The 72,089-nt window shown below is 41.5% G+C and overlaps 4 protein-coding genes and 1 pseudogene across 4 annotated transcripts in view; 1 reads left to right on the forward strand and 4 right to left on the reverse strand.

Moving 5' to 3' along the window:
- The first annotated feature begins 2,036 nt into the window (after positions 1-2,036).
- On the forward strand, positions 2,037-3,502 carry LOC113029490 (E3 ubiquitin-protein ligase TM129 pseudogene; annotated as a pseudogene).
- A 5,344-nt stretch (positions 3,503-8,846) lies between these two features.
- On the reverse strand, positions 8,847-13,274 carry LOC113029479 (zinc finger protein 135-like). The gene is made up of 3 exons (XM_026180365.1): positions 13,257-13,274; positions 10,990-11,586; positions 8,847-10,129 (listed from the first exon to the last, which is right to left on the reverse strand). The coding sequence occupies exons 1-3, from the start codon at positions 13,272-13,274 to the stop codon at positions 9,551-9,553; spliced, it is 1,194 nt and encodes a 397-aa protein (XP_026036150.1). The 3' UTR covers positions 8,847-9,550.
- A 10,468-nt stretch (positions 13,275-23,742) lies between these two features.
- LOC113029480 (zinc finger protein 135-like) lies at positions 23,743-27,461 on the reverse strand. Its single transcript, XM_026180367.1, has 3 exons — positions 27,444-27,461; positions 25,180-25,776; positions 23,743-24,321 (listed from the first exon to the last, which is right to left on the reverse strand). Exons 1-3 carry the CDS (start codon positions 27,459-27,461, stop codon positions 23,743-23,745), a joined length of 1,194 nt encoding a protein of 397 aa, XP_026036152.1.
- A 9,937-nt stretch (positions 27,462-37,398) lies between these two features.
- On the reverse strand, positions 37,399-40,237 carry LOC113029497 (zinc finger protein 271-like; the record flags this gene model as incomplete). The annotated part of the gene is made up of 2 exons (XM_026180389.1): positions 37,399-38,164; positions 39,629-40,237. Coding segments are annotated over 2 exons (1,281 nt in total), but the record flags the coding sequence as incomplete, so codon positions are not given.
- Positions 40,238-57,631: 17,394 nt separating this feature from the next.
- Positions 57,632-72,089, reverse strand: part of LOC113029508 (zinc finger protein 595-like) — a gene marked incomplete at its 5' end in the record, with an annotated part of 15,735 nt that continues 1,277 nt past the window's right edge. The window contains one exon of the mRNA XM_026180398.1: positions 57,632-59,047. Within this exon, the coding sequence (XP_026036183.1) occupies positions 58,433-59,047 (615 nt within the window). The remainder of the gene's footprint in view (positions 59,048-72,089) is intronic.

Consider the following 72,089-nt stretch of genomic DNA (forward strand, 5'->3'; position numbering starts at 1 on the left):
CTGACTCCATATGGTTCCATATCCCAAAAAATATTTTCAAAAAGGTGGGAGGGTTGGATTTTCTCCTGAAATGTGATTTTGATATATTGAAGTTGCCTGTGAAACTGTCAGAATATCATAAGCAGGTCTTGTCTTATTGGAAGATGGTGTTTGCCCATAACTTTTCACCACATTGCTCCACCTTGTGGAATAACAGAACAATTACAATTAATAAGAAGTCATTGTTTGTTAAAGAGTGGTTTGAAAAAAACATAATCTTTATAACAGACTTACTTGATGAAAGGGACAGTTTCTCTCAGTGGGTGTTTTTAATGCTAAGTTTAACATTCAGTGTTCCCTTAGAGAATATGACAAGGTTTGTAAGGCGATCCCCTTACCTCTGTTGAGTTTGATTCAAGGTTATTTGTATTACTCTAAGGCACAAATTAGTCTACCTTCTTTACATCTAAACCAGATTCCTTTGACGGATAAAAACTGTAATAATAAAACCATGAACAAGATATTTAAAAACAAATTATTTCACGACTTTAACATTAACACAAAACTAAAAGGGAGTAATATTAAAATAACGAACAAATATACGCACTTTTTCAAATGGCCTATCCCCCCCAAAGTCAAAGAAATGCAATTTAAAATAATTAATGGATATTACCCAGCAGCTGAAATGCTTAAAAAAGGTTTGGGTTTGAGGTAGAGCCATGTGGATTTTGTTCACAAAATGTGGAAAGTATTGATCATTTGTTTTTTTCCTGCTCAGTAACAACTGACTTCTGGCAAGATTTAGTAGACTGGTTGAGTATAAGAATAGATGGGATGACCCCACTGACTCTAACACAAGTTTTATATAATAATGGTGATCCATCTAAGGAACTGTCCATGCTACACAAGGTGGTGATAATTATGGGCAAATACCACATACACAAATGCAAATGGCAAAGTAAAAGACCTTCCCTAACTGTATTGAAAATTGAATTAAAATCTTTTTTGTCATCTTTAGAATTACTGAGGGATTCATGTAAAGAGGCTGCTTTGATATTCGACAATGGGACTCAATCTCTATCCTTTTAATGATTGTGTTTTTGGTGTACTAATTAAGCCACATGTATGTTAAAGTGTTCGCAGAAAGGAAACTGTTATATGTCATAAAAATGGCCTTCATATATTTATGTATATGTATATATGTGTTTTTGTTTTTTGGGGGGGTTTTTTGTTTTGTTTTTTGTTTTTTTTTTCGTTTGGTTTCTTATTTAACCTTTTCAAGATGTTGTTGCACTAATGTTGTCTCCCAACGAGAGATTGTAATTGTCATGGTCCTGGGCCATGTGGGCCCAGTATTCTTAGTTTCTTGTATTTTTGTATTTCGTTCCTTATTTAGGTCATGTTTCCTGAGTTGTCCTGTTATGTTGTTCCTTATTTGACTTCCCCTTGTGACTCTTATCCCCTGTGTGCCCCTCTATGTATCTGTGAGCCCTCATCTCCCCTCCTTGTGTTTCATTCCATGTTTCCCCAGCCCACTATGCCCGTGCTCTCTCTCTCCTCCTGTTTGCACCTCTGTGTACTTCCTGTTTTACTTTGACAGTCTCCCGTCAGTGTTGTTTACTCCTGCCTTGTCTTGTTATGTTTATCTGTGTCAGCTGTGTTCCCATGTGTGGCCACTTCCCCTGATCATCCCTCTTGTGTATTTAGTCTCTGTGTTTCATGTAGTCTGTGTCGCGTCGTCTGTGTTACCACCCCCTGTGTTCCGTATCTCCAGCCATAGCTTTTCCTTAGTTTATGTCCAGTTTAGGTTTCTGTTTGAACTATTACTCTTATGCTGCCCTCACTCTGTTTTGTTCCTTTCATCAGCCAGAATAAAAGGCTCGCTTTTGTTTAACTCCACTCCTGCATCCTCGCTTGTGTTTGCTCCTGGGTCCACCACACACATTTCCGCACGGTCTGCCTCCGCAGACTGTCACGGTGACAGTAATATGTGCATAAATTTAATTAAAGTATGAAAAAAAAAAAAAAAAAAAAAAAAAAAGGACCTTGGCAGTAGTATGGAGAGCCCGGAGCTGTCGTTTACTCTGGCTTACGTCGTCCTCTCCTTCTGTTTTGTGTTCCAATGAGTTCCGCTCGGCCGGCCTCACCATCCAGAACCTGTTCTCGTCGTGGCTGGGCAGCGAGGACATGGGCTTCATCCAGTATCACATCAGAAGGACCAGCATCACCATCGTGGTCCACTCCGCGCTGCCTTTAGGTTACTACATGGGAATGTGTGTCGCTGCTCCAGAAAAAAACCTGGTTAACATTTACCAGGTTAGTGACAACTGGAGAGCGTTTCTCCTTCTGTCTCTCTGCCTCCAGTCGGTCAGCTGGATAATTGTCTTCTACTGGTCCCGGCGTCGTTGGCACAATCATCCAATCAGTAAGGTGCTGCAGGCCCATGTGCAGCCCCCTTTCTCCAGCTGGGGCTCTGTGGCAGTCAGCATCAACACTGAGTTCAGACACATAGATAAGTTTGCTACAGGAGCACCGGGAGCTAGAGTCATCGTCACTGACACCTGGGTGTTAAAGGTGACCACGTATCACATTTACATGGCCCTGCAGAGCGATTGCCACGTCACAGTGACAGAGTCCACACAGAACCACCTGAGTCCGGATTCGGCCTCGCCCACAGAGATCCTGTCCCTGAGAGTTGACAGCATTAACCCTGCTGTCACACCATTCAATATCAAGCTCAACTCTACGGAGTACGCAGAGCTCCGGGAGAAGCTCCGGGCTCCCATCAAAAACTCTCCTAATGTGGTGATCCATCGAACACTCAGTGAACTCTTTTTGGAAACGTTCAAGGCTCAGGTGGACCTCAATCAGCCGTATGCCCTCCCCCACGGACAGGAGTTAGAGCCCTGTATCGGCCGCATGCAGGTTCCAGCAAACGCCAAACTGGTCACGCTTTGCCACGAAGCAGAGACCGATGATGACGATTCAGACTGCCAGCAGTGTCACTGCAGACCCATGTGGTGTCTGTTGTGTCTGGGTCGATGGTTCGCCAGCCGTCTAGACGAGCAGACACCGGAGACGTGGTTGTCCAGCAGGGTTCCCTGCCCTACTTGTAGAGCCAAGTTCTGTATTCTGGATGTGTGCGTAGTCCGATGACGGGCACACGTCTCCCCCCACACTGACTTTTAATGTTTCCAATGTTGACCAAGGGTTTCTGCTCGACATCCTCCAACCAGAGCGGCACCTGGACTGGATGTGGTCGTGTTCTATTTCTGCTTTTATGGAAACAAAATAAAAACAATTCTATGAGGAATCATTTATTTCATATTTGTATGTTGTTACAGCACCAAATCTTCTCATGAAGGGCCCTTTCTGCATCTTTTCTTATGCAGCGTAGCAACAAATATGAAATAAGTAAACATGAAAAGTTTTAGATGGAACATTTATCATGTAAGGGCAAAATTCTGATTACTGTGATGTGGAGCGAATGTATGAATCTACAGTTTAATAAAGTTTAACTCAACTTGGAAAAAAACAAAACAAAAAAAAACACTAACTGGAAACACATGACTTCCACAGTAACAGGAAACACGTGACCTCCACATTAACCGGAAACACGTAAATTCAGTTTAATCGATTTTTACAGCGAAAACTAAATTGTGTTTTTGTTACTAGTGATGCTGCTGATAAATAAATTTGGCTCTAAGTGTTTTTAATACTCTGAGTTTATTTAAAAAACATCACCATACCTTCAGCTTGTTTGTGGCCAAAAGTGTCCATGTGTTATTTTTTATCTTTTCGTTTTTTTGTTACGTTTTCTACATAAAGGCTTTTTCATAAATTTAAAATAATCCTTCAAACGCCTTTTTCTAGTACAATGCACTTGTTTCAATACAACCTCAAAACTCAACATTTCATATATCAGCAGTGCTACTGGAAATTATTGTACAGTGGTCACTCGCTGTTTTTTAATTATTTATTTTTTACAGCACATTGTGTTGTGCATTCTGATTGCTGTGTAGACCATTGTCAATCAATCTAGTGCCGTGTCTCCTGTACAGCAGCGGTCCCAACACCCGGGCTCATTTGGTACCGGGCCACGAGAGTTGAGGCTCGGGTGGGAAGTGTATGGTTTTCAGGGTTTTTAATCGTTAAGTTGGTTTCCCCTGGGTCTCGTGTTGTAGTCATGTGTCTTATTTTGAAAGAACTATTTACGCGTTACCATAGCGACTAGAGAGCATCAAAAAGCAGAGAGGAGGATGTTACTCTCAGCGTTGTTGGTTTCAGGAGTACGCTGCTAATAAAGTTACACAATTACACAGTGAATGCGCGTTTATTATTATATTTACAAAATACCACAGTTTTTTTCTTTGTCTGTATCATTTTATTTTGTTGTATTTATCCGCGACATCTTAAAGGCCGGTCCATGAAAATATTTTCTGACATTAAACCAGTCCGTGGTGCAAAAAAGGTTGGAGACCGCTGCTGTACAGTACAAAAGGCGTTTAGGTTGTCGAATTTATATAAATCTTCGATCGCGAGCAGTGTAACCCTGAAGTGCTGTGGCCTACTGTATGTTTGTAAGTTTTCTCCTCAACACAACAATTCCGACGAAACGTTTTGCATGGTTTCATTTGGTAATACTGGACTTATGTTTCTATGAAGGTTTGAACTTTAAGAGTGTTTAAACAAAAGAGAAACGTGTGAAAAGGTTCGTGCCTGTCTGAGAAAAGTGTATAAAGTGTGTAGTGAGAGGTTTTACGGTCTTAAAACATCTATAATAATTTTTCCAGGATAACTCTTCATTTGTAGGTTTTAGTAAACATTTTTATGGGACAAAGGCTTGTATTCCAACATTTGAGAGATTGTAGAAATGAGCAGTGATGCCCTTCTTGCCATCTTTCCAGAAATATAAGTGATCTGGAAGCTGTTAGGCTTACTTACAGCAGTAGCACTTTCTGCTTTAAAATTACAATTCAGTGTTAATTTTACATAATATCACATGTAAATTTAGATTTTAAGTGTAATTTAACATAAATTTCCTGAATATTTACTGGACTTTCAGTTTGAATTAAGTGTGCTCCCTGTAGGATTTTGGGTTTTAATTTTTATATTTTATTTTATTCCTTACTAGTTAAATTTACCCTTCATTTTAATTTTCATATTTATTTCCTATCCTATTCATAGTCTTTTTTTCTTTAGGTCATGAGCAGTTGTCTAAGCATTTCACTGCATATTGTACTGCGTACGACTGTGTATGTGACAAATAAAATTTGAATTTGAATTTGAATTTGATCTTCTTCCTTATCATCGCAGCAGGTCTCTGAGGATATGTGACCAGGGCTTGCTGGTTGTCCAGCATACAAGTTTAAAACAAAAGGTGACAGAGCGTTCGTATCAGTGGCCCCCAGACTCTGGAACTCGCTCCCTTTGCGTTTGAGATCTCTGGACTCAGTCATTTCTTGTAAAAAGCAGTTAAAAATGTATCTGTTTAAACTTGCTTTTGGTTGATTTTGTTTGTTTGGAGTTGTATGCCCGTTTCTGATTCTGTGAAACAAATCCTACCATGTGGATTCATGGATTTTTTTTTTTTTCACATTCTGTCTCTCACAGTTGAAGTGTACCTCTGGTGCAAATTACTGACCTCTGTCATCATTTTAGGTGGGGGAACTTGCACAATCGGTGGCTGACTAAATACTTTTTTGCCCCACTGTATGCCACATTTGTTACAGATATCATTACTGCTAAAGGAGGCCGAGGAGTAACTAAACATCTGACACAATGAGCAAGAAAGTGCAGGAGGGACAGGTGAAGTAGCCATGGTGCTAATGAGTCGGCTACGAGCTAAGCTAAGCTAGCGAAACAGTACAGAGACAGTGAGTGAATACTTTAGCTATAAATTAGGTAGTAAGTACACAGAAAGTGTGCTTCGGATGAAGCACGTGAAGATTATACTATGAAAAAAGAATGTATGTAAAAGTTGTTCATTTAAATCGCTAAGCAAATAAGCTACTCAGAAACACCACTGTGTTTGAGCAGGAACAGGAAGTGATACTCTACCGCAGAGCGAGTGAACACCAAGTGACAGCGCCACCAAGAGAACGAGACCAAAGATGCGCTTTGTAAGAGTTTGTGGAATGTTCTTTGTCTGTGTCTCTGTATATAAGATGTAAGGACGGTGGCCACAATTCAGAGGTGGTCCTGATGTTTCACTGGGATGCTCTCTCCACATTGCAATGTGTTTATTAAACCCACTTCAAATCAAGCTCACTGGGTGTGTTGCGGGTTATTGTTAAATTTTCCACAACAAACAATTCAGGGAACTGACATGTACATCCTCTACCTAATCACCCAAAACCTCGGCTGATTGTGACCCACACCCAGTTTCACATCTTGGCTCAGGCAATTAGAGGATCATCAGGGGGTCCTTTTGTCCCTCTGTGGGGGGTTACTCCCACTAGGTTTATATCTGGGACTCTCCACCATTTGACCTTAGAACTGAAGAAGCTTCTCGGATGAGAGGTGAAACGTCTTCAAGTAACTTAAAGAAGTCCAGACGCTTTTCTTTGCAAGCTCCTTTGACTACGATGACCTGGATGGCTGAGAACCTTCACAGACACAACACTGCATTCTAAAATAAGTGCGCACATTTTAGTTTACACTGTTATGTATGATTAATTTTTTGTTTTCTGAGTTACCTTAGTTGCAGCTGTTCCAGTCCCTTGATTAAGGAGCCAAGAGGTGGAAAAGGGGCGGAGCGAGCTTTAAAGGAAGACTACAAATTGGTTCATGCCATAACTCGGGACCATGGGGGGGAATTGGAGTTCATTATGTTTGGTTTAGTTAGGTTTTGTGTGTTTTACCCCTTCTTGTGTTTTTTGTGGGCTGATCAGCCACTATTTAAGTTTCCCCTTTGTCTCGTTAAGTTAGGTCAGTTTGTTTGAGTTATTAGTTGTGTTGTCAACTTTGAGTAGAGTTTTGATATTTTGACCTCTTTTATGGGCCCAAGATTTTGATTCTTTTTGCATGAGTTAACCAATTATGTTTTTTGGGTTAAATAAAAAATCTTTTTTTTGGACTTTAACCTGTGCCTAAGTTTCCTTCACTGCTCGGTCCATCACAGACCTGGATGACTGAGAACCTTCACAGACTCATCATGGTAACCTTATTCACCTGACTCCTGAACTCTGCTTCCTGACATCTGACCCACGTTAAACTCATGGACTGAAAATACACACAACCACCTAAACACACACAATGGACAAAAACAAACCAATGGACAACTGTACTCTCATACACACAAGAATAACATGGACTGAACCACCACTCACAACCACTAGCACTTTATATAACCTCTGTAGAAATTATCCACATATTTCACTTATCTTAACTGCACTACTGTATAATTCTGTATAAATAATCATTCTGTATAATACGATAATTTTAATTTTACAACTGTTTATAACTTGCATAGTTCATATTTCTGTATAGTTCTCATATTTATATCCTGTTCACAGCTTGTACACCACTACAGCCTGTACATACCTATAGTTATAGCATATTCATAACATACCTTCATACCGTGAACATTATAACATACCCAAAATGGCCCCATATTTTGTACTCTCATACCTATAACAGACCGATTTCTGTAATATATTTATATATCTACATTATTGCTAATATATATTTGTAATATATCTATATCATCGCTAAAGCACTTCTGGATGGATGCAAACTGCATTTTGTTGACTTGTACTTGTGCAGTGACAATAAAGTTGAATTCTATTCTATTATTCCCTCAACAATGTGGAGATCCAGCTTTTTTGGATTCAGTTAAAATCAAGGCACTCAAAAAGATCCTCTGGAAAAAGGTAGAATTCTTTTTTTTTTTTCCCGCCTGTCCCATTTAGTTCTTTAGCCGTCAGAATTGTTGTCTGAAGACCAACAAGGATACCCAATGGATTCATTTTGCCAAATGGATCATCGTGGCATTGCCGTATTGGTCCATTTGATCGACCTTTGTTTTTATTATTTATTATATTTTATTTTCAGATGTTACAGACGGGACAGACATGAGTGAGGGATAGGAAAGGGAGAAAGAAAGAGGAAGGAAAAGAAAAACAGAAGGGGAGAGGGACAGTGAGAAAGGGGAAAAAAAATCTCCTGGATCACCTGTTGAGAGTAGAAGAATAGAAAACAAGCAAAAAAAAACAAAAAACCAAAGCAACATACTAAACACAACACCATCGCATTAATCTAGCTAAGTGTAAACAGCAGTAAATACTAAATATTCAATGTTGTTGTGCAGCCCGCAGGACAGACAGCGCACAATGTGCTTTGAAGTAGCAGCCAAGAAAGGTGTAATTTAAGTCTATGAACAGTGAACACCCGTGTGCACACCTGTGTGGATCAGCGCGCTTGTATTCAAATGGTTTCCACATGTAATGGTCTGAGAGGGTGTAGCGAGCCATAGCCCCGTCCCCCAGGGCATGAAGCAGGCATGGAGGAGATCCAGGCCCCAGACATCCAGAGGCCCCAGAGTGCTAGAGCCCAAGGAGGACCACCGGAGGGGCATCCGTGCCACCCTCATGGGAAGAGCTGAGGATCCCCAGACAAGGCGTCACCCAGTAGCCACCGAGCAGAAGCTAGAGGGGGCTGCACCGGCGTAGAATTCTTGGAACAGGGTTTAATATTTAGACTCATAAGAACAGGAAGAAAAAACATAGCTGCCAGAAGGCGAAAAAACTGAGGTGAGAAAAAACAATCCCAGGTGCATCCCCCGCAGCCCAGGTTTGTTTACCAGATAGACTTTGGAAACGCTGGACACAACATGAGTCAATAAAGATGAGCAGAGAGAAAGAGTCCCAGGTGCACACTCAGTAAGTTTAATTAACTCTCGTCTCTAAACACACAGGTTAAGAGAAGGTTTGCAAATTTAAGTAAAACAATGACAACATTTAACAATTTCAATGTAACAATAGTGTATACATGTCAGTGTAAGTCCAGTGTATACAGGTATATATGTCATAAAAAGTCCACAACACTGCCATTGGTGGCTTTTTTGCATTCAGCAGTTGCCTCATTCTTCTGACACACAAAACAAACCTTTGGACGACACTACACACCAACTACACACTGCAAACACGGTAACCGTAGCAAATGTCTCACATCTCAAAACTTGTTCTCTTTCTTTTGATCACTCTCTCTATCTCACTGGCGTCACTCCTGAAACTTCCCCATCTTCCTAAACAACCAAATGCCAAATTTTTATCATGAATCTGGTTTTACATGGCCTGTCAACACAATTTAAAAACTGGTACATAGTTTGAAGTCCACACTTTCGACTCCAGTTGAAATGGAGACCCTGGGTTACTGCATCTTGTTGCTCTTAAATTGGTCATGTGATTTTGACATGCCGTTGACCCCTGAGGGTTAAAATGTTACTTGAGGAACATTTTCATTCACAGCTGTCTCATCAGATTTTTACATCTAAACTCTGTGGAGCCTGATCTCAAGGGTTTAAAGTCTGACGCTCAAACTAGAAGAGGATCTTTCTGTCTCTTCAGATTCACTGTGATGGGAGTGATTTCAGCCCTGAGTGATCACGCTGATGTTTGCACAGAGCAGACAATGAGGTGAATGTTTTGGCACATTGGTAACAGTGAAACAGTTTATTAGTAACGTGGGATCGTTTGTGTTTGGAGTATGAACTGAGATTCCTGAAGCTCTTGTCACACTGGTCACAGCTGTAGTTTCCTTCCATGTGTGTATGTTCATGATTGTTACGAGTACCTGAATGTGAGAAGCTTTTGTCACAGTGTCTGCACTTGTATGGTTTCTCTCCTGTGTGGACTCGTTTGTGTGTTTTAAGGTTGACTGCAGTGGTGAAGGATGACCCACACTGATCACAGAGGTGCTTTTTAACCCCACTGTGAATCAGTTCATGACATTTTAAGTGATGTGATGTGGTGAAGCTTCTCCCACATTCTTTGCAGTATTTCAGTTTGTCTCCAGTGTGTTTACGTTGATGTCTTTTTAGGGTGTATTGATCACTGAAAGTTATTCCACAAAGGTCACAGACAAACTCTTTCCCACCACCACAGTAATGACAGGGTTGAGAACTGGATCCATCTGTGTCGCTCTGCTTCTAAACAAAGACACAAAGACAGTGTAAGTCAGTCCTTCAACATTTTTATCCTGAACGTCGCCTGAAGGAAAGAGCATCTCTGCAGACGTCCAATTACATTTTACTGTTTCAGTTAACACACTCAGTTTACTGGGCTGCAATAACTACAATACTACCATCATAATACTACAGTAATACTTATTTCATGTTACAGTAACATCTGAGTTACACTAAAGTACTACTATGCTAATATTTGCAGGGTACCAACACAGTGCTAAACTACTAACTGCAGTAATACTCATTTAATACTGCATTAATAACACTGTAACTGTGCAGTTATAACACTCAGCTCAATGGGACACAAGACAAACACTACTACCCCCATGACACTGCAATTATAACATTAAATTAGTATTTTAACACTAATGTCTAAAAGTACTAAAGTTAAAAACAAGCAATGATACTACTGCTACAATATTACAATACCATTACGTAACGATACAACTTTGTTAACCATAAGAGAAGATTACTGAATGTTTTGGTTTTGTGCTTATTTTCATTTGTGTTTTATTTTATTACATGTGCTCCTGACAGAGGAATCAGGCTCTGTAAACAAAAGGCCTTTTATGCTGAAATAATAACAATATCATTATATACCAGGAAACTGCCTGAACATTAAATAACACCATCATATTAATTTTCAGGACTTTTAGTTTTTCATGATCGTGTAAACAAAACTCACAACTGAAATGAAAATCTGAATAATCACTCAGAGCTGCTTTTCCATGCAGTAGAATTGCTAACATGCTAACACAGTTTAATGAGCAGAGTTGTTCCAAACAGTCAGGCTAAAATGACAAGATAACAATATAAATACATACCTCACAGTAACTACACTTGTAGAGTCTCTTTCTGGTGTGGATCAGTTGGTGTTGCCTCAGGTAACATGGAGCTTTAAAAGTCTTCTCACACAGGTCACATTTATAAGGTCGTCCCTCAGTGTGGGTCAACATGTGTTGTTGTAACTGCCTGTTGGTTATAAACTGTTTGCCACACTGTTCACAGCAGTACACAACATGTCTGGTGTGAATGCGTATGTGTGTATTTCGGGTCTCTATGTGGCTGAAAGTTTTTCCACAAAAGTCACAGCTGTATGCCTTAATTCCAGAGTGGGTAACTAGATGCCTCTGTAAGTGGCCACTTTGAGTAAAAGCTGTGCCACACTGATCACAGCTGTACGCTTTAACTCCACTGTGGCTGAGTTGGTGTCTTTTTAGGGAACCCTTCCAGGAAAAAGACTTTCCACACAAGTCACAGCTGAACAGTCTCTCTCCAGTGTGGATGACCTGATGCTGTTTCAGGTGACACTTGGAAATAAAACCCATCCCACACTCGTCACAGGTGTGTTTTTTCTCTCCCTTTCTTCTGTGAGGTTTGTCGGCCTCCTGAGAGCGCTGACTTCTCGCTCCATGTTGGTCCTGCAGTGACAGAGATACAAACAGAGGCAGTGAGTGAAATGCAGTCGTGGAACAAACTCAACCTTCAAACTCCCTCCATTAACACTAGTTTTAAACCTGAAGGTGGAGTGTGGCACCAAACACCTTAAAGGTCTCTTATCCCCACCTGCTGGTAGTTCTAACACATTACATCCAACCTCATGTTAAAAATAATTCATGACTGTTCAAACACTAAAATCATGCCCATCCCTCCTGCTGTACACAGTTATTAATGCTAGCATGCTAACACACTCAGAAAAGTATAAATGTTTACCAAGTCTATACTTTTATGTTTCCTATTATATATTTCTATCATTTTGTCATTTTTCAATATTAATAATTACAATGTAACATTTAAAAGTTGATTCAGTGAAGGAAAATATTTTACTTTTGCTCCCTACATTAGAAAAAGAAAATTGTATTTTGTACTCCTTACATTTACAAAACATGTGTTACTTTTAAGGCATGTGAGGGGTTTATTTCATCACTGCAGGCATCAAACATCAAACCAACTTGAGAAACGGGAAAAGAAACACATGAAAGACAATCCTGATCGTGTACTAATCACCAGGGTTTGAAACATAAAAAGAGATGAAAGAGGCAAAACTGTGCGTCATAGTCAGGAGTTAAAGTGAGACGTTGTTCTTCTTTCTTTTTTGCACAGCACCTGAACAAACAGGTAATTTCAAATGCAGCGTTTCTATCAACAAACATCAGCAAACACACAAACTGTTTGTGTGCAGTTTGTCTCACAGTGTGTTGCTGGCTAAAGGTCCAGCTGCTGTACATCACAGGGAGAGAAAAGAAAGAGAGCTAACTTCACTCAGAGATGGAGAAAGATAAGACACACAGGACAGGAGAGGAAGAAGAGAGGTTAGATTTAAAGGGAAGGACTGCTCAGTGGGATTTGATCAACTGGAGATTAAAGCTTACATGTAAGTCCTCATGTGTTGAAATCAGATATTGGGTCTGTACATGTGACATTGTGTTTTTTTGGATAGTGAAAGATGCTGCAAAACAATCTGAGGCAGATTAACTGTGTTATTTAAAGACTGCATGAAGATCCTCTGCAGGTTAGTGCAGGATAAACAGGTTCGTTTGCTGAACTGTGATGGATTTAAAGTAAAGAACAGTGTGTGACTGGTGCACAGTGACTGTGGTGCTCATGTCACAGTTAGATTACATCAAGTGTAGCAGAGATTCATTTAAACTGAAGCTCATGATGCTGACACAATGTATAATCACACTTGCACAGTCCAATCACTTTATAACCAGTTATAGTAGTTTCTCATAGGTAATACAGCAACAAGCTTTATGAATATTCATGTGTGTAACCAATAAAAACAACCTGCAGGGGTAAAGCAAGTTGAAATGGGTTGGAGACAATTGCTTCCCCCTCGCGAGTGAAAACTTGAGCTCTGTGTGACCTCGTTCCTGAGTGAGTTTCTGTTTATCCAGCAGTATCAGGGGTAAAACTCTGACAAATGTCCATTTGATTATTAATAATGTTGATGAATAAACCTTCCTGATTTTAACATGTGCTGTGGTCTCTAAAAAACAACATAATATACAACACAGTCATATAACAGGTTGGGAGGATGAGAGTTTTAGACGTGACTGATTATTTGGTGAAACTGTGATATTTTCCTCACCTTCTGTGTTGAGCTCATTGTTTCCTCTGTAGTGACTCAGCTGAGTCCAGATGGCTGAAAATGTTCCTCTGCTGCTCCGTCAGACTCTTCTCCTCTTGCTGATCAGCTGGGACACAAAACAGATCTTTGTTAGGCTCCACACTGCACTGAAGAGTCAAAGTGTCTCATATGTTCATCTGACAACACAAAGTACAAATTTCACTCTGATTGCTTGTAGAAATCTTGTGAGACGTGTTGTGCTGCAAAGTGAGGAAACTCTCTCACTCACTTATACTTCAGGAGGAACTTTGTGACATTGGCTCTAATATTCTAAGCAGCCCTTTACTATGACAGGGCCAGAAAGTCCTATTTGAAGGTTTGGGAGAAGGACCATGTTAAAGGTGGATTGGGGTTTATACACTTTGTTATGATACAGGTAAGGCTGTAAGAGCCTGAGAAGGTGTCCTGAATGAACCTCTAAAACCAGTTTTCAGCTAACGACTCTGCTTCAGTCTGGAAAACAGCAACTACAAGTTTAAAGACTCCAACAACAATTCACACCCAGCAACAGCCTGAACAGCTCCTCCTGTGGTTTCCACAAACAGGGACAGACCTGTCACTCCCCCACCCCACACTTTCAACTCCTTCAGCCCCCCAGTTCCACCCACCACCTCCACCATTCATAATAACAGAGGCCCACACCTGATCACCACTTCACAAGTCTCTCCAGCCCCCATGGTGCCACTCTCCAAACTCCACCATTCCCCAAACTTTGATTCTGTTCATCTGGACGTAGCTTTTTGTGGGAGAAACGTTTCGTCACTCATCCAAGTGACTTCTTCAGTCTCAGCCGACTGCAGGTTTCCTCAATCTTCAACAGTGCATTTGCATAATGACTGAAACTAGAACCACTGAAGGAACAATGGGCTGGGAGGTCAGTTATTGAGCATTAATATGCAAATCCTCATGATCATTGATCAACAACCTCTGATCAAATGCTGTGATTGCAGCGACTCCCCAACTCTCTCTGAATGGTACTCATGGCCATTGATCAGCGGTCTTTGATTAATGAGCTTTGATCAGTGGTTTCAGTGCTTTCCTTCCTGCTTTGACTGCAGCTGTGTTTGACACAGGAAGACATTTTTACATTCTTCACAATTATACTTTATTCTTTTTGGGGGAAGTGCAGCTTTAAACCTTCACATGATTCAAGTCAACCCAACAAATCAATCTGAACGATCACAGGTGGGAAAAACTTCTGTAGATAAAATAAAACCCAACATTCACATGATTAAAAACACGACTTCACCAAATCACCAGGAGCTGCACATTAACCACCACAATATATTTTTATTCTCTGTGCTTCAAATATGAACACTGTTTACTTTCATCTCTGTTTCATTAGTTTTTGTTAACATCTTCCTGTTCCAGAGGGTGATGGGAGTCAAAGAGGAGGTACTGGTCCGTAGTACATCGAAGTTTACCGGAAGCCCACACATACGGACCAGTACCTCCTCTTTGACTCCCATCACCCTCTGGAACACAAACTTGGAGTAATTAGGACCCTACACCACCGGGCAGAACAGGTTCCCTCTAAGCCTGAAGGTAGAGCTGGGCGATATAAGATTTTTTCATATCACGATATGTTTTTTTCATTTCAGGCGATAACGATATCTATCACGATATAAGCCAAATAACTATATTTGTAAGATTTAAATGTGCCGTTGCTCACAAGTAAAATGTGAAATAATCAGCAGCTTGTTTTTATTTAAATATTTATTTCCCATAATAAGTTCAACAGGGTAGATGTACTTAACACTGCCAGGCTTCTACCTTTCAACCTTTAAAAGCCGGAGAGCAGCCAAATGGCTGGTAGGCTTTTAGCTAAGCTTTAGCTTCAGCCAAGTGGAAGCTAAATTGGCTAGTCATTCATATGTATATTAGGTTGTTACCTGGGAATTCTGGAGGGAGGGGAGTGGGGGTGTGTGACTGAGGGGGTGGGGGAGCTGCTAAAAGCTGTGAACTTACTTCCTTTTGTGTTTCATCTTGAAGCATTCTCAATCATCCAGGGAAATAAATCTCCAAAAGTCACCAACTTGGAGTGTTTCAGTTTGCCATCTTAGGGAGAAATCAACACACATGGGTGTATGTCCTTTGTTGCTGAGATTTATTGATGAAAACAGTACAAAAAAACCAACCATTTGCACACATATTTACAAATAATAATAAAAAGTGAGTGAATACATTTCAACATTTTCAGCAATGTCTTCAAGTAACTTAAAGAAGTCCAGACGCTTTTCTTTGCAAGCTCCTTTGACTGTGACCCTGATACTGCAGCAGATCGCTCTCATCCATTTCCTGTTATCACTTCAAATAGAAACGAGGCTGTAGAGGTTTGGTGCAGGCAGAAAAACAGCTGCAGGGACAATGAAAAGACTTTTCTGCTCCAACTTCTCCCAGCATGCTGAGCTAATGATTAGTTGGTGTTTTTCTCCAAACACTCTCTCACTCTTCTCTCAACGTGTTCACAATAAACTGTGAACAGACACCGAGGAGAGCAGCAGAAGACCTCATTCAGGAGCTAAACTCAACATGAACTGAACTCACAGTAAAGTTAGCTCGGTGCTTACCTTTAGATGAGCCCACAAACCGAGAGAAACTCCGCGATGAAGCTGCAACTCTTTCCAAACACAGGAAACAGATCAGGGAGCAGAGACCCACGTGATTCACGCTGATCTCAGCTACGATTCAGGAGACAAGGGTGGGCAGATCGATGCAGATATCGATCCAAACGTTGGTTTAGTTTGTTTTATCATCCAAATTCAACCTTTTACTCGCTTTAGATTAAAAAATAGCTCCGTCATCCCGGAAGGCGCTTCGTCTTCTTTACATTGTTTATTGGCGGTTGTCAAACAACAAAATGGTGCTTTACCGCCACCAACTGGTGTGGAGTGTGAACTGGCACGTCGACCCTCAAACTGGAATAAGGCCCGATAACCTTACAATAAGATCCAGTTTCAGTTTTGTGTTTATGTTTTGGATCAGTCGCCCTCTCACAGTGTAATATAGTTTCCTTTTTCTTTTCTTTTTTTTTTCCTGTCCCGTTTGGCTCTTTTGCCATCAGAATTATTGTCTAAAGGCAAAGAAAGATGCCCAACGGATTTACTTTACCAAACTGACCATCCCAGCCTTGCCATAATGGTCCATTTGATTCACCTTTTATTGTTTATTTTATTTTCACTTGCTGAATACGGGACAGACTTGACTGGGGGAAAGAAGGGGAGAAAGAAAGAGAAACAGCTGAGAAGAGGGACAGGGGAGAAGGGCAAAAAACAAAAACCAACACAATGGGCAGGAAAAAAAACAAGAAAAAAAAGAAAAAGAAAATGCATATATCGATCATCTGGATCACCTGTTGAGAAAGAAAAAAGAAAACAAGCAGAAGAGAACAAGAGTAATAGAATAAACAACATCACAATGATATATGGGAATATGACAGTAAATACTAAATATTAAACATTATTGTGCAGCACATAAGATCAACAGAACACAGTGTGCTTTGAGGTAGAAGCCAAAAAGGGTGTAGTTTGTGGGTGTGATCACCCGTGTGTACACCTGTGAGCATGGACGCGCTTGTTTTTTTAAAAGGTTCCTTCATGTAATGATCTGCTAGAGGGTGTGGGGGGGCCACAGCCCCGTCCTCCAGGGCATGAAGCAGGTATGGAGGAGATCAAAACTCCAGACATCCAGAGGCCCCCAGAACACAAGAGACCAAGGAAGACCAACAGAGGGGCAGCTGCGCCACTGTCCCAGAAAGAGCTGAGGAGAGTCCCAGATGAGGGCTCACTCAGCAGCCGCGGAGCAGAAGCCAGGGGGAGTTGCAGTGACGCGCCCGTGAGCTCCGCCGGCAGCCAGCTGTGCCTGAGTGACCGAGCCCCACCTCCGAAGTGGCCCAAGCGAGCCCCAGGATCCAGGCCCCGATAAGCGGCCGCCAAGGAGTGAGCCGGTGTGTACCTGGACGCCCATCCCCAGACACAAAGAACCACCAACGCACCGATGTCTGAGGGAGTCCGCCACTGGCAGTGTAATGTAGTTTCCTCTTCTCTTTGATCGCCCAGAGATGTGGTGGAGAATATGCCATGAAAATCATTTGTTTGAAGCCAGCTCACCTCCTGCAACCAGAATACGTGCTTCTTTTGCAGTTCAGACTACTTCTGACATTTCTGTGGAGGAACACCAAAGTAACTGCTAAACCCTCCTGGGTCCAAGTATAATTTGCCATTTTTGACTACTTTTGATTTTACCTCTACAATATTATTATTAATAATATTATTATTATTATTATTATTATTATTATTATTATTATTATTATTATTATTATTATTATTATTATTATTATTATTATTATAAAAACAGTTTATCTTGCCTTGTTTGGTATAATCTTTTCAGCACAACCTCAAATATCTGAAATTTGAGTTATTTTTTACATTTCGGCATACTATATTAGCACAAGTTATCTAAGTTCAAGCAAAAATTCAAACTCAGAGTAGAAAAAAGTTACAATTTTTTACTGTGAAACGCATAAAAATGTTTGAAGAATCATTTTCATAACTTGAAATGCAAATACAAAATTGTACATTTCTAAAAATTCTGCACATGTTTTGGAAACAACAGTTATCTGGTACTATTCGCTGCATCAAATAAGAAGGCACACAAATTATTTGTGCCAGTCCAAAAAAATAGTTTGTGTTCAGTATAAGACAGAAGAGAACACCACAGGCCTAAACCCTGCAGGTCTGACAGCAGGAGGTGGATCAGTCCAGTTTTTCATGTGGGAACAGCGCTTACACTGGAATCTGCCTCTGATGGCTTTGATGGAGCAAAGATGCTTGAAGAGCGTCTCTCAGCATGGGCCCGAAAAAAGTTCTGTCAGCTGAGGAAGGCGACGATATTAAGAAGCTGCTGGAGTTTATGACAGAGGAGATTTCTGCTGTCAAACTGCAGCAGAAAGCCATCCTGGACCTGGTCGAGGTGGTTGTAACTGTCCCTGAGACAGTTAAAATAAAGTTGATTATTTTATGTTTCTGTGATAGATTCATGCTTAATTTAGTTCATTTATTTATAAGATAAGATGATAAAAGTTTAACATTAATTAAAAAACATGTCTAAAAAATGTGATTACAAAATATGGGGTTGTTAAATATGTAAAGTGCTGTAAAGTTTGTATGAGGTAAACTTTGTAATTGTCACATGACCAGAGTTTGGTTGAGAGCACAACCATGGCATTGTGGAGCTAGCATGGATACATGGCTACCGATGCATCTACAGCCTCAGCGTTAATGAAAACACAAAACAGCACTGTTAAAACAAGGAAAGAAACTGAAAGGAGCCGATGTCTTCATGAATGAACATCTGATAAAAAGAAATGCGGACATTGCCAGGAAAGCACGTTACTTGAAGAAACAGGGAAAAATTCAGAGTACATGGACCAGCAACTGTAAAGTATTCATTAAACTCAATGGAACACCGGAACAAGCCAAAGTGTTGGTCAACAGAAATATGGAGGAGCTGGACAAATACTGAGGTTCAACTTACACTGGAGGTATGAATACACATGTGACGTGACACACAACACAACACATGGCACAGTCTAAAAGAGCTTCATCTGCATCTGGCAACAATATCAATATAACTCATTGGAATTCTCTTTATGATAATCTGGAACTGAGAACATTTCGATACACAGACCATAATGTTCTAGACTTAGAAAAGGATATAGACCCGGAAAATAATTTCTTCTATAACATCAGCAATAACTGCTGCTACTTCACTGATGAACCGTTTAAACACACCATCAACATGGAAAATAAATGATCAATAATCCATTTTAATAGCAGAAGTCTGTGTGCCAACTTCAACAATATAAAGGAATATCTAATTGAGTTGACAAATCCATTTGGAATTATTGCCATTTCTGAAACATGGACCAATGCTGAGAAAGGACTGGACTTTGAACTGGTGGGATTTGATGAGAATTTTGTAAATAGAAGGAACAAAAGTGGAGGGGGAGTAGCTGTGCATGTGGATAAAAACCTAAATTACAAGGTGGTGGAAAGTATGACAACTGCGATTGATAATTCATTAGATGGTATAACAATTGAAATTTATAAGGAAAGAGAGAAAAATCTAGAAAAAACTAGCTGTATATATAGAACACCTTTCTCTATTTAATGACTTCATAGAAGAAATATTCTCTAAAACAAATCAAAAATTTATGTTTATCTGTGGTGATTTTAATATTGACCTGTTGAATAAAAAAACAAACAAACATAAAATGACCAACGAATTTCTAAACACTATGTACAGTTTGAGTTTACATCCTAAAACAACCAGGCCTAGCAGAATTAAACCACATTGTGCCCCCTTACTTGACAATATTTTTTACTAACAATATGGAAAACAACGTTTTGAGCGGATTATTAATTAATTACATCAGTGATCAAAAATCTCACGGTTCGGATTGGATCATGGTTTTAAGTCACGGATGGGATCAATTTTCGGATCAGCAAAAGTAGAAAAAAAAGAAAAATTCAAGTATTTTTGCCTATTAAAAAACATTCAACTGAAGACTCATTCCACGCACTTATATAAAAACAAATTAAGGTGCAATATGGACATTATGGACCATGCTGGGCATCCTCTGTACACGGCCATAAACAACCATAGGAGTCTGTTCAGTGAGAGGTTGGTTCTCCCAAAGTCAAGGACCAGCAGACTTAAAAAGTCCTTTGTCCCACACGCCATCAAACTGTTTAACTCCTCGCTGGAGGGGAAACGGGGACAGAGGAGGGGGGAACAAGTAAGCTGTAGTGCCTTTTCACTGTGCAATAATTTTTGTTAATAACCAACGGTGTAATAGACTCACAATATTTGAAATGTGCCGTTCCCTTGGACTGGTTCTTATATAGCGCTTTTCTACTCTTCTGAGCACTCAAAGCACTTTACACAACTTGTGCATTCACACCCATTTGCACAAGCACATTGTTCTAGGTGCTTTCTAAGTAACATTCACACACATTCATACTCCGATGAATGCATCGGAGAGCAATTTGGGGTTAGTATCTTGCCCAAGGATATTTGGCATGCAGCCAGGGAAGCCAGGAATCGAACCACCAACCTTCCGATCAGTAGATGACCTGCCTGAGCTACAGCCACCCCTTGTTTTCTTATTCCTATTTATTCTATTTATCCATTTTGTATTCTCTGTATTTATATATGTGGTATATTTCTGCTCACATTCTGCAACTTCTGCCGGTGCTGTGTTACAGGAAACTGAATTTCCCGGCGGAACCCACCCGAGGGATAAATAAAGTTTCATTTAATCTAATGTAATCTATAGGGCAGTACGGGCCGTTGCCCTGGAGGTCCACCCATTTGTAGTTGGGAATTAGCGTGGCTCAAGCATGTTCATCATAGTTTAAACCCCTTGTTTTGCACAACGGAATACGGCCTCTTGTCTTTTGTAATAGCTTTAGCCCGGTTGGATTGGGCAGCAAAGGGCTGCTTAAATGCCGCAACTTCCTCTGCTCCGGCACTTGGACTGCTAGCGCTGACCATAACTATCCGGTTATGGATAGTTATGGCAGGGAGTTAGGGAGTTAGGGAGTTAGCTCGCTAGCTTCTATCTAAATACAATATAGCATTCGTGGCGTGGGATTGGATTTCACATCAACCGTGATCCGTTGCACCTCTACTAACCTGTAAATTTAGTCTTTTCAAGAAAGCAATTTTTTCTTTTTTACACCATAAAAGCCTTATTTTTGTTGATTTCCTACTGCTAAGCAGAACACACATGAACTTTAAGGCCTGGATAAATTTGAAACGTTGTTGTCTACAATGGAAAATGGCTAAAAAATAAAAACAGGTATTCAGATCCTAATTTTATAAATTCTCTACTCAGCTTTGCTGCCTCCAATATCACTGAAATGCTGCTTGTTTCTTCACATTTTCCCAACATGCTTGCATTTAAATCGGTCCCGTCTTCTCTCTGTGTACCTGGCCTGTACCACCGCACTTGCTGTCTTTGGAGCGTCTGCCCCCCTTCCTTCTTTCTCATAATGACATGATCCCAGTTTGTCTTGTTAAAGTGAATTGTTAAATGTTGTCATTTTTATGCTTGCCATCTCTACATTGTTTCAACTCTGTGATAAAAGGAATTCCTTTGTCCCCCTCCCCAGCCTCTCGAGGTTCCGGAGGGGGGAGGGGGGGGGGCTGTAGTGTTTTATCACAGGCACATCCTTGTGAAGGTTTGTTTGATGTTTGGTAAGCTTCCTGCCTTTTGTATGGCTTCACTGTGTTGTGTATGGTGAACCAGTAAAGAAATTGAACCATATATTGGGTGTGGGGGAGATTATGACTAAGGATGTTGTTAGAAACAGTTGGAAGACACGCACACAGAGACACACACACACACACACACACACACACGCGCATACAGATGTTTACACATTGTTGCAAAATCTCCCAATTCTTTTAATCTTTGGGCTGAAGGAAAGACAGTACTCGGTGTATTTATGCTCAATCAACAATCATTTATTTCCATACAATTCAACACTCATGAGCATTAGAACCATCATGATGGGGAGACATGCATGAAGAGGGTCACAGCAAATCTCAAAATGGTGACGGGTTACACAGCCTCTTATAGCTCCTAGCGGCCCCGACATAGTCGTAAAAGCCTAAACATTCACATTCTTTCTCTCTTACGGCGCCTAAATTATGACCTCGGCTCCCTGTCTTTCTGCTCTCTGTAAGGTGGGGGTATGGAATGTGGTCTGTCTCTTCTGCCCTAGACACAAAGTCTCCTTCTTACAACCTTCTTTTTATGATTCAACAATAAAGCATGTCAAGAAAACAGTGCAAGACAGTCACAGCAGATCAAGGATACAGAGTGATGCACACTTATCTGATGAACTACAAAAATGATTATGTTCTTTTAACCCAAAAGTATAATGAGGACTAAACTACATACACAGCACACCATCTAAACTAAAGGATAATATATGTCCTACAGCTGTTATCATAATTCAACTACTTTGATTACATATATAAGGTAACATATGATAACAGAATAATATCACAACATACACACACATAGTGCCTTGTCTTAGAACCATGTGGGAGGTGCTTTGCTGTGATGTGTATTGTGTGAACTGTTTTCCAACAGTCACATATTTTCCCGGACCGGCATTTAAGGTGTTGAAGATAAATACAACAGAATAAAATGATATGACCAAGACAAAAACTGCGGTATTTTGTAAATGTAATAATAATAAACCTGTATTCACTAACTTTATTAGCAGGCTCCTCCTGAAATGCACCAACAACACTGAGAGTAACATCCTCCTCTCTGCCCCTTAATGCTCTCTGGTCACTATGGTAACATGTAAATATTTGAAATTTATTCATAACACACGGGAGAAGTCCCAGGGAAACAGAGTTAATGATAAAAACCCTGAAAACCATACATTTCATCTTCGAGCCTCAACTCTCGCGAATTGGTACGAAACAAATGACCTCCATGAAGACCACCTGGTATTATGAAACATACCCAGTTTTACAAAGGGGATCCCATTTTCTTCACTTTTCTTCACCATTTTAGCATTTTTTTTTTTGCTCCACTTTTTTTTGCAAATAAAACTGCATCAGCTTGACCACACAGCGATTAAACGTCTCACAGTTAGGAACTTTGCGATCAACTGATTTTAAGCAATTCTTCAGTGTGTGTGCTGTGCACAGAATGTGCACAGAATGTGCACAAGAGAGTCTTCAACTGTAGCAAGTTGCCGGTGTTTTGGCACAACGCCATTGAAGATACCCACGTTGATAGCAGCCTCGTTTGTGCACGCAGCGACCAACGTTGTTGTCCAGTCATCCAAGCCTGTGTCCTCAAGAAGTCTCACAAGTCCATCCCTACGCGGTGCGGTCAGCACCCAGTTCAATCAGTCCAAGAAAGTCAGGGTTAAACTCTCCTTTGCTGGACACAGACACAATGTAAATGATTTCCTGCTCGACTTTTGTGATGTCCACAGATCCATCGGAAAGCATCCCCAAAGTCACTTATTCGAAAAAAGTCTTTTCTTCGGCTCTGGCTCTGGTTGGTGTTTCTTAGGTGGTGGCGAAACACCAAAGAAGCTGCAGCAACACGTGTCAGGTTGAATGAGATGGTCAAGTACGCAAAGGCGCTTGGTAACATAAATGTCACTACGCATTCGTAATTTTTGACACACATACGCACCTGAGTAGCAGCTAGGTGCATCCTGTCTATAACACAGTTTAACATGTTTATCTTATTCATCAGCTGTTTAATTTTCCTCAGTATACAAGACGAACATGTTCATTCACAGCTGCCTCATCACATTTTTACATCTGAACTCTGTGGAGCCTGATCTCAAGGGTTTTAAGTCTGACCCTGAAACCAGTAGAGGATCTTTCTGTCTCTGCAGATTCACTGTGATGGGAGTGATTTCAGCCCTGAGTGATCACACTGATGTTTGCACAGAGCCCATAATGAAGTGAATGTTTTGGCACATTGGTAACAGTGAAACAGTTTATTAGTAACGTGGGATCGTTTGTGTTTGGAGTATGAACTGAGATTCCTGAAGCTCTTGTCACACTGGTCACAGCTGTAGTTTCCTTCCATGTGTGTATGTTCATGATTGTTACGACTACCTGAATGTGAGAAGCTTTTGTCACAGTGTCTGCACTTGTATGGTTTCTCTCCTGTGTGGACTCGTTTGTGTGTTTTAAGGTTGACTGCAGTGGTGAAGGATGACCCACACTGATCACAGAGGTGCTTTTTAACCCCACTGTGAATCAGTTCATGACATTTTAAGTGATGTGATGTGGTGAAGCTTCTCCCACATTCTTTGCAGTATTTCAGTTTGTCTCCAGTGTGTTTACGTTGATGTCTTTTTAGGGTGTATTGATCACTGAAAGTTATTCCACAAAGGTCACAGACAAACTCTTTCCCACCACCACAGTAATGACAGGGTTGAGAACTGGATCCATCTGTGTCGCTCTGCTTCTAAACAAAGACACAAACACAGTGTAAGTCAGTCCTTCAACATTTTTATCCTGAACGTCGCCTGAAATAAAGAGCATCTCTGCAGACGTCCAATTACATTTGACTGTTTCAGTTAACACACTCAGTTTACTGGGCTGCAATAACTACAATACTACCATCATAATACTACAGTAATACTTATTTCATGTTACAGTAACATCTGAGTTACACTAAAGTACTACTATGCTAATATTTGCAGGGTACCAACGCAGTGCTAAACTACTAACTGCAGTAATACTCATTTAATACTGCATTAATAACACTAACTGTGCAGTTATAACACTCAGCTCAATGGGACACAAGACAAACACTACTACCCCCATGACACTGCAATTATAACATTAAATTAGTATTTTAACACTAATGTCTAAAAGTACTAAAGTTAAAAACAAGCAATGATACTACTGCTACAATATTACAATACCATTACGTAACGATACAACTTTGTTAACCATAAGAGAAGATTACTGAATGTTTTGGTTTTGTGCTTATTTTCATTTGTGTTTTATTTTATTACATGTGCTCCTGACAGAGGAATCAGGCTCTGTAAACAAAAGGCCTTTTATGCTGAAATAATAACAATATCATTATATACCAGGAAACTGCCTGAACATTAAATAACACCATCATATTAATTTTCAGGACTTTTAGTTTTTCATGATCGTGTAAACAAAACTCACAACTGAAATGAAAATCTGAATAATCACTCAGAGCTGCTTTTCCATGCAGTAGAATTGCTAACATGCTAACACAGTTTAATGAGCAGAGTTGTTCCAAACAGTCAGGATAAAATGACAAGATAACAATATAAATACATACCTCACAGTAACTGCACTTGTAGAGTCTCTTTCTGGTGTGGATCTGTTGGTGCTGCCTCAGGTGATGTGGAGCTTTAAAAGTCTTCTCACACAGGTCACATTTATAAGGTCGTCCCTCAGTGTGGCTAAACATGTGTTGTTGTAACTGCCTGTTGGTTATAAACTGTCTGCCACACTGTTCACAGCAGTACACAACATGTCTGGTGTGAATGCGTATGTGTGTATTTCGGGTCTCTATGTGGCTGAAAGTTTTTCCACAAAAGTCACAGCTGTATGCCTTAATTCCAGAGTGGGTAACTAGATGCCTCTGTAAGCTGCTACTGCGAGTAAAAGCTCTGCCACACTGATCACAGCTGTACGCTTTAACTCCACTGTGGCTGAGTTGGTGTGATTTTAGGGCACTCTTCCAGGAAAAAGACTTTCCACACAAGTCACAGCTGAACGCTTTAACTCCAGTGTGGATGACCTGATGACGTTTTAGTGACTCCTTCACAGTAAAACCCATCCCACACTCGTCACAGGTGTGTTTTTTCTCTCCCTTTCTTCTGTGAGGTTTGTCGGCCTCCTGAGAGCGCTGACTTCTGGCTCCATGTTGGTCCTGCAGTGACAGAGATACAAACAGAGGCAGTGAATGAAATGCAGTCGTGGAACAAACTCAACCTTCAAACTCCCTCCATTAACACTAGTTTTAAACCTGAAGGTGGAGTGTGGCACCAAACACCTTAAAGGTCTCTTATCCCCACCTGCTGGTAGTTCTAACACATTACATCCAACCTGCTGTTAAAAATAATTCATGACTGTTCAAACACTAAAATCAAGCCCATCCCTCCTGCTGTACACAGTTATTAATGCTAGCATGCTAACACACTCAGAAAAGTATAAATGTTTACCAAGTCTATACTTTTATGTTTCCTGTTATATATTTCTATCATTTTGTCATTTTTCAATATTAATAATTACAATGTAACATTTAAAAGTTGATTCAGTGAAGGAAAATATTTTACTTTTGCTCCCTACATTAGAAAAAGAAAATTGTATTTTGTACTCCTTACATTTACAAAACATGTGTTACTTTTAAGGCATGTGAGGGGTTTATTTCATCACTGCAGGCATCAAACATCAAACCAACTTGAGAAACGGGAAAAGAAACACATGAAAGACAATCCTGATCGTGTACTAATCACCAGGGTTTGAAACATAAAAAGAGATGAAAGAGGCAAAACTGTGAGTCACAGTCAGGAGTTAAAGTGAGACGTTGTTCTTCTTTCTTTTTTGCACAGCACCTGAACAAACAGGTAATTTCAAATGCAGCGTTTCTATCAACAAACATCAGCAAACACACAAACTGTTTGTGTGCAGTTTGTCTCACAGTGTGTTGCTGGCTAAAGGTCCAGCTGCTGTACATCACAGGGAGAGAAAAGAAAGAGAGCTAACTTCACTCAGAGATGGAGAAAGATAAGACACACAGGACAGGAGAGGAAGAAGAGAGGTTAGATTTAAAGGGAAGGACTGCTCAGTGGGATTTGATCAACTGGAGATTAAAGCTTACATGTAAGTCCTCATGTGTTGAAATCAGACATTGGGTCTGTACATGTGACATTGTGTTTTTTCAGATAGTGAAAGATGCTGAAAAACAATCTGAGGCAGATTAACTGTGTTATTTAAAGACTGCATGAAGATCCTCTGCAGGTTAGTGCAGGATAAACAGGTTCGTTTGCTGAACTGTGATGGATTTAAAGTAAAGAACAGTGTGTGACTGGTGCACAGTGACTGTGGTGCTCATGTCACAGTTAGATTACATCAAGTGTAGCAGAGATTCATTTAAACTGAAGCTCATGATGCTGACACAATGTATAATCACGCTTGCACAGTACAATCACTTTATAACCAGTTATAGTAGTTTCTCATAGGTAATACAGCAACAAGCTTTATGAATATTCATGTGTGTAACCAATAAAAACAACCTGCAGGGGTAAAGCAAGTTGAAATGGGTTGGAGACAATTGCTTCCCCCTCGCGAGTGAAAACTTGAGCTCTGTGTGACCTCGTTCCTGAGTGAGTTTCTGTTTATCCAGCAGTATCAGGGGTAAAACTCTGACAAATGTCCATTTGATTATTAATAATGTTGATGAATAAACCTTCCTTATTTTAACATGTGCTGTGGTCTCTAAAAAACATAATATGCAACACAGTGATATAACAGGTTGGGAGGATGAGAGTTTTAGACGTGACTGATTATTTGGTGAAACTGTGATATTTTCCTCACCTCCTGTGTTGAGCTCATTGTTTCCTCTGTAGTGACTCAGCTGAGTCCAGATGGCTGAAAATGTTCCTCTGCTGCTCCGTCAGACTCTTCTCCTCCTGCTGATCAGCTGGGACACAAAACAGATCTTTGTTAGGCTCCACACTGCACTGAAGAGTCAAAGTGTCTCATATGTTCATCTGACAACACAAAGTTCAAATTTCACTCTGATTGCTTGTAGAAATCTTGTGAGACGTGTTGTGCTGCAAAGTGAGGAAACTCTCTCACTCACTTATACTTCAGGAGGAACTTTGTGACATTGGCTCTAATATTCTAAGCAGCCCTTTACTATGACAGGGCCAGAAAGTCCTATTTGAAGGTTTGGGAGAAGGACCATGTTAAAGGTGGATTGGGGTTTATACACTTTGTTATGATACAGGTAAGGCTGTAAGAGCCTGAGAAGGTGTCCTGAATGAACCTCTAAAACCAGTTTTCAGCTAACGACTCTGCTTCAGTCTGGAAAACAGCAACTACAAGTTTAAAGACTCCATCAACAATTCACACCCAGCAACAGCCTGAACAGCTCCTCCTGTGGTTTCCACAAACAGGGACAGACCTGTTACTCCCCCACCCCACACTTTCCACACCTTCAGCCCCCCAGTCCCACCACCTCCACCATTCCCCAAACTTTGATTCTGTTCATCTGGACGTAGCTTTTGCAGTAGGAAAAACGTTTCGGCCCTCATCTACGTGACTTCTTCAGTTTCAGCTGACTGCAGCTTTCCCCAATCTTCAACAGTGCATTTGCATAATGACTGAAACGAGCACCACTGAAGGAACAATGGGCTGGGAGGTCAGTTATTGAGCATTAATATGCAAATTCTCATGATCATTGATCAACAACCACTGATCAAATGCTGTGATTGCAGCGACTCCCCAACTCTCTGAATGGTAATCATGGCCATTGATCAGCGGTCTTTGATTAATGAGCTTTGATCAGTGGTTTCAGTGCTTTCCTTCCTGCTTTGACTGCAGCTGTGTTTGACACAGGAAGACATTATTACATTCTTCACACTCTCCTGCACATTAACCACCACAATATATTTTATTCTCTGTGCTTTCAAATATGAACACTGTTTACTTTCATCTCTGTTTCATTAGTTTTTGTTAACATCTTCCTGTGCATCACTTTACAGCAGCCACACTCATTAAAATGAGACTTTGTAGGAGTTCACTTCCTCTCATGTGTTCATCCACAGCAGCTGGACAATAAAGTTTATTGTGACCCTGATACTGCAGCAGATCGCTCTCATCCATTTCCTGTTATCACTTCAAATAGAAATGAGGCTGTAGAGGTTTGGTGCAGGCAGAAAAACAGCTGCAGGGACAATGAAAAGACTTTTCTGCTCCAACTTCTCCCAGCATGCTGAGCTAATGATTAGCTGGTGTTTTTCTCCAAACACTCTCTCACTCTTCTCTCAACGTGTTCACAATAAACTGAGAACAGACACCGAGGAGAGCAGCAGAAGACCTCATTCAGGAGCTAAACTCAACATGAACTGAACTCACAGTAAAGTTAGCTCGGTGCTTACCTTTAGATGAGCCCACAAACCGAGAGAAACTCCGCGATGAAGCTGCAACTCTTTCCAAACACAGGAAACAGATCAGGGAGCAGAGACCCACGTGGTTCACGCTGATCTCAGCTACGATCCAGGAGACAAGGGTGGGCAGATCGATGCAGATATCGATCCAAACGTTGGTTTAGTTTGTTTTAGCATCCAAATTCACTATTTTCTTCGCTTTAGATTAAAAAATAGCTCCGTCTGTCATCCCGGAAGGCGCTTCGTCTTCTTTACATCGTTTATTGGCGGTTGTCAAACAACAAAATGGTGCTTTACCGCCACCAACTGGTGTGGAGTGTGAACTGGCACGTCGACCCTCAAATGCACACAAACAATTTACTCCCTTTTAAAAACTGGAATAAGGCCTGATAACTTTCACCTCTTGTTGAATATTGAAATATCTTTTGAATTAGTTAAATGTCAGAATAAAAAGAGGGAGCTGTCTATGTTAATCACTTTCATCAAATTTAGGAGTACATGTACACTAAGTTTATTGTTAATTAATAAGAAAACTCTAGACGATTCCATTCTGAGCTGAAGAAGCTTCTGATTGGTTAGTAGAGTCCATGTGAGTAAATTGGTGGCACAGCTGTGGATGCATATAAGGCAAAACACAGAGCCTGTTTCTTTGCCATGGGAAAATCAAGAGACGTCAACCAAAACACCAGGAAAAGAACTGTGGAGTTCCATAAGTGTGGCTCAATTTTGAATACAATTTGGTGCCATTTACAATTAAGAAATACAGATTAAATAAAGTTAACAAATGTTTTTTTATATTTATCAATCTAAAAAAAATAAACATTTAGTCTGATTTGATGTTACAATTAAAAAAGTGTTTGTGTTTTGATCTGAAGAGTGTGTAAATATCTGATTTCAACTGTATATTTGATGATTGTCAGCACAAAGAGGGAGAGAGAGGAACAGAGAGGGAGAGAGAGGAACAGAGAGGGAGATGGAGAATGAGGACAGAACAGAGATGGAACAAGAGCAGGTGAGACACACATGTTAGTCAAATGGTTGTTTACCAAAAGTATCACCGTATCATAGGTACTCATGTATCTCGTACCTAGTGTTTCTTTTTAGGTTTGCTATTTTTAAAATTCTACATTTATTAAGTTATGCAGGCTTTTTTGCACAACAAGGCTAAATAATTATATACATTTTTCTCAATCTAAATATTGTACTTTGGTAGAATTTAAAAAATAAGTGTAGTGCAGGTCTATGATGATTTTTAGTGCTACTATCATCTAGTTCTGATTCTGGTTCTGTCTTGGTTACTGTTGTAGTCCTGTTTTAAATCCGGATCAGTTCTGGGTCTGGTTGAATTGGGGTTTAGTCCTTGTGTCTTGATGCAGCCCCGACTTTGTTTTAAAAAACTAGTTTAAGGTGTCCTGCATATGTGATATATTTTTCCCTATATGAAGTCATTCTTTTTGGAACAAAACTCAAAACAGAGCCTATTAATCTTTCAGTCATTTCTACCCCCCCCCCCCCCCCCCCCCCCCCCCCAAAAAAAAAAAAAAAAATCCCACATGCATACTACCCTTTAGGGCTAAGCCCTGGGTGTTTCAAATGTCTGGCTCCACCTCTGATGGGTAGATAAGGCCTTGTGAAGCGTTTCAGCACATTCCCCAAACTGTATCGATACTGTGTCGACACAGTGTTGCTGTTTTGCTCCATACTGACACCTGCTGGGTCTTAAATATCATTGCAGGCAACTGACTTGAGACTCACAAAAGACGCTGATTCAATGATGTAGTCATACGTGTATACACTGTAGGTATTGTACTTTCCATGCAATCATTTTATATCTTTTAGATTTCACATATTGTAGACATATTTAAAATATAGTGTGAAAGACATTAATTAAAATTTTTTTTAAAAAGTAGGGTTAGTATTAGTAGTATAAAAGTATTGTGAATGTAATATTACCCATTTTAATGTAATTGACTCAGAGTTTATTCTAAACTTTTATTCAGAAAAATAATTTTATCCAATGTTTTTGCATTCAGTCTATTGCGTTTAGTTGAGACCATTTCCCCAGCTTTGGAAAACACACGCTCACACTCCAATATCAACGAAATGTAACCAGATGCTGTTAATTGTTTCTTCACTTTTTCCCGACATGCTTGCATTTAAATCGGGCTCCTCTTCTCTCCGTGTACTTGGCCTGTAACACTGCACTTGCGTTCTTTGGAGCGTCTGCCCCCCCTTCTTTCTTTCTCATAATGATATGATCCCAGTTTGTCTTTGCCTTTGTATGGCCGTACGGTGTTTCTATCAAAATAAAGTCTATGGGCATGGATTCTCAGCATGGCTGAAGATGCGGCTCCCATTTACCGATGTGCCATTAATAACTGACGTATGAATTTATCTTGCAGGTCGGATGTAATTGCATCGTGGGCCAGATATGGTCTGCGGGCCATAAGTTTGACATCCCTGGTGTAACAACCTGCTCTGTACAATGAGTCTAGTTTTCCTCGATCATCTTGTAGACTTGCTGTTCTTTACTTTGATAACTGAATAAATTATTCCTTCCTGCTCATGTGAATTCCTCCCCATCCATATAAAACAGTAAACTGATTTAAGGATGTTATAGAAAGTCAACAAGCTGTAGAAGTTGTGCTTTATAATAAATACACAGTATGTGACTGTTTTCAAGAGTCTTTTAACACAAACACTGACTTTCAAGGAATCACTGAGGCCAGTTTTCCTTTGAGGAAAAAAAAATCCATCTGACGCCACACTTGTTGGTATTGCCTGCATCAGTATTTTCTCTCTTCATTATAAGCTATTTGAGTTTGCATCACTGCAGTATTAGATAAAAACCTCAACAAGCAGACGACCCCCTATGAGCAAACACTTTGTGATGGTGGGAAGGAAAAGCAGAGAAAAGAGTCTGTTTCCCAAATCCAAACTGTAAGCTAGTTCGACAGGAGAGAGGCCTGATATCTGAAGGCTCTGCTCTCCTCCAAAAGTACAACTGCAGTCTGAGAGCGACGTGCTCTGTTGGGATCATACGGTACTACAGTATAAGGTCTTTAAGAAATGATGGGGCCTGATTATTCAGGACTTTATATTCAATTCTAGATTTAACATGGAGCCAGTGTGTTATGTTTCGGCTGTGTGCTGGCAGGAGAAGGACCCAGACTGACCAAAGCCAGAGCAAATGTCCAAAACCAAAAAAAAAAAAAAAACCAAAAACCTGGAGCTCATGAAATAGTGCAACACAAAAGTCTACGAAAAGCACTGATGCTCAGGAAACAGTCCAAAAGCACCCCTCAGGAGGACGACCCGGAGGACGGCCGCACACGAGACTATCCAGTTCAGGGGGGCCGAAGGCTCAACAGTCCATGACTGAACAGCTCAGGGGGCTGACCACGGAGCCAGCGGTGGCAACGAATCAGGTCAGGAGGCCGGCCACGGAGCCACCGGCCAAGAAGTCCAGTCAGCGGCCTGGAAGGTGGCCACTGAAGCCAAACCAGGCAGGGACGAAGTTTAGCAGGACTAGGCCAGGCAGGACCAGGCGAGGAAGCTACTGGTGGTGGTAGCGCTGCAGGTGAAGGCGTGGAAGCCGCAGGTGGTGGAGCTGCTGACAAGGAAGGTTGCTGGTGGGGCTCTCAGCCGGTCTGGAAACCAAAGCAGGGACCAGCTGGACCTCAACCTCCCTCACCCGAGGGACTGGTACAGGTGCAGGAGAAAGCTGGGCCCGAGCTGCCCTGAGTGCAGGGGCAGGAGGCAGAGAGTGGAGCTCAGGAACATTTTCACTGACAGTTTCTGTGTAAATGGGCTGGTGAGTAGCACACTCCAGGGATAAAGCCATACTAACAGTCTCATGAGATGCTGCCTGAACAGTGTTAATGGGATGGACACAAAAGCATGGTGAGCTGGGTCGAGGTTAAATGGTTCTGAAACACAAAACTCAACTTGATTCAATAGTTTCGCGGCACTGAGTCCAAGCTTCCTAGCCAGTTTTAATATGGCAGATGGCACTCTGTTGCTAGTCACATTTTCCATCTGAGGCACAGAAAAAATACAGTGAGGTACTGGTGGAGCAACACTGGGAGTCTCAGACACAGGAGCAGGATTATCGAGGTTCAGAGGAGTCAGTTGAAAAACCAAAGTGTTCATAGAAGGAGCGTGACTAACCATAGATGAAATGGTAGTTGGTCTGGTACCAGAATGTGAAGAATGTGGCAAACGGTCATTTTCACTCACAAAAGTTGTCTGCTCAGCTGCCGTGGAGCGACAGCGGTGTGAATGCTGCTTTCTCCTGGAAGAGGGAGGAGACGAGCCGTCCCATGAATCCTCCAGCGGACTCGGCTGAAAATCCTCCGGCTCTTCACAGAAGCGGCTGCTCATACAAGATCTACAGCAACACAGAAATATCCATACCTCCAGTAGTGCAAACTGTGTTGATGAACCCAACAGTAACAAAATAAGTTCTGAACTGAAATCGGACTACCTCTTAAAAAAACAAAAAAACCTATCACATGAAATGCAAATGGCTTGGGATGTGGCACAAATACCTAAAACTTTACACCACTGTATCTGAGGATTTATATGGTCGTTATAAGACACTATGCCCCTAATGCTGAAGGACTGGTTTATCTTCAGAAGGCTGGAAGATAAACACTCGCAGGAACACAGTGAGATGGACCGTCTGATACCGCAACAGGGCAGATAGTAAACTAATGTCGATAGCAAACAAAAAGCTTTATTTTTTTATTTTTCAAGTCTCCAACTGTAGCAAGTTGCCGGAGTTTTGGCACAACGCATTGGACATACCCACGTTGACAGCAGCCTCGTTTGTGCACGCAGCGACCAACTTTGTTGTCCAGTCATCCAAGCCTGTGTCCTCAAGAAGTCTCACAAGTCCATCCCTGTGCGGTGCGGTCAGCACCCAGTTCAATCAGTCCAAGAGAGTCAGAGGTAAACTCTCCATTGCTGGACACAGACACAATGTAAATGATGTCCACAGATCCATCGGAAAGCATCCCCCAAAATTCGGCAGACTGCAATTTGGCTCCTAACTCCCCGCTGATGGTGTGATGCTCTGCACGATCTGTGCCCCCTTCACGTGAATGATATGCATGTCTGACATTTACTCCTAGCCACCACAATAATAATATCCTCAGAATATAAATGTGGACATTTCTTCTCAGCTAGCTTGTTTATTAGCAATGACTTGCACCACATTTCAGTGCACTCATTGTTAGCTTCAAGCCACGGCACTTTGAGCCACCTTTTCGAAAGAAGTTTTTTCTTGAGCTCTGGCTCCGAAGCTGTAGGAACACCTGTCAGGTTGAATGAGATGGTCAAGTACACAAAGGCGCTTGGTAACATAAGTGTCACTACGCATTCATAATTTTTGTCACACATGCACACCTGAGTAGCAGCTAGGTGCATCCCTGTCTATAACACAGTTTAACATGTTTATCTTACTCATCACCAGTGTTTGGTAAGTTACTTTAAATTAGTAACTTAGTTACATTACTAGTTACTTCTATCAAAAGTAACTCAGTTACTTCAAGTTACTCGTTACTTTCAGAGTAACTAGTTACTAGGGAAAGTAACTTTGGTTTTACTCAGAATTCTCTTGTTAATGTGTTGCTTCCGTAACTGGATACCCAGCAAGAGTGCCAGTCTTCTAGCTTGCTTACTTGCCACAAGTGCACTGTGCCACCTACCAATACAGGGAGTGCAGAATTATTAGGCAATTTTTGAGGAATAATTTTATTATTGAACAACAACCATGTTCTCAATTAACCCAAAAAACTCATTAATATCAAAGCTGAATGTTTTTGGAAGTAGTTTTTAGTTTGTTTTTAGTTTTAGCTATTTTAGGGGGATATCTGTGTGTGCAGGTGACTATTACTGTGCATAATTATTAGGCAACTTAACAAAAATCAAATATATACCTATCTTCTGCCCTCAGCTGAATGTCTCTATCCAGCTTATGCAGTGAGCTAAACATAAAATGGCTTCAGTAAACACTCAGGAGACCGCGTGCCATTCTTCGGAGCTTTACTGATCCTTATTTTCCTTTTTTGTAAAACTGTAATAACAGAAACAGAATACAGTGTATTCACTCTCCATACAAATACACAAAGATTACATTAAATATTGTTGACTTATGTAAACAGTCACTACACAATCAAGAGATACAGAGATGGTAAGAGATACAGCTAACACCACATGCTGGTATGCTTCATGTTAGCAGGCTAAACAAAGGGCTAACAGCTAGCTTGTGCTAGTAATGTAACAAACTCGCTAAACACACAAGAAGCTCATTACTTTGCTGAACAAGGTACTAATAAGTGGGAACAATAAACCGTTTTGCCACACTTACAGATTATGCCTTTTCAAGGGCGTCAGATGCAGGAATTTACAGAGACACAGCCAAATGGACCTTCCCTGTCGAGCGCTGGGAGAAAACCACTGCTTGCGCTCTAACATGGTGCTACCCTGTCAACCCACTAGATGGCAGGCTTTGCCCAGACAAGATCAGGAATAAACATATTTTCTGACATGTTGCAACAGTTAATTACAGAACGAATGATTATGACCTGCCATATAACAAACTTATAAAAAACATGCCTTAGAAATAACAGGAGGGACAGAATAACCTATTTCAATTATTTATTTTTACCAGTGACACCAATATAACATCTCCACATTCACAAATATACATTTCTGACATTCAAAAACAAAACAAAAACAAATCAGCGACCAATATAGCCACCTTTCTTTGCAAGGACACTCAAAAGCCTGCCATCCATGGATTCTGTCAGTGTTTTGATCTGTTCACCATCAACATTGCGTGCAGCAGCAACCACAGCCTCCCAGACACTGTTCAGAGAGGTGTACTGTTTTCCCTCCTTGTAAATCTCACATTTGATGATGGACCACAGGTTCTCAATGGGGTTCAGATCAGGTGAACAAGGAGGCCATGTCATTAGTTTTTCTTCTTTTATACCCTTTCTTGCCAGCCACGCTGTGGGGTACTTGGACGCGTGTGATGGAGCATTGTCCTGCATGAAAATCATGTTTTTCTTGAAGGATGCAGACTTCTTCCTGTACCACTGCTTGAAGAAGGTGTCTTCCAGAAACTGGCAGTAGGACTGGGAGTTGAGCTTGACTCCATCCTCAACCCGAAAAGGCCTCACAAGCTCATCTTTGATGATACCAGCCCAAACCAGTACTCCACCTCCACCTTGCTGGCGTCTGAGTCGGACTGGAGCTCTCTGCCCTTTACCAATCCAGCCACGCGCCCATCCATCTGGCCCATCAAGACTCACTCTCATTTCATCTGTCCATAAAACCTTAGAAAAACCAGTCATGAGATATTTCTTGGCCCAGTCTTGACATTTCAGCTTGTGTGTCTTGTTCAGTGGTGGTCGTCTTTCAGCCTTTCTTACCTTGGCCATGTCTCTGAGTATTGCACAGTCACAACATCACACTCCAGTGATGTTGCAGCTCCGAAATATGGCCAAACTGGTGGTAAGTGGCATCTTGGCAGCTGCACGCTTGACTTTTCTCAGTTCATGGGCAGTTATTTTGCGCCTTGGTTTTTCCACACGCTTCTTGCGACCCTGTTGACTATTTTGAATGAAACACTTGATTGTTCGATGATCACGCTTCAGAAGCTTTGCAATTTTGAGACTGCTGCATCCCTCTGCAAGATATCTCACTATTTTTGACTTTTCTGAGCCTGTCAAGTCCTTCTTTTGACCCATTTTGCCAAAGGAAAGGACGTTGCCTAATAATTATGCACACCTGATATAGGGTGTTGATGTCATTAGACCACATCCCTTCTCATTAAAGAGATGCACATCACCTAATATGCTTAATTGGTAGTAGGCTTTCGAGCCTATACAGCTTGGAGTAAGACAACATGCATGAAGAGGATGATGTGGGCAAAATACTCATTTGCCTAATAATTCTGCACTCCCTGTAGAAAGGAAAAAATAATGTGCACATTTCCACGAGAGAAATCCCACGCCTGATTCTATCCTAGCCATTCTATCCTCGCTTTTTACATCCAACACAAAAACTGCAGTCGTGGTGCTTTCGATTGTACTCAGAACTCGGAAATTCTGCCTTCTGAATAGGGAGATGTAGGTAACAACAGACTGCAGATGAGCTGCATACAGAGCTGGACTGGGACAAAAAAATCATCCCGGGCATTTTGACTAGAGACCGGCCCACCATTATAGGAAAAACCATAAAGCCTTTGAATGAAAATAAATGCTGTTGTGACAGTGATGTACACTGTTCTGATGGTATATATGTATCAATCTATCAATTGTTTGTTGTAAGACTCAGATAATTATTTTTTTAAAAGTGAGACATTTTAAATGAGAATAAGAAAGTATTTTCGTTTCGTTAGTCCCAACACTGCTCATCACCCGTTTAATTTTTCTCAGTACACAAGAGGAACATGTTCATTCACAGCTGAACTCTGTGGAGCCTGATCTCAAGGGTTTTATGTCTGACCCTGAAACCGGAAGAGGATCTTTCTGTCTCTTTAGATTCACTGTGATCCAGTGATGGGAGTGATTTCAGCCCTGAGTGATCACGCTGATGTTTGCACAGAGCAGACAATGAGATGAATGTTTTGGCACATTGGTAACAGTGAAACAGTTTATTAGTAACGTGGGATCGTTTGTGTTTGGAGTATGAACTGAGATTCCTGAAGCTCTTGTCACACTGGTCACAGCTGTAGTTTCCTTCCAAGTGTGTATGTTCATGATTGTTACGATTACCTGATTGTAAAAAGCTTTTGTCACAGTGTCTGCACTTGTATGGTTTCTCTCCTGTGTGGACTCGTTCATGTCTTTTAAGGTTGATTGCAGTGGTGAAGGATGACCCACATTGTTCACATAGGTTCTTTGTAACCTCACTGTGAATGAGTTCATGTTCTTTTAATCTACCTGATGTGGTGAAGCTTCTCCCACATTCTTTGCAATATTTCAGTTTGTCTCCAGTGTGTTTACGTTGATGTACTTTTAGGGTGTGTTTTCGACTGAAAGTTATTCCACAAAGATCACAACGAAACTCTTCCCCACCACCACAGTGATGACAGGGTTGAGAACTGGATCCATCTGTGTCGCTCTGCTTCTAAACAAAGACACAAAGACAGTGTAAGTCAGTCCTTCAACATTTTTATCCTGAACGTCGCCTGAAATAAAGAGCATCTCTGCAGACGTCCAATTACATTTGACTGTTTCAGTTAACACACTCAGTTTACTGGGCTGCAATAACTACAGTACTACCACCATAATACTACAGTAATACTTATTTCATGTTACAGTAACATCTGAGTTACACTAAAGTACTACTATGCTAATATTTGCAGGGTACCAACACAGTGCTAAACTACTAATGTAACACTGCAGTAATACTCATTTAATACTGCATTAATAACACTGTAAATGTGCAGTTATAACACTCAGCTGACTGGGACACAAGACAAACACTGCTACCCCCATGACACTGCAATTATAATATTAAATAAGTATTTTAACACTAATGTCTAAAAGCACTAAAGCTATAAATAAGCAATGATACTACTGCTACAATAATACAATACCATTACGTAATGATACAACTTTGTTAACCATAAGAGAAGATTACTGAATGTTTGGTTTTGTGCTTATTTTCATTTGTGTTTTATTTTATTCCATGTACACCTGACAGAGGAACGAGCCGCTGTAAAGAAAGAAGAAAGAAAAGAAAGAAAAGAAAGAAAGAAAGTGTACTTTATTTAGTCCCCGTGGGGAAAATCCCTCTCTGCATTTAACCCATTCACTCAGTGAAGCAGTGGGCAGCCATTGGGCGCCCGGGGAGCAGTGTGTAGGGACGGTACCTTGCTCAGGGGTACCTCAGGGTAGCTGTTCAGGGGAATCGAACCCCCGACCTTCCGATCATGGGGCCACCACTCTACCTACTGAGCTATCCCTGCCCAAAATGCCCAAAAGGCCATTTATGCTGAAATAATAACAATATCATTATATACCAGGAAACTGCCTGAACATTAAATAACACCATCATATCAATTTTCACCACTTTTAGTTTTTCATGATCGTGTAAACAAAAACCATAACTGAAATGAAAATCTGAATCACTCAGAGCTGCTTTTCCATCCATCCATCCATCCATTCACTACCGCTTTTCCTTTTCAGGGTCGCGGGGGGCGCTGGAGCCAATCCCAGCTGTCGTAGGGCGAAAGGCAGGGTACACCCTGGACAGGTCGCCAGTCTGTCACAGGGCCAACACACAAGGACAGACAACCATTCATTCACACCTAGTGACAATTTGGATTTTCCAATTAACCTATCCCCACAAACTGCATGTCTTTGGACGGTGGGAGGAAGCCGGAGTACCCGGAGGGAACCCAAGCAAACACGGGGAGAACATGCAAACTCCACACAGAAAGACTGATGGTGGAATTGAACTTAGGACCTTCTTGCTGTGCGGCAACAGTGCTAACCACCGTGCCACCGTGCCGCTAACGCAGTTTAATGAGCAGAGTTGTTCCAAACAGTCAGGCTAAAATGACAAGATAAAAATATAAATACATACCTCACAGTAACTGCACTTGTAGAGTCTCTTTCTGGTGTGGATCTGTTGGTGTCGTCTCAGGTAACGTGGAGATTTAAAAGTCTTGTCACACAGGTCACATTCATAAGGTCTCTCCTCAGTGTGGGTAAACATGTGTTGTTGTAAATCTGTGCCTGTTATAAACTGTTTATCACACTGATCACAGCAGTACACAACATGTCTGGTGTGAATGCGTATGTGTGTATTCCGGCTGTCTATGTGGCGAAAAGTTTTTCCACAAATGTCACAGCTGTATGCCTTAATTCCAGAGTGGGTAACTAGATGCTTCTGTAGTTGGCTACTTTGAGTAAAAGCTCTGCCACACTGATCACAGCTGTACGCTTTAACTCCACTGTGGATGAGTTGGTGTTTTTTTAGAACATCCTTCCAGGAAAAAGACTTTCCACACAACTCACAGCTGAACGGTCTCTCTCCAGTGTGGATGACCTGATGACGTTTTAGTGAACCCTTCACAGCAAAACCCATCCCACACACGTCACAAGTGTATGTTTTCTCTCCCTTTCTTCTGTGAGGTTTGTCGGCCTCCTGAGAGCGCTGACTTCTCGCTCCATGTTGGTCCTGCAGTGACAGAGATACAAACAGAGGCAGTGAGTGAAATGCAGTCGTGGAACAAACTGAACCTGAACAATCATTATAATTTCCTTTATTTCCTTTAAATTTGAAAATATAAAGGATATAATAAAGGCTTATCGTATTATTTTATTATATTATTTTACTGTATTATTTTTATGGATTGGATTTATATAGCGCTTTTTGAGGCACCCAAAGTTCTTTACAATGCCCTATTCATTCACTCTCACATTCACACACTGGTGGAGGCAAGCTACAAGGCAAGCTTTTATTCATCAAAATAGATAGAAAAGACCAATGAGACCATCAAATAATTGAAATGCAGTCGTGGAACAAACTGAGCCGACTGTCTTCAGCACATCTCTGAGAAATGGTGTAGGTAACATATCCAAGGGGCACGTAGTTGGTTTCATGTGCATTATTATATCAGTGAGATGGGATAATGAAACCGGTTTAAATTCTGAAAAAATGAATGAAGATGTAGGTGGTTCACAGGGGTCTTGGGATGGGAGCGGGATATGTGCTCAGATATCATTAATTTTTTCAGTAAAGAACTTTTGAAAATCCTCAGATGTGTGTGGGGCAGTCTCAGATATGGCTGATGTGGTGGGATGAAAGACAGAGATGATTGTATTGAATAGAACTTTAGGATTACCAGACTTCTTATTAATGATCATGGAGATATAATTTGCTCTTTCTACCTTGATGGTGCGCTGATAGTTATTTAAGCAATCTCTAAACACTTGATAATAAACGTGGAGCTTATCTTTCTTCCATTTTCGTTCTGCTTTCCTGCATTCCTGCCTGACGGCACGAGTGACCTTATGTAACAGAGTTAATAATACATATGAAAAACATGCACTTACCTGTTCTTAATTATCATTTTAAGTGTGAATTTTATCTTTTTTTTTTTAAATTGTATTTTATTTTGAAAACCCAGAAACCGGATCTCACCCTAACGTTTAGAAGCTGCTAAGGCTTCCGCTCCTCACAGCGTGCGCTTGCACTGTGAGGGTAAGTCCGGTAATGAAAGGCTCTGGCATTTTTATGGTTTCTGGTGTGAATGTTGTTACATAAGTTATATATGTCGATGTATATAGGTTCATATTGATATTAGAAAGTTTCTGTGTAACTGAAACAAAGGCGGGTTGCTGTTAAATAGTGTTTCTGCCGTATTTATGCTCTTTGGCAGTTAGTCTTTGTCAGCCCCCTAGTGGTTGCTGCGCATAGCAGGAAATGTGTTTGGATTTACCGTTTTTCTGTGCTTTTTGTGATGTTGCTTTACATTGTAGGAGCTACAATTGCCGGTACCACCAGAAGACACCTGTTGAATGTGTTTTATGTCTTCTGCAGGTATGTGAGCTTGTTAACAGCCATTTTGTCTGTAAAGCACAAGCAAGTGAAGATGTAATGCGCTATTGTTAATTTGTCCACTAGAGGGAAATGTTTAGTCGGTGGTATTTATGTTTATCCTGTTATTTTGTTTTATACGATTGTGGAATGTATTTTATTAGTCATAAGATTTCTTTTGTATACAAGCTCAGTATGACAGACTGTAAAATGGGAGAAATTATTATTTTCCACCTTTTCTTTATTAAAAAGTTAATTGTAAGTCTGTTAAGACAGCGCGCGCTTGCACTGTGAGGGAGCTACAATTGCCGGTACCACCAGAAGACACCTGTTGAATGTGTTTTATGTCTTCTGCAGAAGTAAACTGTGAAAAGCCAACCCTTCTGAGCGTCTGTGATTCTTGAAGAGCTGGAAGTGTTACACTGGTGCCGTGACCATTCGGATCTTCAGATCAGCTTGATGCTCATCGCCGTGGCTGCTGTTCTGCTCCCCTGCTGTTCACAAGTTGAATGTGGGTTGTTGTAACCAAGTGAGTTTAGACAAAAGAAAAACCCAAACAAGCGAAACCCCCCCCCCCCCCCCCCCAAAAAAAAAAAAAACAAACAAAAAGGTGAGGGGTGTGACTGAAATAAGACAAGGGTGAAAGTGTCTGTGTTTTGATATACAACGTGTGGTTATACACTCAAATTATTTGGACATTATTATTATAATTTTTTTTTTTTTTCCCTCGTTCTGCTACTGTTATACTGTTATTTTTCTTATTTTTATCTCTGGGTTTGTTTGTTTTTCTCTCCCTAACGGAGTGCACATGCAGTTATTATCTTAAGTGTGTGATTTGACGATGGATAAATTTGTCACTCCAGTACTACCTAAGGGTAGAGGTGCCGGACTAGTTCATGCAGTTGACGCCAGTAATGTCACACAGTTTGGTCCTGTGAGCAGTGACACTGGGCTAGGCCAAAGCCCGAGTTTTATTCCCATCGGTAGGGGTGTGGGTGATATGCCCCAGGTTTCCACTCCAATTAGAGACAGTGATACTGTACACAGTTTTACTGACATGGTTGAGCAAATAGGAGCCCAGATTGGTGAATCCATTGTTACTAAACTGTTGTCAGCTGGCGTTGTGAACCTGATTGGTGACTCTAAGACTCAAACTGAGCAATGTAACAGTACCGCTCGAGATGTACCACATGTAACTGTCCATGTTAAGCCCAATAGGGAGCTTCAAATTTTTAGGGGTGATGGCACAGACAGATGTTCTGTTCAGGACTGGATTGACATGGCAACAACCTACCTGTGGAAGCAAGAGGTCCCCATTCATGGCCAGGCTGACGAAATTATTAGCCACTTAATGGGGAAGGCCAGAGATGTGGTCAGAGTGGCTCTTCGTAGTGACCCAGGTCTTGATGTCAAACAGAAACCTGATCTGGTCTTTGGTGTCCTTCGCCATTACTTCAGTGATTCTTCATCGTGCCTCCCTCTTGCTGACTTTTATGCAACGCTCCCTACCAGGGGTGAAAACCCGGTAGATTATTGGATAAGACTGAACAAGGCTGCTGAACTAGCCATAGAGGGGCTACGCAGACAGGGGCAGACAGCGACCCCTTTAACTCATGAAGTAGCATGTATGTTTGTGAAACATTGTCCTGACCCCGAGTTGTCTTATGTCTTCAAGTGCAAGCCTGTCCATGAGTGGACTGCTCGAGACGTACAACAAAGGATTGATGATTATCAAAGGGAGGTGAGTGCTAATGGTAGAGCCAGCGGCGCTGCACAGTTGAAGGGCTATAATTCTACGATCACCACCGTACACCCGAACGCCTCACCTGCAGCTGCTGTGCCGGAGGGACGCTCCCGAAGCTTCTCGCCCCCATCCTCAGGTTTTCAGGGGTTAGTGGACTCGTTCCCCTCCACCACTGCAACACGAGATCCCCTCGTCGGAAGTCTGAGTTTCTCCCCTTCGACCGCGGTGAGTCAAAATCTTCAACAGTCAGAGGAAAGGCTCATGGGTCAGATGGTGGATATGTTTCAGGCCATGATGGAGAGAATGCAGCACCACAACACTCAGACACCAAGGAGAGGGGCGTTTAATCAGTTCTCGCGAAATAGACGGAGGAGGGAGGATGCCTGCAAAGTCTGCAGTGATCCAAGACATACCACAGTATCACACTGCCTATCTGACAAACTGTGCTTTTCATGCTTTGCTCCTGGCCATGTTCGGTTGTCTTGCCCGGCTAGTACGTCTACCCAGGTCCAGCCGGAGGGAAACTAACCGACCTGTATTCGGTGGGAGGCAGTGCAGGTCTTACAGGAAGCTCCCAAACTGCTGATACCTGTGATGCGGAGTCAGTGTATGAGGAGGCAAGACAAAAATGCAAAGATTCTGAAGTTATCTTCCAAAACGTTCACAAAGTCGGCAATAGTGACAGTCTTTTCTACACTCCCGTCACTTTCGGTGGGCTTTTGAAAATGGGTGGTATGCTGGACAGTGGATCCATGGCCTGCAGCATGAATGAAGCAGCCGAGGTGACTCTGCGTGAGTCTGGACTGATATCTGATCAAGATGTTATCAAAGTGGATGTGACCCTTGTTGGGTGTGGAGGACTACGTGTGAAGCCTAAGTATGCCCTCAATGTGGAGATGGAGGTGTATGGCTGCAGAATGATAGTTCCCATCCTGGTGGTTCAAGGGCAGCTTGATGACCTGATACTGGGGACGAACGTCATTAAGCACATATTACACCAGTCTAAACGTTGTGAGCCCTACTGGAACACGGTCTTCAGTAATTGCTCTAAGACCAACCTTGAGACTGAAAACTTTCTGTCTATGCTTTCTGGTTTGACCCCATGGAAAGATTCGGACGTCCCGGACAAAGTGGGCACGGTTAGGTGTAACTCAGCTGTGTCCCTTGAACCGGGTCGCGAATATCTGGTATGGGGAAAACTACCAAAGAACATCAATGTCTCCCCTGGCAGTACAGTGATGACAGAGCCCTCGTCATCCCGCTCAGCACCCAGAGGGATTTTGGTTGCTAGATTGGTTACTCCCTTGTGGGGTGATAGATGGGTCCCATTGAAACTGATCAATATGTCTGAGCAGCCTGTACATCTGCGACGTAACGCCAAACTAGCAGATGTGTACTCCTGTGTGGCGCTCGAGGACTTTGATGCTTCAGCGCTCCAGGAGACAACTCTGGCTAGCAGCCATCAGTCGGCCATGTCGCCACAAGTCACGCCCACCTCCATGACGGAGAAACTCAAACTTGTTGGGCTTGGTGATGTTGACATAGAGTCCTGTGAGACATCGGGACAGTGTAAAGAGAGGATGGCTGACCTGGTTTTGCAGTACGAGGATGTCTTTTCCCGCCATCATCTCGACTGTGGGGAAGCCAAAAACTTTGTGCATCGCATCCGCCTCTCAGATAACAGACCTTTCAGACTTCCCTACAGGCGTGTGCCCCCAAGCCAGTACCAGAAGCTGAGACAAGTGTTGACTGAGATGGAGGAGAGGGATATCATCAGGAAATCGACCAGTGAGTATGCATCACCATTGGTGCTCGTGTGGAAGAAGAATGGCGATCTACGCATTTGCAACGATTTCCGGTGGCTCAACAAGAGAACCCTGAAGGATGCCCATCCTCTTCCACATCAAGCAGATTGTCTGGCTGCTTTGGGGGGAAACAGCCTGTTCAGTACCATGGACTTGACATCTGGCTTCTACAACATGACGCTGCATGAAGATGATAGGAAATATTCTGCCTTCACCACGCCCATGGGTCTATATGAGTATAATCGGCTGCCGCAGGGTCTGTGCAACAGCCCTGCAAGCTTCATGCGCATGATGACCAGCATCTTTGGTGACCAGAATTATTTGAGCCTGTTGTGTTACCTGGACGATCTCCTGGTGTTTGCTCCAGACGAGGACACTGCCTTGCAGCGCCTGGAAATGGTGTTTGAGAGGCTGCGCGGGCATAACTTGAAGCTGGCCCCCAGAAAGTGCTTCTTCCTGAGGAAATCCGTGAAGTTCCTCGGTCACATCATCGATCAAAATGGGGTATCAACAGACCCATCCAAAGTCGAAGTTATCGCAAACATGAGGAGCGTGGACCTCATGGACACTGATGGAGTGACTCCTTCCCAACGAAAGGTCAGATCATTTTTGGGGATGATTAATTACTACCAACACTTTGTCCCCATGTACTCTGCTGTTGCCAGACCTCTGTTTGAGCTCCTGAGAGGTGCTGTGAAGAAGGGCAAGGGAACAACTAAGGTGAGGCGGCCATGCAGGAAGTTGAGTGCTTCGGATTGGACATCCAGAGAAGAGGAGGCTTTTGAGAAGCTCAAGAGCTTGATGTTAAATACAGTCGTTTTGGCTCACCCAGACTTCTCTCGCCCCTTCTTGCTTTCGACAGACGCATCACTGGATGGCATTGGAGCAGTGTTGGCTCAAATCCAGGACGGTGGAACCAAGCCCAGACCGATTGCTTTTGCCAGCAAATCCCTGTCTCAGTCTCAAAGAAACTATCCAGCACACAGGTTGGAGTTTCTGGCGTTAAAGTGGTCGGTCTGCGACAAGTTCAGTCATTGGCTCAAAGGTCACAAGTTCACCGTCTGGACTGATAACAACCCCTTGACCCACATTTTAACCAAGCCAAAGCTGGACTGTTGTGAGCAACGCTGGGTGGCTAAACTTGCAAGCTATGACTTTGACATTAAATATGTCCCAGGCCGTCAGAACATTGTGGCAGATGCCCTGAGCCGATTGCCTTTTGTGAAGGATAATGTAAGTGACAGACTGCTGGCTGAGAGATATGCAGACTTCCTTAATGAGGCAAAAGATGTTTCACATGCATCAATCCAGGGGGCGTTTCGGTGGTCCACCGACTGCAAGGTGAATGGTGGATCCGGTGGTGGAGCTTCCATCATGTCCCAAGGCATGCAGAGTCTGCATCCCTTGGTTCTGGCTGAAGATGCTGTCACAGCTGTTTTGCAGTCACATGTCGAGTGGGATGTCGGCCCAAGAGGGAGAGCAATAGAGGCTTTACATCACCTGCCACAGATGGTGTCCCCCGGTCTGGAGGCCTTACCTGCCCATTCAGAGAGAGAACTTAGGGACGCACAGCTGCAGGATGCAGTGCTTTCCCGCGTCGTCTTCTACGTTGAGAGACACAGGAGACCCTCGAGGAGAGAGCGGGTAGGGGACCTAATCCTTGTTAAAAGATACCTGAGCCACTGGGAGAAGCTGGTCCTCAACAACGGCGTGTTGTACAGAGTTTCCAGAGACCAGATATCAGGTAACAGACGACTGCAGTTCGTGGTTCCTGACTCGTTGAAGGCTGAGGTCCTCCGAGGAATCCATGATGATGCCGGTCACCAGGGCCAGTTCAGGAGTTTAGACCTGGCTAGAAAGAGATTTTTCTGGTTGAACCTTGGGCGTGATGTGAGAGACCATGTACGGGGATGCCAGCGCTGTGTAGTCAGTAAAACTATCGAACCGGAGGGACGTGCTCCTTTGGTCAGCGTGTCCTCGTCCAGACCGTTGGAGTTGGTCTGCATCGACTTTTGGTCGGCTGAGGCCTCACACAACAAGTCCGTCGACGTCTTGGTCATCACAGACCACTTCACTGGCTGGGCGCAGGCCTTCCCATGCAAGGACCAGTCGGCCAAACAGGTTGCAAGGCTTCTCTGGGACAGGTACTTCTGTGTGTTCGGGTTTCCGGAAAGGATACACAGCGACCAGGGTGCTAATTTTGAGAGCCAATTGATAAGTGAGCTCCTCAGAGTCTCTGGTGTGAAGAAGACACACACGACACCTTACCACCCGATGGGGAACGGCAGTGTGGAGCGCTTCAACCGGACTCTGGGTGGAATGATTCGTGCCCTACCACCAGACTCGAAAGTGGACTGGCCACGTCGGCTACAGACTCTGACGTTCATGTACAACTGCACCGCACATGAGACAACTGGATTCGCACCCTTTTACCTAATGTTTGGTCGCACGCCCCGGTTGCCTGTTGACATTCTGTTCCGCTCTGTCCTGAGCGATCCTGCTGTTACCTGTTATGACAGGTATGTGGTTTCCCTCAGGGAAGATGTGAAGGAAGCAATGGTCATTGCACGCACCCGAGCTACGCAGGAGAAGCGTCGTCACTCGCAACTCTATAACAGGAGAGTGAAGGGTTCCAGGATTGAGGTTGGTGACAGAGTCCTGGTTGCTAACAAGAAAGAGAGGGGAAAGAAGAAGGTTGCTGATCGGTGGGAGTCAACGGTCTACACCGTGATCGATGTGAACCATGATACTCACACTTTCAAGATCCGTGATTCTGTTTCCGGACGAGAGAGAGTGGTCCACCGGAATCTGCTGTTGGTGGCGAATTTCCTGCCCCTGGAGGATGATGCTGGAACCTCGGATCACGTCTCCTCTACGTGGGATGTAAACACGGCGCCTGAAGATGATGATGGGGCTGCGTCTGGGGAGGGGGATTTGAATGCCCCTGCTGTGAGCTGTGTTGGTGCTCATGGTAACCGCTCACCCAATGCCATGGGTGGGACAGCTGACCTGGAGGTTATCTCTGAACCTCTGGACCCTGGAGAGAGGACAGTTGCATGGGTGTCGCAGTTGACGGAGTCCAGCCAGTCTCAGGGAGATGTTACTGATGTTTCAAGCGTGGATTCAGTCTTGCCAGCCGCATCGGCCTTGTCTGTTGAAGTGAACTTTGACCAAACCGGTTCTAGCATGGCGTCCCAGGAGGTCAATATTGCTACGAGCTGTGGGGAGGGTGTACAAGTATGCTCTACTACACCTGACGTAGTGGTGGATGTAGTTGCTCCTGCCATTGCTGCTCAGTCCCCAATGGTTGACTATAGCCAAACCGGGAATGGTTCCCAGATCAGAACCAGACTTGGGCGACTTGTCAAACCTGTGAATAGACTGATCCAGACAATGTCAAATCAAGTCGTGGTTCGTGACAGGTTTGACGTGAAGTCAGTTTGTAAGCCCTTGATCCCGTCCTTCTCTAACTAAATGTTCTGTTTATATGCCTACCCGAATGATGGGATTTGTACTTGCTGTTATGTACTCTACATTTTTTTTTCTTTCTGTTGAGCCATGGTACACACCTTGTAAGGGGTTATTAGTAGGGTGTATTTCGGGCACCCTGCTGCCAGTTGCTGGGTTGGGAGTTTGGCGCTGCTCCCACCCCACTTCATCCTTAGGGATACGTTTAGTTGGTGTTTGTGATTTTTGACCTCTGGTTGGTTGGTGCATACTAGTGTGGGTACCTGGGGCTCAAATTTGATAAAATTCAGTGGGGGTGAGTGTAACAGAGTTAATAATACATATGAAAAACATGCACTTACCTGTTCTTAATTATCATTTTAAGTGTGAATTTTATCTTTTTTTTTTAAATTGTATTTTATTTTGAAAACCCAGAAACCGGATCTCACCCTAACGTTTAGAAGCTGCTAAGGCTTCCGCTCCTCACAGCGTGCGCTTGCACTGTGAGGGTAAGTCCGGTAATGAAAGGCTCTGGCATTTTTATGGTTTCTGGTGTGAATGTTGTTACATAAGTTATATATGTCGATGTATATAGGTTCATATTGATATTAGAAAGTTTCTGTGTAACTGAAACAAAGGCGGGTTGCTGTTAAATAGTGTTTCTGCCGTATTTATGCTCTTTGGCAGTTAGTCTTTGTCAGCCCCCTAGTGGTTGCTGCGCATAGCAGGAAATGTGTTTGGATTTACCGTTTTTCTGTGCTTTTTGTGATGTTGCTTTACATTGTAGGAGCTACAATTGCCGGTACCACCAGAAGACACCTGTTGAATGTGTTTTATGTCTTCTGCAGGTATGTGAGCTTGTTAACAGCCATTTTGTCTGTAAAGCACAAGCAAGTGAAGATGTAATGCGCTATTGTTAATTTGTCCACTAGAGGGAAATGTTTAGTCGGTGGTATTTATGTTTATCCTGTTATTTTGTTTTATACGATTGTGGAATGTATTTTATTAGTCATAAGATTTCTTTTGTATACAAGCTCAGTATGACAGACTGTAAAATGGGAGAAATTATTATTTTCCACCTTTTCTTTATTAAAAAGTTAATTGTAAGTCTGTTAAGACAGCGCGCGCTTGCACTGTGAGGGAGCTACAATTGCCGGTACCACCAGAAGACACCTGTTGAATGTGTTTTATGTCTTCTGCAGAAGTAAACTGTGAAAAGCCAACCCTTCTGAGCGTCTGTGATTCTTGAAGAGCTGGAAGTGTTACACTTATTTAGCCAAGGCTGAGTTTAAAATTTTTGCCGTCTACTTTTTAAAGGAGCAATTGAGTCCATTATGTTGGTACAAGCACAATTAAAACATGCAAGAAGCTCATCAGGATTATTGCAATGAGGAGAACTTTCATTAAAGGTGGCTAAAAGAGATGCAGCGAAGGCAGCTAAGAATTGGGGAGCAGTTTCAGGTGTTATAGGGAGTATAAGAGAGGGGGCCTGGGTTTGTTTGGGGGATGAGTGAGGAATTGGAATATTAAACAAAATGAAATTATGGTCAGACGGACACACATCAATCACTTCAACGCCAATCACTGAGAGCCCAGATGACAAGATGAGGTCAAGAGTGTGGCCCTGCTTGTGTGTAGGGCTGTTGACAGACTGGGTCAGGTTAAATGAGTCCAAGAGTCGTAAAAACTCCCTAACCAAAGGTTTAGAGGGGCAACACATATGGATATTGAAGTCGCCAAGGATTAGAAGCCTATCAGTGGTTGGATAGAAAATCCGAAAATTCCTTAATGAAGTCTTTGTTAAGGTGAGGAGGCCTATAAGCTAGAGCACAGAGTACAGGAGAGGACAGATCCAGCAGTTGCAGTTCAAAACTGGTGTAGACACTTCTGGGTAGCATTCTACATTTAAAGTGATCTCTGAAGACTGTTGCCAGGCTGCCTCCACGACCAGCAGGTCCTAGGTGTGTTGAGGAAGTTACAGTTTTCAGGAGTCAGTTCCACAAAAGCAGCTAGATCATCAGTAGGTAGCCAAGTTCGAGTAATAAAGAGAAAGTCCAAGCCATGAGAAACAACCAAGTCACGGTATATGAAAGTCTTGTTCACCACGGACCTTGCATTGACTAATGCCAATTTAAGTGGTGAAGAATCTGAGAATGAATGTGTGACAGCACCAGATGGTACAAATTCCAGATGCTGAATCGTATGGTTAAAAGGGGAATCATAGTTTCTCCATTTGTTCACACAGCCAAGTTAAAACCACGTTAGCCAGCATGCCACAGCCACGAATTACAGCCCAGTGCCAGAAAAGTGTCTTCATAGTTTTATTTTTGAAATACACCAATTTTTATATACTGCAGGAAAAAATAAATAAATATTATAATGCAAATTGCAAAAATTAAAACAAACTATTTCCAGCAGTGCAATATGAGTCCGAAGCATCCCAGAAACGACACAGAAAGTCATGAAGTCAAATATAACTTTTAAAAACAGCAGTATAGGCTCACAAGGCCCTGATGGTAAAAGGCTACATTTCCGCAAAACGACATCACTTCCGGTTTCGGGCAGGACATGGAGGACATGCGATAGTTCGCGCTGATGGAGTATGAAGTGTTACGAACAGCTGATCGGATCGGCAAAGCGTGTTTCTGGAATATTATGTCTTTGTTGCTGCAAGTGCTTTTTATGCAGTTTTTGCAAAGCTTTATGTGGAAGGAAACCGTGACTTAGGACAAGCTGATGGCATAAGATGTAAGTACAACTCCTCCGGTTTTCAAAAAGTAGTGCGCTAGCTTACGTGGTTGCAGTGCTACCGGGATTTAAAAACAGTTACACAAAACGGAGCGTGCCCGCTCTGACCGGCTTTAAAGGGTTAATAAACTGGAAATGTAAAGCTTACATGTAAGTCCTCATGTCTTGAAATCAGATATTGGGTCTGTACATGTGACATTATGTTTTTTCGTAAACTGAAAGATGCTGCAAAACAATCTGACGCAGAATATTTAGTGAAGTGATTGTATATATAATAATACACAACACAGTCATATAACAGGTTGGGAGGATGAGAGTTTTAGACGTGACTGATTATTTGGTGAAACTGTGATATTTTCCTCACCTCCTGTGTTGAGCTCATTGTTTCCTCTGTAGTGACTCAGCTGAGTCCAGATGGCTGAAAATGTTCCTCTGCTGCTCCGTCAGACTCTTCTCCTCCTGCTGATCAGCTGGGACACAAAACAGATCTTTGTTAGGCTCCACACTGCACTGAAGAGTCAAAGTGTCTCATATGTTCATCTGACAACACAAAGTACAAATTTCACTCTGATTGCTTGTAGAAATCTTGTGAGACGTGTTGTGCTGCAAAGTGAGGAAACTCTCTCACTCACTTATACTTCAGGAGGAACTTTGTGACATTGGCTCTAATATTCTAAGCAGCCCTTTACTATGACAGGGCCAGAAAGTCCTATTTGAAGGTTTGGGAGAAGGACCATGTTAAAGGTGGATTGGGGTTTATACACTTTGTTATGATACAGGTAAGGCTGTAAGAGCCTGAGAAGGTGTCCTGAATGAACCTCTAAAACCAGTTTTCAGCTAATGACTCTGCTTCAGTCTGGAAAACAGCAACTACAAGTTTAAAGACTCCATCAACAATTCACACACAGCAACAGCCTGAACAGCTCCTCCTGTGGTTTCCACAAACAGGGACAGACCTGTTACTCCCCCACCCCACACTTTCAACTCCTTCAGCCCCCCAGTCCCACCACCTCCACCATTCCCCAACGACCACTGATCAAAGCTCATTGATCAAATGCTGTGATTGCAGCGACTCCCCAACTCTCTGTGAATGGTACTCATTGCCATTGATCAGCGGCCTTTGATTAATGAGCTTTGATCAGTGGTTTCAGTGCTTTCCTTCCTGCTTTGACTGCAGCTGTGTTTGACACAGGAAGACATTATTACATTTGTCATGATTATACTTTATTCTTTTTGGGGGAAGTGCAGCTTTAAACCTTCATATGATTCAAGTCAACCCAACAAATCAATCTGAACGATCACAGGTGGGAAAAACTTCTGTAGATAAAAAAAAAAAAAAAAAAATTCAATCCACAACATGATTACAAACATGATTTCACCAAATCACCAAGAGCTGCACATTAACCACCACAATATATTTTTATTCTCTGTGCTTTCAAATATGAACACTGTTTACTTTCATTTCTGTTTCATTAGTTTTTGTTAACATCTTCCTGTGCATCACTTTACAGCAGCCACACTCATTAAAATGAGACTTTGTAGGAGTTCACTTCCTCTCATGTGTTCATCCACAGCAGCTGGACAATAAAGTTTATTGTGACCCTGATACTGCAGCAGATCGCTCTCATCCATTTCCTGTTATCACTTCAAATAGAAATGAGGCTGTAGAGGTTTGGTGCAGGCAGAAAAACAGCTGCAGGGACAATGAAAAGACTTTTCTGCTCCAACTTCTCCCAGCATGCTGAGCTAATGATTAGCTGGTGTTTTTCTCCAAACACTCTCTCACTCTTCTCTCAACGTGTTCACAATAAACTGTGAACAGACACCGAGGAGAGCAGCAGAAGACCTCATTCAGGAGCTAAACTCAACATGAACTGAACTCACAGTAAAGTTAGCTCGGTGCTTACCTTTAGATGAGCCCACAAACCGAGAGAAACTCCGCGATGAAGCTGCAACTCTTTCCAAACACAGGAAACAGATCAGGGAGCAGAGACCCACGTGGTTCACGCTGATCTCAGCTACGATCCAGGAGACAAGGGTGGGCAGATCGATGCAGATATCGATCCAAACGGTGGTATTACTTTATTCTCTTTGAATGAAAAAGCAGCTCTCTGTGCAAACACCTCTTCTCGTGGAGCGTCCTTACTTTGTTCCGCCCTGTCACTACCCGATCCGTACCGGAAACCCGATCGGTACCCCGCATGCGCAAGTCTTACGTCACTTCCTCTCTTTGCCAACATTCAATATATTTGAATGATCGGATGACACTACATTATTCCTAAAAGATGAAAATCAAATCTCTATTGCTATTGAAACAATCTCCACATTTTCCAAAGTTTCTGGATTGTACTTGAATATTCCTAAATGTGAACTTATGGCGATAAAAGAATGTTCGAAAACAGCTTTGTGTAACATTCCAACAAAACAAGAAGTTTGTTATTTAAGATAAGATAAGATAAGATAACCTTTATTAGTCCCACACGTGGGAAATTTGTTTTGTCACAGCAGGAAGTGGACAGTGCAAAAGTTATGAGGCAAAAATTAGAATACAATAAGAATAAATACAGTACACAACTGTACAGAATAGAATAAAATACTATATACAGTAGAATAAAATAAAATAAATATACAATAAGATAAAAATAGAATACAAATACAAATACTATATACAACTGAGTAAAAATACAACGATGACAGAAAGGATTATTTAGGTATCATAATAACCAAAAATCAGGAAAGTAGAATCACTCAAAATTTTTATCCTATTCTAGAGAAACTCAAACACAGATTTAATCAGTGGCTCTTAAGAGATTTGTCGTTAAAAGGCAGAATATTAATAACTAAAGCAGAAGGCATCTCTCGTCTTACATACGCTGCATTGGCATTGCACCTTGATAAAAAACTTATAAAAGAGGTTGATAAGTTACTTTTCAACTTTATCTGGAAAAATAGGACACACTACATTAGAAAAACAGTTCTTATGAACTCCTATGTCAATGGAGGACTTAATGTGTTAGATTTTAACACTTTAAATAGCACATTCAAAATAAATTGGTTGAAGAATCTAATTACTAATCCTACTTCCATTTGGAATACTATACCTGTGTTCATGTTTTCTAAGTTAGGTGGCACTGAATTTTTCCTTACTTGTAATTTTGATATTGATAAAATCCCTTTAAAAATCTCTGCTTTTCATCGTCAAGCTTTTTTAGCATGGACTCTTATTTACAAGCATAACTTTAGTCCACACAGTCATTATATCTGGAATAACAAGGATGTTTTATTTAAAAGAAAATCTCTCTTCTTAGATAGTTGGTTTAGGAATAACATTATTTTAGTCAACCAATTATTTGATTCAAATGGTACGATTTTCTCCTATGAAGAATTTTGTTTACATTTCAATTTAGCTATAAATTGTCATGATTATACCAAGGTATTTGGCTCAATACCATCAGGGGTTTGTATGCTGTTTAAGAATCAACCTAATATCACTTCATTCCACAGGCCGTTGGCATCTCCCATACAAACTTTTGTTGGCAAGATTTGCTTTTCTAAGCAATCTAAAAACAGCAATAAATCGATTAGAGCTTTATTTCAGAGTACCATAACCACGCTACCATATGTCATTTTTTTCTTGAACCAGCTGTCAGATGGTATTATGTGGAACGAAGTTTGGAAACTCCCTAATCAGTTTTTAATTACCAACAAAATTAAAGATATTTCTTATATATTAATACACAGAATTTATCCTTCTAAAGATTATCTTCAAAGCAAATTCAAATTAGACATTGATACAAGCTGTAGCTTTTGTAAAACTTCCAAGGAATCTACTATACATCTTTTTTGGATTTTGTAACCTTGTACAAGATTTTTAGCAGAGTTTAATTGTTTTTATTTCAGAAAATATATTTAAAGGATTTGTACTGTTTTGGAAATATGTTTTGTTTGGTCTACACAAAAACCAAAGACAATTACACTTTGATAACAGATATATGATTAACTTGTTACTTTTAATGGCTAAATTTCATATTCACAAGTCCAAATGTTTAGGAAGACATCCCTCTTTTTATGTATTCTCCTTTGAACTTGTACAGAATCTTAACTCAATTAAGAACTCCACTAACCCAAAAGCTATAAAAACTATTGGTGTTTGTGAAAAAATCAAGATCTTTCAATCACTTTATTCTTTGGCTCGATCAGTTACTTTCCCCCTAGCATATTTATATTGTTGTTTCTGAATACTGTTCGTGTATTTGTTTATCTATGCATACAATTCTTTTGTAAGTACAACACCATTATTGTAGTACTGTTTAATTCCGTTTTGTATTGTACTGATGTTTAAATAAAGGTTTGAGAAAAAAAAACAAAAACAAAAAAAAAACACCCAGCACGCCCCTGTGGGCGGTTTATCCTTCAAGCTCGGGTCCTCTACCAGAGGCCTGGGAGCTTGAGGGTCCTGCGCAGTATCTTAGCTGTTCCCAGGACTGCGCTCTTCTGGACAGAGATCTCCGATGTTATTCCCGGGATCTGCTGGAGCCACTCGCCTAGCTTGGGAGTCACCGCACCTAGTGCTCCGATTACCACGGGGACCACCGTTACCTTCACCCTCCACATCCTCTCGAGCTCTTCTCTGAGCCCTTGGTATTTCTCCAGCTTCTCGTGTTCCTTCTTCCTGATATTGCTGTCATTCGGAACCGCTACATCGATCACTGCGGCCGTCTTCTTCTGTTTGTCTACCACCACTATGTCCGGTTGGTTAGCCACCACCATTTTGTCCGTCTGTATCTGGAAGTCCCACAGGATCTTAGCTCGGTCATTCTCCACCACCCTTGGGGGCATCTCCCATTTTGACCTCGGGACTTCCAGGTTATACTCGGCACAGATGTTCCTGTACACTATGCCGGCCACTTGGTTGTGGCGTTTCATGTATGCCTTGCCTGCTAGCATCTTGCACCCTGCTGTTATGTGCTGGATTGTCTCTGGGGCATCTTTACACAGCCTGCACCTGAGGTCTTGCCTGGTGTGATAGACCCCAGCCTCTATGGATCTTGTGCTCAGAGCTTGTTTTTGTGCTGCCATGATTAGTGCCTCTGTGCTGTCTTTCAGTCCAGCCACTGGTAGGATTTCTGGATATCAGCCACCTCCTCTATCTGCCAGTGGTACATACCGTGCAGGGGCCTGTCTTTATGTCAGTGGCTTCTATCTCCTCCTTTGGCCAGCCTATTAACCCAGCAGGGTACCTGATCACGGGCAGGGCATACGTGTTGATAGCCCGGATCTTGTTCTTACCGTTCAGCTCTGAACAGTAAGATGAGAGATATAGATATATAGATATAGATCTATAGATATAGATAGATATAGATCTATATATATATCTATATAGATCTATATCTATATATCTATATAGATCTATATCTATATAGATATATATATAGATCTATATCTATATAGATATATATATAGATCTATATCTATATAGATATATAGATCTATATCTATATAGATATATAGATCTATATCTATATCGATATCTATCTAGATATCTATATCTATCTAGATATCTATATCTATCTAGATATCTATCTAGATATCTATATAGATATAGATATCTATATAGATATAGATATCTATAGATATCTATATCAAGCTGTTGAGAAATGCTAGGAGCTAACTGGGCGCTAACCGTATCATTCAAATATATCTATCTATATCTATATCTATAGATATAGATAGATATAGATATAGATATAGATAGATATAGATATATATAGATATAGATATATATAGATATAGATATATATATAGATATAGATATATATATAGATATATATAGATATATTTGAATGATACGGTTAGCGCCCAGTTAGCTCCTAGCATTTCTCAACAGCTTTTTCATTGCTCAAAATAAGCGTCACACTCACAGGAGGCCGGTAAACCAGTTGAAACGGTGTGCAATTTATCAAGACTCAACCCCAGGTAGGCCAATTATGGATCTTCGGATCAACATTATGTCAGCAGCTGTTCTCAACTGTGAACTACGTTAAAAACAAACACCGTTCACGCCTCACAGATGACAGCTTACAGTCCTGTGTAAAGATGAAAGGGACTTGGTACAGCCCCGATTTGCAGATGCTGTGCGCAGAGGTTCAGGAGCAGAACCTCTCCGCTCAGGTGCGTCCGCCTGAGCGTTTATACCGCTGTCTGCTTTGGTCGCAAAGCCATCATGGATGTCTGTGGAGATCTGGCTTTTTTTAGATTCAGTTAAAATCAAGGCACTCGAAAAGATCCTCTGGAAAAGAGTAATATTCTTGAAACAGAGTTTAACACACAGAATTATAAGGACAGTAAGAAATTACACACAGAATATAGCGAGACAGTTAGCAGAAAGCAAAGTGAAGCGAACCCCATGGTGAAGAGCCTTTAAGCACAAACATAACAAATTTGCAAAGGGATAACAAACAGTCGTTATAATTAATCACACATTGAAATATCAGACAAATCAACAATACAGCTCTTCCAATTAGCTGCTCGTTAATATTATGCTGAACACAGTCCAAAAGATTCAACAAGTCACATCAGTCTCTACTGTCTGTCTACTGTTTACTATAATAGCCAAGAAGCTAAAAAAGGTAAACAGCAGTTTTCTCAATTCCTACTGAGTGTTATCGTTTCAGGACAATACCAGGTAAGCAGATGTGTCGTTTACTTTTGTGGGATTTTACACAACCCAGGAAAAATAATTAATACATAATAGGCTTGGAGTGAAGATATGAATCATAATCAAGCAGCCCGCCCCCTCCCCTTTCGACAGGTTGTGTGTGAGACTTCAGCACAGCATCAAGCAGGCACACCGAGGGCCCTGACACTCAGTTTTTACATATATGCTGTCAACGTTAACGCTGTCATCAAGATTGACACAATTACAATTTTTAACCCATCTGGAGTGCAGAATGCACGAACTTTGGACAAACTGTCCGAAATACATTGACAGAGACATTTCAGGGATTTCTGATTTCAGCGCTCCAGAACGGATTAACTGTGTAAAATTTTTAATCACGTAATCGTGATGTCAGCATTGACATTAAGTTTAACCCTCAAACCTCAAGAGAATCTTTCCTTCTCTTCAGATTCACTGTGATCCAGTGATGGGAGTGATTTCAGCCCTGAGTGATCACGCTGATGTTTGCACAGAGCAGACAATGAGGTGAATGTTTGGGCACATTGGTAACAGTGAAACAGTTTATTAGTAACGTGGGATCGTTTGTGTTCGGAGTATGAACTGAAATTCCTGAAGCTCTTGTCACACTGGTCACAGCTGTAGTTTCCTTCCATGTGTGCCCATTCATGAAAAATACGATTACCTGATTGTGAGAAGCTTTTGTCACAGTGTCTGCACTTGTATGGTTTCTCTCCTGTGTGGACTTGTTTGTGTGTTTTAAGCTGACCTGCAGTAATGAAGGATGACCCACACTGATCACAGAGGTGCTTTTTAACCCCACTGTGAATCAGTTCATGGCGTTTTAATCTACTTGATGTGGTGAAACTTTTCCCACATTCTTTACAGTATTTCAGTTTGTCTCCAGTGTGTCTACGTCGATGTACTTTTAAGGTGTATTGGTGACTGAAAGCTTTCCCACAAAGGTCACAACGAAAGTCTTTCCCGCCACCACAGTGAGGACAGGGTTGAGAACTGGATCCATCTGTGTCGCTCTGCTTCTAAACAAAGACACAAAGACAGTGTAAGTCAGTCCTTCAACATTTTTATCCTGAACGTCGCCTGAAATAAAGAGCATCTCTGCAGACGTCCAATTACATTTTACTGTTTCAGTTAACACACTCAGTTTACTGGGCTGCAATAACTGAGAAGGCAGACCTCCATCTGTGGGGAAAGAGCGAGACACCTGCCTGTCCCCTGTGCTTTGGAAGAGGGACCCTAGAACACCTCCTTAGCAGCTGCCCAAGGGCCCTGGCCAATGGTCGGTATCGTTGGCGGCACGACCAGGTGCTCAGAGTAGTTGCTGAAAAGATTGCCTCAGCAATCAGCACCAGCAAGCATCATCATGCTCCGAGGAAGGCAATCTCTTTTATTAAGGCTGGTGCGCCCACATTTGACAACTGGCCTCCTCAACACAGCCTCTGATTGGCAGCTACAGGCTGACCTGGGTAAACAACTAAAGTTCCCTCAGAACATTGCAAAAACATCACTCCGGCCAGACATGATAATTATTTCTGAGGCCTCAAAACAGCTGATCATGCTGGAACTCACAGTGCCCTGGGAAGAGCGGATTGAGGAGGGCAATGAAAGGAAACGAGGAAAGTACCAGGAACTAGTGCAGGGGAAGGGGCTGGAAGACTTTCTATGAGCCCATAGAAGTGGGTTGTAGGGGCTTTAAGATAAGATAAGATAAGATAAGATAAGATAAGATAAGATAAGATAAGATAAGATAAGATAAGATAAGATAAGATAAGATAAGATAAGATAAGATAAGATAAGATAAGATAAGATAAGATAAGATAAGATAAGATAAGATAAGATAAGATAACCTTTATTAGTCCCACACGTGGGAAATTTGTTTTGTCACAGCAGGAAGTGGACAGTGCAAAAGTTGAGGCAAAAATTAGAATACAATAAGAATAAATACAGTACACAGCTGTACAGAATAGAATAAAATAATATACTATATACAGTAGAATAAAATAGAATAAAAATATACAATAAGATAAAAATAGAATACGAATGCTATATACAACTGAGTAAAAATACAACGATGCCAGAAAGGATTATTGCACTTAGTGTTATTGCACATGTAGGCCGGCTGGGCGTGGCTGGGGCAGCCAAGAAGAGGGCCATCCAGGCTGTGAGTGAAGCGGCAGAGAAAGCCACAAGGTGGCTGTGGATCAAGAGGGCTGATCCGTGGGTAGCTACTGGTACGCAAGTCGGGGCCTGATCACCCCCGGCTGGGTCGCCTGGGCGAGGGTGTATGACCCGAAACACCTGATGACCTTAGGATACATCACTGAAGATGAGTACCAGTGCATCCAGGAGATGTGTCTTTATAGCAATATTACCACCATAATACTACAGTAATATTAAAATCATAACTGACATGAAAATCTGAATAATCACTCAGAGCTGCTTTTCCATGCAGTAGAATTGCTAACATGCTAACACAGTTTAATGAGCAGAGTTGTTCCAAACAGTCAGGCTAAAATGACAAGATAACAATACAAATACATACCTCACAGTAACTGCACTTGTAGAGTCTCTTTCTGGTGTGGATCTGTTGGTGTAGGCTCAGGTTAAGTGGAGATTTAAAAGTCTTCTCACACAGGTCACATTTATAAGGTCTCTCCTCAGTATGGGTAAACATGTGTTGTTTTAACTTCGCATGTGTTGTAAACTGTTTGCCACACTGATCACAGCAGTACACATCTTGTCTGGTGTGAATGCTTAGGTGTCTATTTCGATTCCCTATATGGCTGAAAGTTTTTCCACAGATGTCACAGCTGTATGCCTTAATTCCAGAGTGGGTAACTAGATGCCTCTGTAAGCTGCTACTGTGAGTAAAAGCTCTGCCACACTGATCACAGTTGTACGCTTTAACTCCACTGTGGATGAGTTGGTGTTTTTTTAGAACATCCTTCCAGGAAAAAGTCTTTCCACACAAGTCACAGCTGAACGGTCTCTCTCCAGTGTGGATGACCTGATGATGTTTTAGATTACCCTTCTCAGTAAAATCCTTCCCACACTCGTCACAGCTGTATGTTTTCTCTCCCTTTCTTGGTTGAGGTTTGTCGGCCTCCTGAGAGCGCTGACTTCTCACTCCATGTTGGTCCTGCAGTGACAGAGATACAAACAGAGGCAGTGAGTGAAATGCAGTCGTGGAACAAACTCAACCTTGAAATTCCCAACATAGTATGGAGCCCTGCAAGGGACATGAGAGGAAAAAAAATAAAGATGAACTTTTGCGAGATTTTGCAAAAGCCTTCAAATGCAACCTGTGAAGGATGCAGTCTATTTTGCAAGATCTTGGAAAACGTTTGTTCATCTCAATATTTTTCTCCCATGTCCCTCGCGGGGCTCCGTAACATTAACACTAGTTTTAGACCTGAAGGTGGAGTGTGGCACCAAACCCCTTAAAGGTCTCTTATCCCCACCTGCTGGTAGTTCTAACACATTACATCCAACCTGATGTTAAAATAATTAATGACTGTTTAAACACTAAAATCATGCCCATCCCTGCTGCTTGTACACAAATATTAATGCCTCCATACTAACACACACAGAATAGTAATACACGTTTACCAAGAGAATACTTTTATACTTCCCATTTCCTATCATATATTTTTATGTTTTTTCTAATTTATTCAACATTGTGTGCAATTTTTCTCTTTTTTTTCTTCTTTTCTTTTTTTTCCCTTCTTTTTTCTCTTATTAGAATACAGAAAATGTTCAAGTAATTAGACGCAAATTCCACTAAAGGACTGATGGCAGTTGCTGTGACATTCTTGGAAAGGAAGAAAACTAAACCAGACAGAAGATAAAGTAAAAAAGCTAAAAAATGAAAAAGAGCCCCCAGAAGACATCAGCGCAGCTCAAAGGGGTCACAGCCCAATGGATCAGTGGTTGTATTTATTACAACAATCTCAAATGAGTTGCGTTAGAAACTCTACATTGGTAAATCATTCATTTAGAACAGTCATCGACAAACTGTTTGTGAATCAAGCCATTCTATGTAGGCAGCTACTGAAATAAGGATAAAAACAGGTCAGCGCCGTGAATGCTGCAGTGTTTTGTAACATAACTGTGTAGGCTGCTGACTCCCATTCTAAGACTCAATCTCTGTCTCTCCATTCACAAGAGAAACAGACAAGACAGACTGACAGTGGGAGGGAGATATGATTAAAATGGAAATGAGACAAAAAAAGATCTGAGAGAGACTGAAGAGGACCGAGGACAACATAAAGGTCACCCACTCACAAAGGAGAGCAAGATGAAGAACATGCCCAGAATAGCAGCAGATAGGTCAGATGAAGAGAGAATCAAATAAAGTCATTAAACAATTCTTAAACGGGAATCACACGAAAGCAACACAAATAACAACAACAAAAAAAGTCTGTTTTTCTCTTACAGGTCACCACTGCAACTAATATGGCGTCCACCTACAAATCACGAGCAGCTAAGCAGCAGCTTTTTTTTTTAGGGCTCCCTCTGGACACATATATCTTTAGTTGTTTGTCATCTGCCATTCAAAACACAAAAGACAAAACCAAGCTGCACAAGATCGTGAGTGCTGGTTACACAGAGGCTGATGAATATGGAAAATGAAGCATAATAGAAGCGGCTTCAAAGAGCAATATACTCCTCTGAGCAGTGAATGGTCAAGCAAGCATGTTGTTATTCAATCTGTCACAATGTTAGAGGGCTACAAAAAGGGAAGGACAGATGAGGTGATGTACACAACACAGAACTAATGGTGTTAAAAAACAAAACACTATTGGTTTAAAAAGTTGCTATTTCAATTTTAATAAAATCTTAATGTGTGTGTGTGTGAACACACACTTGGTAGCAATGAGGAGGGAAACTGCATTTTATAACCTGTGGAAAAAACCACAGGCTCTGGGTGGTGCAGTAATTATCACCACTCTCTCTGTGTCTGTGTATGTTCTCTCCGGGTACTACTCCTCCTTCCCATAGTCCAAAGACATGGGTGCAGATGGTTAATTAATGATTTTATTTTATTTTTTTTGCCTGTCCCGTTTGGCTCTTTTGCCATCAGAATTGTTGTCTAAAGGCAAAGAAAGATGCCCAACGGATTTACTTTACCAAACTGACCATCCCAGCCTTGCCATAATGGTCCATTTGATTCACCTTTTATTGTTTATTTTATTTTCACTTGCTGAATACGGGACAGACTTGACTGGGGGAAAGAAGGGGAGAGAGAAAGAGGGAAAGAGAAACAGCTGAGAAGAGGGACGGGGGAGAAGGGCAAAAAACAAAAACCAACAGAATGAGCAGAAAATTTTTTTTTTAAAAATGCATATATCGATCACCTGGATCACCTGTTGAGAAAGAAAAAAGAAAACAAGCAGAAGAAAACAAGAGTAATAGAATAAACAACATCACAATGATATATGGGAATATGACAGTAAATACTAAATATTAAACATTATTGTGCAGCACATAAGATCAACAGAACACAGTGTGCTTTGAGGTAGGAGCCAAAAAGGGTGTAGTTTGTGGGTGTGATCACCCGTGTGTACACCTGTGAGCATGGACGCGCTTGTTTTTTTAAAAGGTTCCTTCATGTAATAATCTGCTAGAGGGTGTGGGGGGGGGGGGCCACAGCCCCATCCACCAGGGCATGAAGCAGGTATGGAGGAGATCAAAACTCCAGACATCCAGAGGCCCCCAGAACACAAGAGACCAAGGAAGACCAACAGAGGGGCAGCCGCGCCACTGTCCCAGAAAGAGCTGAGGAGAGTCCCAGATGAGGGCTCACTCAGCAGCCGCGGAGCAGAAGCCAGGGGGAGTTGCAGTGACGCGCCCGTGAGCTCCGCCGGCAGCCAGCCGTGCCTGAGTGACCGAGCCCCAGGCCGAGAGGCTGGGGGCACCCCACCTCCGAAGTGGCCCGAGCGAGCCCCAGGATCCAGGCCCCGATAAGCGGCCGCCAAGGAGTGAGCCGGTGTGTACCTGGACGCCCATCCCCAGACACAAAGAACCACCAACGCACCGATGTCTGAAGGAGTCCGCCACTGGCAGGGGAAGTGGTGGTGGGGGGAGATAGCCCTCCATACCTTGGAGGGCCTGAGATGTCCCCAGAGAGGTGGCGCCTGATACCCAACCTGACATATAGACACAGACATACAGGCACACACATATACAAACATCCATTTCCACCCATATGCAATTACCCAGCACTCAACCAACGTGCAATTTTTCTCAGTGTGTTGCTAGCTGCTGTTGTAGGTTCGGCTGCTGTACATCACAGAGAGAGAAAAGAAAGAGACCTAACGTCACTCAGAGATGGAGAAAGATAAGACACACAGGACAGGAGAGGAAGAAGAGAGGTTAGATTTAAAGGGAAGGACTGCTCAGTGGGATTTGATCAACTGGAGATTAAAGCTTACATGTAAGTCCTCATGTGTTGAAATCAGATATTGGGTCTGTACATGTGACATTGTGTTTTTTCATAAACTGAAAGATGCTGCAAAACAATCTGAGGCAGATTATTTAGTGAAGTGATTGTATATATAATAATATACGACACAGTGATATAACAGGTTGGGAGGATGAGAGTTTTAGACGTGACTGATTATTTGGTGAAACTGTGATATTTTCCTCACCTCCTGTGTTGAGCTCATTGTTTCCTCTGTAGTGACTCAGCTGAGTCCAGATGGCTGAAAATGTTCCTCTGCTGCTCCGTCAGACTCTTCTCCTCCTGCTGATCAGCTGGGACACAAAACAGATCTTTGTTAGGCTCCACACTGCACTGAAGAGTCAAAGTGTCTCATATGTTCATCTGACAACACAAAGTACAAATTTCACTCTGATTGCTTGTAGAAATCTTGTGAGACGTGTTGTGCTGCAAAGTGAGGAAACTCTCTCACTCACTTATACTTCAGGAGGAACTTTGTGACATTGGCTCTAATATTCTAAGCAGCCCTTTACTATGACAGGGCCAGAAAGTCCTATTTGAAGGTTTGGGAGAAGGACCATGTTAAAGGTGGATTGGGGTTTATACACTTTGTTATGATACAGGTAAGGCTGTAAGAGCCTGAGAAGGTGTCCTGAATGAACCTCTAAAACCAGTTTTCAGCTAACGACTCTGCTTCAGTCTGGAAAACAGCAACTACAAGTTTAAAGACTCCATCAACAATTCACACCCAGCAACAGCCTGAACAGCTCCTCCTGTGGTTTCCACAAACAGGGACAGACCTGTTACTCCCCCACCCCACACTTTCAACTCCTTCAGCCCCCCAGTCCCACCACCTCCACCATTCCCCGACAACCAATGATTAAAGCTCATTGATCAAATGCTGTGATTGCAGCGACTCACTCACTGTGAACGGTAATCATGGTCATTGATCAGTGGTTTCAGTGCTTTCCTTCCTGCTTTGTCTGCAGCTGTGTTTGACACAGGAAGACATTTTTACATTCTTCACGATTATATTTTATTCTTTTTGGGGGAAGTGCAGCTTTAAACCTTCACATGATTCAAGTCAACCCAACAAATCAATCTGAACAATCACAGGTGGGAAAAACTTCTGTAGACAAAATAAAAACCAACATTCAATCCACAACATGATTAAAAACATGATTAATTTTTTTTTCTACCAAATCACCAGGAGCTGCACATTAACCACCACAATATATTTTATTCTCTGTGCTTCAAATATGAACACTGTTTGCAGTGCTAATGATTAGTTGGTGTTTTTCTCCAAACACTCTCTCACTCTTCTCTCAACGTGTTCACAATAAACTGTGAACAGACACCGAGGAGAGCAGCAGAAGACCTCATTCAGGAGCTAAACTCAACATGAACTGAACTCACAGTAAAGTTAGCTCGGTGCTTACCTTTAGATGAGCCCACAAACCGAGAGAAACTCCGCGATGAAGCTGCAACTCTTTCCAAACACAGGAAACAGATCAGGGAGCAGAGACCCACGTGGTTCACGCTGATCTCAGCTACGATCCAGGAGACAAGGGTGGGCAGATCGATGCAGATATCGATCCCAACGGTGGTACTACTGTAGTCTCTTTGAATTAAAAAGCAGCTCTCCTGTGTACCTCTGTCACTACCCAATCCGTACCGGAAACCGAATCGGTACCCCGCATGCGCGAAAGGTGTCTACTTCCGGTCAAAGCGTTTTACGATAGTTACGGGTCAGAGTATCTGTTAAGAATAATAAGTATCTCTTAAAATGTTTCCAATAATGAAACATTTCAATACAATGTAGACAAAAACGAAAAATTTAAAGATAGTTACGGATCAGGACTCCCCGATCCCTACCGCTCATGCGCAAGGGTTTTCTTCTTCTTCTGTTTGTTTATTGGCAGTTTACTCCCCAGTGTACGAGGACACTGCCACCTGCTGACCGAGCGAATAAACCCTATTGTTAACTGAATTAGCGTCATTACAAACGTGTGTTAAACTTGATTTAGTGATAGTCGAGTGTGTTTATCCTTGTCTGTGTGGAGAGGATTGTTGGAATAGTGATGATGATGTCCACTATGACTGTCAGTTGTCAGGAAACACTTCATCTGGCTGATGAATCTTCACGTGACATATTACAAAGTCTGTATTATTAACTCTGTAATTAGGCGCCATTCTTCTTATTTTACGGCGCTGTTGTTCAATCGGGGAACGCTCTCTGTTGAGGAGAAAAGCATGAATTTGTTTGTATACGGATTATTTATTTTGTTTAAATGTCCCGATAGTCGAAAAGGAGGCAGAACTGTTGAGAAATGCTATGAGCTAACTGGGTGATAACCGTATCATTGAAATATATAGACGAGACGACGAGGCTCCAGTTACAGCAGTGCAAGTAAACAAACAATAAATATAAGAAGAGTAAGAAAATAAATATACACTTTAGGACAAGGGGTAAAAGGATCAATAACAATTTAAAATTTATATTTTGATGATTTAAAGTCTCACACACAACCCGTCAAAAGGGGAGGGAGACCTGCTGCTTCCAAATAGAGCACATTTCATTCATAATGTTGTCAATCCAAGCCCATCATGTATTCATGATTTGAATCGTGGGTTGTACAAAATCCCAGAAAAAAAACTATGAACTAAGGTGTAGGTCTATTAGGTTATGTTGTGGTGATTCTCGGGTTGAGGGATGGGTGTTCATACTGGAGTGCAAAATTAAATGCTAATGGAAGATGGACAAGAAAAGTTCAAAGCCATCAGGTGCTCAGTTTAGAAAAAGAGAAAAGAAGAGGAGGAGTAACGAGCAAAAGATACAGGTAAGCAAATGTGTCATTGGATAATGGCAGGTCATGTATCCTGAAATAATCAGAATACTTTATTAATCCCTAAGTAAATTATGTGGGTTACAGTTGCTCCAAGAAGAAATAAAAAAAAAAAAAAGTAACAGTAACAGACTAAACTCCAAACAATACATTATGTTACAGATTTGACAAATTTAAGAAATAGCACTAATATACTCGCCCAGGGCAACAAACAGACTACGACCGCCCCTGCATATTAGTATATTCTGAAGTAATTTGTTTCCCCAAATACCTCAGACCATTCACGGACCATCGAAATTGTTTAAATATACTATGAGGGCAGTGTCCTGACATAGGCATTGCATATATCCCAATTAACATGATACCCTGAAAGCGATGTAAAACTTTCTATACATTGTAATAGGGATGGAATAGACTTCCCAGGCTGCGTCATAAGTAACAACATATCATCTGCATTTTGTAGATATTTATGTTGATTTTACCCATCGAAATCCCAAATATGTTTACGTTATTTCTTCGTTTTTGTGCAAAAGGCTCTATAGCAATTACAAACAGCCTGGGGCAAAGGGGACAGAAGAGATTAGATATAAATCAGTTTGTCAATACGTGTGCTGAAGGCGAATCATATAATGTTTTTATCCACCTAATAAAATTGTCACTAAAACCAAATTTTTCTTATGTCTTAAACAGATCTTCCCACTCGACACAATCAAAGGCTTTAGAAGCATCCAGCGATAAGGCTACGTAATTTGGTAAATTGACCAGCCGCCTAATATTATCTGAACCATACCGGTTCAGAACAAAACCAGATTGCGCTGCATGTATCTTTGTATGCAAAGGTATGGGACGGTAACCGCTTGGGTCCAGAGGATCTTTCACAGTTTTAGGGATAAAGGTTATAAGTCCAGAGTGCATTAACTGAGGTAATGAACCCACTTTAAACGCCTCATTATAAACATCGAACAGCATGGGGACTCAACATATCCTCCAATGCTCTATAGAAATCCAACGGTAACCCGTCTAATCCTGGAGCCTTATTAAGTGACATGCTGTTAATTGCGTGGGTAATCTCCTACTGTAATTGGAGCCTCTGTAATCTGCTGATCAGTAATAGAAAGCAGTGGCAGATTTAGATCAGTAAAGAATGCTTCAAATTCCTGTTCATCTAAACTACCTTGTGTAGAGTAAAGATTGTTGTAAAAGGCCCTGAATCCATCATTTATCTGTCTGGTAGAAGTTGAAATAATCCGTTTCGATTGTCATGTACCTGGGATGTGGTTCATACTGCCTTTTTAAGACCATATGCTAATAAATGGCTCGGCTTTTCTCCCATTTCCCAATATGCTTTATTTATACGAAATAAAGAATATTTTGTCTTTTTGTTATACAGGCCATTCAACTTATATTTAACATTATCAATTTTATTCAACTCCGTCTTTTGTATGAGAATGTACTACCGTTAACTCTGCCTCCGGGTCTTAAATTAAGGCCACATTTAAATGCCACCTGCAGCTTCGAGGTGTCTCCAAAATATTTCAAAGAAATAGGAAAAATTGGCACATGTTCTGAGATTACTATATTACCAATACTTGAATTTACAGAATTATTCGCTAAGGCTTCCGATATAAGAAAGTAGTCAATTCCAGTATAAACGTTATGAGGAGGAGAGTAGAAAGAATACTCACATTTCCTTCCTTTCTTTTTTTTTTTGCCCCGTCTCTGTCCTGCCAGGCCCTCATTGGCCTTTCACGGCCAAAAAGGGAGCCCTGATTAATTGCAGTACCCTGTGATCTGTCAGGGCATGTGTCCAATTAGGGATGAGGAGGAGGGAGAGGAGTCTCTCTGGGACAATTCAACAAAAAGTACAGTAAAAGCATCCAATAAAACCATAAGAACAAAACACTGTACATTATTAAAAGATGATGAAAAATGATAAAACACAGCAACCCATGCAAGAATGATTAAAACATAAAGTTACACCCATCTATTCCATCCTGTGACCTGACACTACTTCATGAAAGAAAAAATCTAAAATAAAGATAAAACACTTGCAGTATTAAATACAAAAACAACTATTGTTCCTTTATTCACACGCCTGATTCAGAATTATTTTCACACCAGATATCTTTCCTGACTGAACCTAAAAGCAGTATTAAAAAGAAAACTGCATCACAGATGATTTAGAAAGACTGCTTTAGAGGTTAGTCACAGCTGAAGCTTCCTGCGATCAAATGGCTGCTGGCAAAGATGCATGTTGTGCTGCGGTTCGTGTTTCTGTGGAGCTGAAATGCATCAAGTGCCTTAGAAGCACAGAGATACTTGTTTAAATGTTTAATGCAAGTAAACCCACAATGTCTTATAATAGCACTGACATGACAGGATACTGTGTCTATCCTTTCTACTTCAACATTTAGTAACTAAAACTATTTTGTAATTAAAACCTTACCCACCAGGGGGCAGCATTGTACCAGAAAGTTTTACTTTGGTTGCCAACCCTGCAATAATAAGAAAAGCAGCACATGTTCTGTACTGATTACATAAGCATTATATGCTCTCGAACACACCTTTAAGGTTAACTCTACCATGAGTGCCATGAGGAATTTGAGGGCCCATAGAAAAAAAAATATCACTTTGGATTATGTAAAACTTTCTGTACACTTTGCATCCAGATAAAATCAGGGCACTCAAAAAGAACCTTTGAACAAAGGTTTAGAATTCTTGGAACTGAGTTTAATACACAGAATCATATGAACAGCAAGAAAATACATACAGAGTATAGCGAGACATTTACATGGCAGCAAGCAAAGCAAACCCTGTGGTGAAATGCATTTAAGCACAAACAGCAGAGAACCACAACATGACCGACACAAAAAATAGCAACCCGGGGAATATCAACCTCCTCCTGCCGTTGGGTACCCTTTCATCCTTTGTTCTCTCAAGGTCGATATGAAGTTTTTACCTCATAAGTAAAGTTTCAAATTCAAAAATGTCCTATAAACCCAATTATCAATGTGATATGCTCATCAATATTTTCCATCAGTTGTTAATCATGCTTGTACTTTGCTTCTTTTAATCTTACACTTATGTTCCATAGCTGTCTTTTTTCCACTAACTTTATGGCACTATTTCATAACTTTCTGAGTGCCAGTCCGAGAATCCATTATTTTTTGAGTCTGCAAAACGGCATTTGACAGTTAATCATTTTGACCATTTTTTAAGTGTGTGTGCCAGAAGTAGACTACTATCTATGATAAGAAAATGGTTTTCTCGCTTTCTGGCAGCTGAGGCAAGAAAAACAATCCCAGATGCATCCCCCGCAGGCCAGGTTTCTTTACCAAATAGGCTTTGGAAACACTGGACACAACATGAGGCAATAAAGATGAGCAGAGAGAAAGAGAAAGTTGAATTAGTTCCATGTTTGCACTTATCATTGTTGGCCATAACACAATCAAAGGTTACTCATTGATCCCAATTATCTCATGTTATTGATCAACATGTGTTCATACAACAAGTCGTGCAAACACCATTAATATAATTGTAGATAATATTTGACCTAAATATGTTGGTCTTGTGGTTTTAAACATGTAGGTTAGATGCTTTTCACAGTGATTCCATTATATAAACACTTCAGAGTGTGTGTGTGTGTGTGTGTGTGTGTGTGTGTGTGTGTGTGTGTGTGTGTGTGTGTTGTATACGAGTAAATATGATTGCGTAGTATATCTGTGAGTATGTCCAGTCCAGTATATACATGTTACCAAAAAAACCAAAAACTAAAAGTTCATACCATTTCTTCCCGCTGTAAATAACACTGTTTTATTCAGGAAAAACCCAAACGTTTGCATTTTTTTTTTTAAATCATCACTCTGTTTTTACGTGGCCTATCATTTTAAAAACTGGTATAAAGTTTGAGTCCACACTTTCAACCTAAGTTGAAATAGAGACTCTGGGTCGCTGCACCTTTGTTGTTGCATCTTAAACTGGGCATGTGATTTTGACACGCCGACACGTCCGTCGACCCCTGGGGGTTAAAATGTAACTACTGGAACATTTTCATTCACAGTTGCCTCATCAGATTTTTACAGGAGATTTCACCTGAACTCTGTGGAGCCTGATCTCAAGAGTTTAAAGTCTGACACTGAAACCAGAAGAGGATCTTTCTGTCTCTTCAGATTCACAGTGATGGGAGTGATTTCAGCCCTGAGTGATCACGCTGATGTTTGCACAGAGCAGATAATGAAATGAATGTTTTGGCACATTGGTAACAGTGAAACAGTTTATTAGTAACGTGGGATTGTTTGTGTTTGGAGTATGAACTGAGATTCCTGAAGCTTTTGTCACACTGGTCACAGCTGTAGTTTCCTTCCATGTGTGTACATTCATGCTTGTTACGATGACCTGATCGTGAGAAGCTTTTGTCACAGTGTCTGCACTTGTATGGTTTCTCTCCTGTGTGGACTCGTTTGTGTGTTTTAAGCTGACTTGAAGTAGTGAAGGATGACCCACACTGATCACAGAGGTGCTTTTTCACCCCACTGTGAATCAGTTCATGGTTTTTTAAGTCACCTGATGTGGTGAAGCTTCTCCCACATTCTTTGCAGTTTTTCAGTTTGTCTCCAGTGTGTTTACGTTGATGTTTTTTTAGGGAGACTTGCCAATTGAAAGTTTTTCCACAAAGGTCACAACGAAAGTCTTTCCCACCACCACAGTAATGACAGGGTTGAGAACTGGATCCATCTGTGTCGCTCTGCTTCTGAACAAAGACACAAACACAGT

The sequence above is a fragment of the Astatotilapia calliptera genome, chromosome 9 (assembly GCF_900246225.1).
Source record: "Astatotilapia calliptera chromosome 9, fAstCal1.2, whole genome shotgun sequence".
In the NCBI taxonomy this organism is placed as follows: Eukaryota; Metazoa; Chordata; class Actinopteri; order Cichliformes; family Cichlidae; genus Astatotilapia; species Astatotilapia calliptera.

Bases quoted from the DNA above. Each gene is read 5' to 3' on its own strand.
- LOC113029479 (XM_026180365.1), bottom strand. The intron at 10,130-10,989 runs GTATGTATTTAT...GTCTTTGTTTAG, and splicing joins ACAAGTGTAGTTACTGTGAG to AAGCAGAGCGACACAGATGG.
- LOC113029480 (XM_026180367.1), bottom strand. The intron at 24,322-25,179 runs GTATGTATTTAT...GTCTTTGTTTAG, and splicing joins ACAAGTGCAGTTACTGTGAG to AAGCAGAGCGACACAGATGG.